The following is a 72,018-nucleotide window of genomic DNA, read 5'->3' on the forward strand; positions in this document are numbered from 1 at the left end:
GAGACAAAGGATAGATAAAAGCGTCTCCTAAATGCCCTAAATGTAAATGACGCCTCCAGGAAGGAGTCTATAGATAAAATTTGTGCGCTCCATTAACTCCATGGAGTGTATAAAATGGGTCAGAAACATACAGAAACAAACGTCAGCGCTAACGAGCAACAGAAACCTTGGAGCTCCAACACCGAGAACACAGCTAAACATAATGAGTCGTTAACACAGGTGACGGCCGTTTCATTAACGAGGAGACATCAGGGAGAGCCAGAGGGCAGGAGGCCCTGGAATGACACACGTAGTATCGGCTGATGTTAAACATGGAATCACTTGGGTTTGGTGTTGCTTATTTATTTTACGTTTATTTGACAGGGACAATGCACAATATATAAATGGGCCAGATTTTAGCCACAAGGCTAATTTACATCTGTTGTCCCTGGGCCCCATTTCCCGATAACGATGGATCCATGCTCGTACGATGGATCTCACGATGCATCGTTAATCTTAGGGGAGCGTTTCCCGAAACTCATTTTAACATGAACGTGCGTGCTCTGCTCTTACGACGTCGTAGGATTGTAGCTGTCTACTGACACGGTGCTGAAATGGGCTCCGTATGAGGGGGAGACGCAGGAATGTTGTTGGATTAAACTATTTTGTGGCAGCAAAAAAAAAAAAAAATCTCCCCATCAAGGCCAACAGCAGAGTAGCCTATGAAAAGAATAGACTAAGATGAATGCTACAAATATTAAAACACAATTGATTAGGTCTAGGCCGACATATGCTATATCAGTCCTAATCCTGAACGCACTGTGTGTACATTGTTTCACGGCATTTTCTCCCCTGAAATAATTCCATATTACAAAAATAAAAAATAGCATGTGTCTGTGTGACAACTATAGCATTTATTTAAATGTGCTGATTTCTGAAACATGCTTTGCGCCGCAAAGAGACTTTCTCTGATTCCGCAGAAGGTTTCATTCATTCAGTGATTTGCGCGCCGCGCACTCTCTAGAAACTTTGGTGTCAACGTTAAAAATGCAACGTTCCATTCATTCATTATCATTCAAACGCAGAGGCATTGACACGGCTATTGCTGTTGCTGGTCTAGATCGATTCCTGCCCATATTGTTGGGCAGGGGTATGATGATGTGGGCAATTCGCAGCACAGTTTCCCACAGCAGTCTACGTTCACTGCAGAAACCACGCTCTCAACTTGGCGATTGTGCACTCCACTAAGGTCAGGGATGTTCGTAACTGTCTAGACACGGTCCAATAAATAGTGAACATCACAACTTCACCGACGCGCCTACAGTGCTTTATGGCAAACAATCGCAACAAAAAACGCCTGCAGAAATTATCCGACATCCGCTGGTCTCAGCATGATTCATGTACAGTATGTCTTCTGTCATTGATCAATATGAGGACATTTTAACCACGATGGTTGAATTAAAATCAGAGGCAGACAGCAAGTGCCGCTCGCAAGCGACCTCCCACACGAGCAACGGAATCATTTTATTTTATTTTATTATATGCCTTGTGATAGGGTTGCCTTGTGACGTGGCGTTTCATCGGTACATTTATTTTTGGAATTTTAAATTGCTGCAATAAATTATATTTGTGTTGATTTCTAACATGTCTCTGTCTTTGCTGTTTAAATCTAACAGTAGTCTACGAGTAATATATATGCGCGAACCACTGTTTTTGGGGTATTGCGAAATAGTGCCAGCTGGACATTCAGTGGTATTGGATGACGTGTTTTAATAAAACACATCCAATACATGGAATGTCCAGCTGGTGACTCCACTGAGGCTATAGTAACGATGCATCCTAGTGCTTAACGAGTACCCCTGTAGCCGTCGTTAGCTACAAGGGTTTTAATGACGTCGTTACGCAACGATGCTTTCGGGAAACGGTCTGATAATTCTGCGATGATCGTACGACGGTTTTAACGACGTCGTTAGGCTAACGATGCTTTCGGGAAACGGGGCCCTGGACAGGAGTTGATGTTATAAGTCAAATTAAAAGACAACATGTATTGAGTTGGGACAATGACCCAAACACACATGACACAATGAGTTGGGACAATGACCCAAACAGACATCAGTGATGCAGAGTAATAAAATTGAGTAATGAAAAAAATAAAAAACATGAAATAAGATGAGAAAAAACACAGAGACAAGAATCAATGACTAGAAATGTTCACAACGTTGGTTTGCCTTCAACCATTTCTTAAGGCCTAATTTAAAGGTGGTAAGTGTGGCGCTTTGTCTAATACTATCAGGGATTCTATTCCACAACCCTGATGTTTTCACTGAGAAAGCAGTTTGGCCAAAGGTAGAATGCCTAAACACACTTGTGCAATCCCACCTAGATGATGCTCTTGTGTTCCTTATGTCGCTTGTGGGTCTACGAAGTCTCACAAATTGTTTAAGGGGTGGTGGTGCAAGATTATTAATAATTTTGAAAAATAAACAGGTGTTTGAAAAGAAAAGAAAATTGTCCAAAGTAAATAAACCATACTTCTGTATGATAGTACAGTGATGGTAGCTGTACGACTTTTTGTCCAGAATTTTCAGTGCTTGTTTATACACTTTATACATTAATGACATGGCGGTTGAGTTTGCTTGGGACCAGGTGGTCAAGCAATATGAGATGTGTGTTAAAATCATAGAATGAAAATAAAGTATAGCTGCCTCTGTAGTCATCTGATTCCTAATCATCTTAAAATTAAAGAGATTTCTTTTAACTTCTGTATTTAAAAGTGTTTTAAGTATTTAAAATCATCTCGTGAAGAAAAGTACATGCAAACTGTTTTTGAGGTACATTTTGGGGGACTACTTTCTCAGCAGCAGCGGAATTTCCCTTTGCTCCGGTGTAGCAACCAATTCACTACAGCAGAAGGTAAACAGAGAAGCGCACTCAAGGTAATATCAGTCCGCCACCGTAGCTTGCTTCCAACTATAGGGATTATAAACTAAACGCAATGCGATGCAAGGGTAAGTTTATTTCTAACACTATTCTATCAACACAGACATTTACATCGATAGTCGGGCATAGGGATGGGGATCGTTAATATTTATTGATATCGATACCTTTATCGATACTCCTTATCGATACCACTATCGATACTTTTCTATTTGGTGGAAAGACGACGCAACAATATGTTTTTAACAGAACTGGTTAATGTATTGTCTACTGTCACTTTTCATCATGTTTTTAGTGATTAGTAAAATATTTATGAAATAAATAATTGTATTTTAAATTAAGTCATTTTTAATAAATATTGGCATCAGTAGTTTAATTATATATTCTAAAATGATTAGAGCACTATACAACTGTATTACTCATGTTTCTCGCCAAAAACTCAATTTTCCTTTTCTTTACGTTACACTTGAACGCATCATGATAACCGAATAGTCGTTTTACTGAGCCAACCTGAACACATCATCACGCAGCACGTCTGAAACTTTATTTACTTTTCAAGCTAACTAGCAATTGGATTACTATTTTTAACTGACGGGACAAGCTACAAAGTCTGTGTGTGCGCTTACCGCTGGTACTTTGAGTGGATGATGAAGACGTGTGGTAGTCTGTGGTACGGCGGCAGCAGCAGGAGGAGGAGGAGACAGAGTCTTTTCAACCCGGAGACAGTCGAAGGTACTGCATTTGGCCTTTATTTGATGCACAATGCTAATGTGCTTGGCCATTGAGGTTGTGTCCCCCCTTTGCAAGAAATGATTTTGCAAAATAAGTTGCATTTCGCTTCCTCTTTAAGTTTGAGCTTGGTAAAATGAAGCCAAACTGTAGACCTTTTCGCCCGTTCAGCCATCCTCGACGACGTTAACTGCCAGACTTCACTTGTTTTACTTTTAATACCTGTTCGCTTACAATTTCATTCAAAAACATTGGTGGACATGCTGCAGTGATTGGATTGATTAGATTTAAATGCCATGACGCGACTTGAGGGACACACAATTACGTTACAGGACCTACGGGAGAAAAAAAAAACGACTCGATAGTGGTATGGATAAGCCCAAACGTTATTGATTTTTGGGTTTTGAAAAAAGTGGAACCGGGTCCTTGATAGAACCAGGTTGCGATCCTCATCCCTAGTCGGGCATTATAATTGGTTTGCCTCGGGAGCAGTGGCGTCACTAGGCTGTTTTATTCGGGGCTAAAGCGCTCTCTCTCTCTCTCTCTCTCTCTCTCTCTCTCTCTCTCTCTCTCTCTCTCTCTCTCTCTCTCTCTCTCTCTCTCTCTCTCTCTCTCTCTCTCTCTCTCTCTCTCTCTCTCTCTCTCTCTCTCTCTCTCTCTCTCTCTCTCTCTCTTCCTTCCCCCCCCCCGTCAACAATCTCGCGTCCTCCCGCGATCGCTCGATACCCCCCACTGAGCCCCGGATGTTTAAGAAACCTAGAATCGCGCCTGCTCGGGAGTGGGTAAAACTGTTTTTATTGGCAGGCTAGCAGTTCCCCTCGAGTTGCGCTAGCCTAGCACCAGCGATTTCTGCAACTAGAAGGACTGAATGAAAAGTGTTGAAAACGGTCTCCAATGATAAATAACACACTGGCTCACTTGGAAATGAGACCCGATGTCCAAAATCCTGAACTACCCCTTTAACATTGAATAAGCTCTGCCTGGTTGAAGAAGAAAAAATACCATATACTGGTCAGGGAGGCTGGGACTCAAGATTATTGATCTAAAGTCTGATGTGTGAATACACATCAGACTTTAGATCAATAATCTTGAATCTGATAGCAGGCCAGCTGAAATCAGGGTGAACAGGGCTTTCTCTTTGCTTTCTCTTGCTTTGTGTTTGTTTTGACCAACTGTCAACCAAATGTCGCTGGAGGCAGAGATCTGTAATTGGCAAACAGCAACACAAACTCGGCCAGCACTAGTAAAGTTCTCCTGGTGGAAAAGACAATCACGCTTTAACATCCTGTCCAGACACCAACATTGTTTGTTAAAGCGTCTGTAAAGCCTCTAATCAACACCGGGTGGACCGGCCGCTGTAGAAACACACTTCTTCAAATCCTCTGGAAGCTCCAGTCACTCGCGATGGTTGCAAATAAGTTTGTCTTCGGGAGAAGATCTCTCGTCACAGAACATCAAGGCGTGACTCCACCTCCTGTCAGTCATTGGCTTCCGGCCTGGCTCTGTCCCGCCTCCCACCTGTCACTCACCACAGTCTCCTTCCTTCTCCATCAGGGCTGAAGTTCCGTGAGGTCCTGATTAACGTGTCGCGGCAGCAGGTGGAGGACTTCCACGGGCCCGAGGACTACTGGTGTCTGTGTGTCGCCTGGAGCCACCTGGGGACGTCCAAGAGCCGCAAGGCCAGCGTCCGCATCGCATGTGAGTTGGAGGGGGGGGGGGGTGTGTGTGTGTGTGTTTTTTGTATTAAAAGTTTGTCTGTATGTGTTTAAAGTTTAGTCTTTGTTTGGATTAACTGCTGACTATTGTGTTTATACTGTATATGTTTTTTAATGGTGTTTGTGTGTGTTAGTGTTAATGTGTGTGTTTAAAGCTTTGTCTATGTAGCACATTCATTCATGTATATAAGCTGTGTGTGTGTGTGTGTGTGTGTGTGTGTCCTTGTAAGTGGTGTCTCCTGATCCGCTCTGCTCTGATGTTTCCTTCCAGACCTGAGGAAGAACTTTGAGCAGGACCCCCAGGGCACCGAGGTGCCTCTTAAGGGCATGATCCTGCTGCACTGCCGGCCCCCAGAGGGCGTGCCATTGGCCGAGGTACGGTCCCTCCCCTTTCTCCCCCACCTCCCATTATATCAGTAATGTAGTGATCAGTTTTGTAGTAATACATCAGTAATATAGTAATATTGTAGTATATCAGTAATAAAGTAATACATCAATTATACAGTAATATAGTAAAATATCAGTAATATAGTAATATGTCTGTTATGTAGTAATATATCAGTAATATAGTAATATGTCAGTAATATACCGTTATTGAAACCACAAGCATTGTGTGTATTTTATGTTTTGCAGCAGAGAGGACGTGTTGCAAAAACGTATTAAGATGGATCTGTGTGTCTCTCGTGATCCCCACTACCTTCTCTTGTCCTCTCTCTCTCTCTCTCTCTCTCTCTCTCTCTCTCTCTCTCTCTCTCTCTCTCTCTCTCTCTCTCTCTCTCTATATATATATATATATATATATATATAGGGATGCACCGAAAATGAGGAAACCAAGGCCGAAACACCGAAATAAATTATTATGCCAATTATTAGTAGGCCTACCATTGCATTTATAGCTATGACTGTGTACTAACCTCACAAAAATCAAGGCATTGCAATTCAAAGAATAAATCAATTATTAAAAGTATAAAACTATTTATTTAGCACTGAAAAAACAACAACACCGTTTTCCGTTTTGGACTTTGCAGACGGTCCCTAAGCTCGCGGCTGACAGCCGACAGCTCATAGAAGCTGTCTCATAGCGAGCCGTCGCTAAAGATGGTTTGTTTGGATGAAAACAAGGTTGTAGCTGGTTCTCTAGATTACTGCATTTAGTCTTTTTCAGATATATGGAAATATGCCCACACCGCAGACATGTTGGCGCAGAGGCGCTTATCCAGACAAGCGTGTGCTGGCCGCAGTTTTTGTTTACGTCATCACAATTTCCTGTTTCGGCCGTGTTGGTTCAGTGATAAAAGTGTTTCGGCCGGCCGAAAATTTTCGGTGGCCGAAATTTCGGTGCATCCCTAATATATTGTAGCAACTCCCGTGGGTGTGGGGTTTCCACGCCACCAAGTCAAAGAGACAGAACCAACACACACACACAGGCACGGTATTATGTTGTTCAATGGTTTTTATTTACCCACGTTATCAGTCCGATTGTCCAGTGTCCAGGGGTCGTCACCAGAAGGGTTCTCAAACAAAGCAGTCGGTACACAGTGGGGTTAATCAGACGGTCCAGGTCACAACGGGTAATCAATCCAATTTCCACCTGTCTCTCTCTCGTCGGCGGCGGTACAATACTACCAGAGGCTCACACAGACGCTCTCTGTCGGTTGCTAGCCCTCGCCCCTCCGTGTGGTAGCTTGCTTTCCCCTTTAACCCCAAGCACTCCTGCTTAATGATCCTCAGGCTTGCATCGTTCAAGGGAGGAAGTCCATGTAAGGCTTGGGGGTGGAGCCAGCAGGCTGCCAGATATCTCCATTCAATTACCTCTCCCCTCACTCCTCCCTGCCGTCTGCCACAATATGTTATATATATAATATATATATATATACAGTGTATATATATATTATTAATAATGGCATTGATCGCTGTGTGGATTATGAAACAAAAAGCGACAATATTAAACTGTGCCACACTGAGCTCCTCCATATAGCCGGCTCTCCATCTGTCTCCGGACGCGTTCTCAAAGATGTATCAGACTGCTACCTTTTTGTTTCTGTGTGTGTCTGTGTGTAATGAAAGATTCACAACGCACAAATGGAGTATTGGTGTACACCCCCACTCCCTCTCCCCGACCACTCAATAGTGCAACACCTCATGCATCATTCATAGAAACTCAGGCTAACAAAGAATGTTTTCAGTAAATAATGCAACAACAAATATGTCCCTTCTCTGGGTATTGCCATAGCAATGCCCAGGATAATATCCACATCCAGGCTTTGTGGTTGTACCTTCCCTCACCCCCCACCCACACTGGTTTGAGGGTGTCTGAGAAGTGGATACTGTGGGAGTGTATCAGGCAGCTCTGGGACAGTGGGTAGAGGAGGAACATGAATCTTAACATACAGTCTGAGAACAAGGACGAAGCTGCAGTGTTTTGTAGCGGGATCGTGTAGGACAGAGGTTCATAACCTCAGGGTCGGGACCCTACTCTGGTTCCCCTGAGATGCACATGGGGTCGCAGGGGATTGCAGACGTAAGCGTTAGATGTTTGATGAGCCGTTTTAGCAAACTTTTAAAATCTCATAGACGCCCTGATTATAAGAAATAACTGTCTATTGATTCCTAGCCAGGATCAAACTGCCTCTAATCACTTAGTGTGTGATGGAGCGATGCAATGAACTCTACCAGGACGTAGATGTTATAATTGTTTTTTTGTAGGTAAAAACAATCAAAACAATGTGTTCATGAAAGTTGAAGTTGGGGTCACCAACATTTCCAGAGCTAGAAGTGGGGTCACGGGCCAAAAACAGTTGGGACCCAATGTCTGTGTGTCTGTTTCACTCCCAGTTGAAGGGTTCTTTGACGTCGGCAGCCTACCCTTAATCGCCCTTGTGCGAGACGCCGAACCCTGACCTACTGTTGACATGTATTCTCAACTGTGTTCAGTCTGTAGCGTGCTTTGGATACTTTGGATACTTTGTGTCTTCTGAATGACTCCATGGTAGTGTGAGTCATTCAGAGTCCTCTACATTCAGAGACAGGTTTAGTGTTTTTGTTCAGGTTCTGGCATCTGTTGCAGCGTTGGGCGATTTGTTTAATTGCTAAACTATATTTGAGCCCAAGACACGGCAGATATCGACTTATTTAGCTTATTTTGTTCCAGGGTCTTGCATCTGTTATAGCATTGTGATCATTTGTTTAAATGCTCAACACAATGACACAACGGTCGACTGAACCACATTTACATATTCTAATGTTTGCTTTTGTCACAAATGTTATTTTTGCAACTATTATTTATTTATTTTGGCCAGAAGCTAGCATCATTTTATTTTTTTATTTTTTCCTGGCGCACAAATTCAGTCATTTAGCTGCAGTACCTGCTGTTGTTCTCGAGGGAAACCACATCAAACTGCAGGGAAACAGGGATAGAGTCTGGTCATGGAGAGGAGAGACTAGCTAAGCCAACTAATATTATGCTGCCAACCTACTAATGGTGTGGTTCTGGGTGTGTGGGGTGGGTAGGGGGCGGTTGTTGGGTGTTAATACTCACTGGGATGATTTTTATGTTAATGAAACCGGAGACAATGGTGTTAGCAGCCATGATATTGATAGAGGTAATAATCCCAACGTCAGTCAGACGCAGGGTGGGGATAATGTATCGCCTCTGAGCGGCTCAAGTCTGCATTTTGGAGCAATTTAATTTGCCCAAAGACCCAAAGATGGTGGAATCTCTCCGACTGACTGAACCTTTTATGGCAGCGGAGTGAAACAATAGACCCCGGGATGCATGATGATTCAGTTCAATAGTTGGAGGTGCCGTCACAGCGACAGTAGGGAGAGTTTCAAGGTTTTTATTAATAATCTCTCGCCCTCTGTGTTCTCCCCTTTACAGATATAGATATGATGTGAGCAAAATCCAATATTACTGGAGGACAACTGTATTTTTATAGATCATTTCAAAGAAGCTTTAGTAAAGAGAGAATTAATTCAATGCCGGTATAGGTTTGTATGTGATTTTATATATACTTTGAGGGTAATCATCATGCTCAGTCCTCTCATACTCTCAATGAGCCTTCTCTATGACCACCCACCAAAAGACAGACAAACAAACATCAGTTTCCATCCATTAAACCCTCATTACCAGCCCTGGGGTTTTGCACCCTAAAGGGATTCATCACTTCCAATGTAATTATGATGTGATGAAAACAAACATTTCCTCAGACGGACGGGGTGGGATTTCACCCCAAGGACACGGAGAAGATTGTGACACTTCCTGACGTGGTTCAGAGTGCCCTCCTGGTGTCATTCAGATTGGCTTGGATTTGTTGATCTGATTTCACTGAAACTCATCGCAACGTACGTGTGTGTGTGTGTAAGGTTTGGAGAAAGCAGAGCGGGTGGGGACGGGGTGGGGTGATGAACTAATGAAACCCCCCAGTTGATTGAAATGAATGGAGCAATGGGAAAACGCAATCTCACCATACATATATAATTACCTTCCTGTCACTTCCACTTCCCTTCCAACGGAACGGAGGCAGCGACTTTGGGCCCACAGTCATGGAGTTATTAGTTATTATTATCCTCCCATCAGGAAATAGGTCATTATTCAGACGTTTTTTTTGGGAGCCAAACCTCGCCTTGTTTGTCAAGGTGAAGCTACAATACAGGCTAGTAAAAAAACGGCACATATTAGCATTAGTTCACAACACTTTGTACCTGATTCAAATAATAACACTACTAGTATTAAACTATATGTTTGCTATTTTGGATTCACAGACTGTGGGGCAGGATTCTGGAGTTCAGAAATCATTATTTTGCAGAAGGATTCTGTATTGTTGTATGTAGCTACCGCCTGTAGCGACTCAGCTGGGCTGGGATGGAGGTCAACAGGTCAAGCTGTCCATCGTTTGAACCCATCCAGAACCAGAACCCCTGTAGGCTGCTGTTCCCCAGCAAAGCCAGCAGCAACTAATGGTCCATACATGCCAACTTCCTAACACACATGTTTGATTACAAAAAATATTAATTTATTGCATAGGGTCATTTCCCTGACCCTCCCAACATCGCAATATTTTTTTCTTTATTTATTCAAACAAAATATACAAAATCACTGATCATCACTTCAGTGATCATTTCCAGATTCATTTTGAAGATTTATGTGTGAGTCATAAGTATAAGTGTATCGAATTGCATCAAATCTCATAGATTATTCCGCACAGAATCCTTTCAGACTAAAGCACCGCTCCTCGTGTGTCATATCAGCGCCGCTGTAATGGAGGTGTGTATCAAATCGCTTTAGAGGAGGAAGGCACATCCCCACTAACGAGTGAGACAGAAAGTCACTAGAATGACTAAAGGAAGGCTGCATCATCATCACGCTACAAACGACACAGACATCAGAGTGGCCTGTGTGTGTTGTGTGGGTGTGGCTGGCTCATTAACACTCGCTACTATCTTAAGTGGAAGAAATTTACCAATTAAGCTAACTGTCTTCTATTCGTCCATCGGCCTTTGACTGCTTTGAGGCCCATTATAAGGCTGCTTTGAGGGGGGGTCTCACATTCTGCATGGACTACACCCATAATGGCCCACCACGACTGTTCCACTGTACCGCAACAGATTGCTCATGGGTCATGATAGTTTGGGGTTTATCATAGTATTTTGTTATATATTTGATGTATTATGTTCGTCATTGTATGGAAAGCCATTTAAGTCAATGTTAAATAAATACATCAATGAATGAATATGGATACAAAATAAATAATATAGCTATAAAATAAATTCTAAAAGAAATAAGTGAGGCAATGAATATATAAATATAGAAAAATTAGTAATAATATAGTTTAAAAAAAAATAGGCCATTAGAAAATCTGCCTTTTCCTGTGCCTTATCACGGCTAATCACACTCACACCTGGTGGTAAAATAGGGGCCCTTTAAAGAGGACGTTTTAAATAACTGTTACGGATCAAGACAGGAAGGACCCAAGTGCACGGCACGAGTAACAACAGACGAGAGAGGTATCAGTTGAACAGTTTATTAATCCACGGATGGTAACGGTTGGTGCTGGTGGTTGCATCCGTTGATGGTAATCCTGACTCCACGGACCGGGTGGTCCGAACCGGGGTGGAATGAGTCGGCTGGCAGCCGAACCGACAGCCACACCCGACGATCCGGTGGTGATGGTAACTCCGGCAGTAGAGCAGGCTTGAAGGGTGGTCGTGATGGTGATGGCTGGTAGAAAGACAGTATCAGGAATGCGCAGACTAGAACACGAGTAAACTAGGAATACTGGGTGAAGAATCAAGAAGCTACTCAACATGGTAGTACAACTGACGATCTGGCGACGAGTGGTTGGAAGGCTGGGGTAGATATACAGGTGATCCTGATTGGAGATGACTGTCAGGTGCGGGTGATCAACGAGGCTGGTTCGGGGAACTGCGCAGACCACGCCCCCGCACATGAAACACTGACAACAAACGGGAACAGACAAGACGGACAAGGAGCGAAACTAGCGGCAGCTAGGACCTGGTAGGAGAGACCGTGACAGTACCCCCCCCTCTACGGGCGCCACCTGGCGGACGTCTGGCAGTAGGATGAGCTCGATGGAAGTCTGTAATTAGTGCATCATCCATGATCATGCTCCGCGACACCCATTGCCGGTGTTCTGGTCCATAACCCTCCCAGTCCACCAGGTACTGGAATCCGCGTCCCCTAGGACGGACATCCAGCAACCGCCGAACCGTCCACGCCGGGTGATTGTCAATGATGCGCGGTGGGGGTGGAGCAGGCGTAGCGACCGCCAGAGGACAGGAGGAGACAGGTTTCAACAAAGAGACATGAAAGGTGGGGTGAACCCGAAGGGAAGGAGGGAGCCAGAGACGCACAGCGCAAGGATTAATGATGGCCTCGATCTCAAAAGGACCAACAAATCGGGGCGCGAGCTTCCGAGAGGCTACCTTCAACGGGAGGTCCTTCGTTGAGAGCCAGACCTTCTGGCCGGGAACGTACTGGGGCACCGGTGTCCGGTGGCGGTTGGCCTGTCGCTGGGAGCGGGTGGACGCCCGAAGCAGCGCAGCGCGAGCCTTGTTCCATGTGCGTTGGCAGCGTAGGATATGGGCCCGAACCGAGGGAACTGCAATCTCTGCCTCCTGCGAGGGAAACAGCGGGGGCTGGTAGCCCAGAGAGCAGAGAAAGGGGGACATTCCGGTAGTGTCATTACGGTGTGTGTTGTGCGCGTACTCTACCCAGGGAAGATGAAGACTCCATGAGGCGGGATTGGCGGCTGTGACACAGCGCAGCATGCCTTCCAGTTCCTGGTTTGCCCGCTCTGCCTGTCCGTTGGTCTGAGGATGATACCCAGAAGAGAGGCTGGCCGTAGTTCCCAGAGCCAAACAGAACGCTCGCCACACCTGGGAGATGAACTGGGGACCCCGGTCCGAGACGATGTCAGCGGGTATGCCGTGTATGCGGAAAACCTGGGACACCATGAGCTCTGCAGTCTCCTTCGCGGATGGGAGTCCGGGCAGAGCGACGAAGTGGGCTGCCTTCGAAAACCGATCTATAATGGTGAGTATGGTGGTGTTACCTCTGGATGGGGGGAGACCGGTAACGAAATCAAGGGCGATGTGGGACCACGGACGACTGGGGATAGGCAGCGGGCGAAGCAGTCCAGAGCGAGGTTTGTTGGATGTCTTACTGCGTGCACAGGTGGCACATGCGGCGACAAAAGCCCGGGTGTCCCGGTCCATGGTAGGCCACCAGAACCGGTGGTGCAGGAAGGCCAGGGTGCGGTTGATCCCAGGATGACAAGCCAGCCTCGATGAATGACCCCACTGCAGAACGTCCGAACGAACCGCATCCGGAACGAACAACCGACCGGGAGGACCAGTACCTGGGTCGGGCTGGTGAACCTGGGCCTGGGTCACCAAGGACTCGATCCTCCAGACCAACGTGGCCACTACGCAGGTAGGCGGTAGGATGGAGTCCAACTCGGAACACCCCTCGTCCACGGAGTGCAACCGGGACAAAGCGTCCGGCTTGATGTTGCGGTTGAGATGCTTTGCGGATTGGATGTAGCTTAAGTTCTTATGGTCCGTCCACACGATGAACGGCAGCTCCGCTCCCTCCAGCCAGTGACGCCACTCCTCCAGAGCGAGCTTGACGGCGAGGAGCTCCCGGTTTCCCACGTCGTAGTTCCGCTCTGGGGGAGTTAGCCCTCGAGAGAGGAAGGCGCAAGGGTGAAGCTTACCGTCCATAGCTGAGCGCTGGGACAAAACTGCTCCAACCCCGGTGTCCGATGCGTCGACCTCGACCACGAACTGCAGCTTGCCATCGGGCTGCGTGAGAACCGGGGCAGAGACGAAGCGACGCTTCAACACCTCGAAGGCCGCTGCGGCCTCAGGGGTCCATCTGAAAGCCACCTTGACGGAGGTGAGCGCCGTGAGAGGTGCGGCGATGTGGCTGTAGTTCCTGATGAACCTTCTGTAGAAGTTTGCGAATCCCAGGAAACGCTGGAGCTGCTTACGATTAGTGGGAGTCGGCCAATCTGTGACGGCAGTTACCTTCCCTGGATCCATCTCTAGCCTCCCCTGGCCGATGATGAATCCCAGGAAGGCCACTGATGGCACATGGAATTCGCATTTCTCCGCCTTGACAAACAGCCGATTCTCCAAGAGGCACTGCAGGACCTGACGGACATGTAGCTTGTGTTCTGCGAGGGATCGAGAGAAAATCAGAATGTCATCAAGGTACACAAACACAAACTGATGGAGCATGTCTCTCAAAATGTCATTGACCAGGGTCTGAAATACTGCAGGGGCATTGGTAAGTCCAAAGGGCATCACAAGGTATTCAAAGTGACCTAACGGAGTAGTGAAGCCCGTCTTCCACTCATCCCCTTCGCGGATGCGAACCAAATGGTAGGCGTTACGGAGGTCTAATTTAGTGAAAATGGTAGCGCCCCGCAGAGGAACAAAGGCTGAATCTATGAGAGGCAACGAATATTTGTTCTTTATCCTATAGTCAATGCAGGGACGAAGGGTCTTGTCCTTCTTTGCAACAAAAAAAAACCCTGCCCCTACCGGTGAGGATGAGGGACGAATAAGCCCCGCGGTGAGAGAGTCCCGGATATATACCTCCATGGCCTCTCGTTCAGGAGGAGAGAGGTTAAACAGGCGGCTGCTAGGGAGAGAGGAACCAGGATGTAAGTCAATAGCACAATCGTACGGGCGATGTGGTGGCAGAGATAGTGCGTGTTGTTTACTGAAAACCGGGCCCAAATCATGATAATCCTGGGGCACCAACGTGAGGTCCGGGGGTTCTGGAACGGGCTGTGGGGCGGCTGTCACAGGTGCTGAGGCGGAACGTAGGCAGTTCAATAGACAGTGGGTACTCCAAGCAGAGATCTTACCGGAGGTCAGCTCTAAACTGGGGTTATGAAGACGAAGCCAGGGATGACCCAGTACTACAGGAGACTGGGGTGAGTCAATGATATGAAACGAAATTTGCTCTTGATGGTTCCCGGAAAGCAGCAGGGACAAGGGAGCGGTCTTATGCTTTATCCTGGCCAGGTGCATTCCGTTGAGAGCGCTCACCTCCATTGACACGTCGAGTGGAATGATGTCTACTCCCAGCTGTCGTGCCACCTCTCGGTCCAAAAAAACTCTTGTCTGCTCCAGAATCGACGAGGGCGGAGAGGTGTAAAGAACGGTTCTGCCACGATAGTGTGGCCTTGAGCAAGGTGCGGGAGTTGACGTAATTGGGAATGCAGCTCGATCGGTAGACCCCCATTACGACCGAGCCGGCCCGTTTCCCGGGCGCAGGGGGCAGTGGAGGCGGATATGACCCCCCCTCCCGCAATACATGCAGGAACCCGTCCGAAGCCGCTGGTCGCGCTCCTCCGGGGTTAGATGCGCGTGCCCCAGCTGCATGGGCTCAGGCTCGGGAAGACTCGGAGACGCTCGGAAAGTGTCGGTGACCCGCGATGGAGGTCTCGTTGTCGTGGACTGGAAGGGAACGGATGGCGGGATCCGGACGGAGCTCTCCCTCCTTCGCTCCCGAATGCGATTGTCTAACTGCATAGCCAGAGTTATGAGCGCCTCTAGATCGGACGGCTCGTCCCGCAACGCAATCTCGTCCCGTAGGTGGTCGGCCAGAGATCGCTGAAAAACGTCTCTCAATGCGTCGTCTCGCCAGCCACTCTCTGCCGCATAGGTCCGGAACTCGATCACAAGCTCCGCCACGCTGCGGCAACCCTGGCGTAGATCCAGAAGACGCTGAGCGGCGTCTCGTCCCCGAACTGGATGGTCGAAGGTCCTCCGCATTGCCTTCGTAAAAGCCTGGTAGTTAGAGGCCTCGGGACCCCCGCGGTCCATCTGTGCCGAAGCCCAGGTAAGCGCTACCCCCCGAAGGCAGGCGATGAGGTAGGCGATGCGGGAGGTTTCGGTGTCGTAGGTGAGCGGCTGTTGCTGAAAAACTCCTCCTACTTGGAGAAGGAAGCCATGACAAGCCCCTGGGTCGCCCTCGTATGGTGCCGGAGTTGGAACGTAGGGCTCCCGGCGAACGACAGGGACCGTAGGAGGGGAACCAGCGAACGAACCAGACGACGGAGTCAGAAGTGCCACCCGGGATTCGAGGGACAACAGAGCAGTGGCAAACCGGCTTAGGCTCACGGAAACCTCCCTCAGGTTCCGGGAATGTTCTTCCCCGAGGACGCCCTGGCGGTGTACCTCCACGGTTAAACTCGCTACGCGAGCGGCCAAGGAAGCGGCTGTGTCACCTGTGTCGGCTGGGTCCATGTCTTGGCCAGATCGTACTGTTACGGATCAAGACAGGAAGGACCCAAGCGCACGGCACGAGTAACAACAGACGAGAGAGGTATCAGTTGAACAGTTTATTAATCCACGGATGGTTACGGTTGGTGCTGGTGGTTGCATCCGTTGATGGTAATCCTGGCTCCACGGACCGGGTGGTCCTCACCGGGGTGGAATGAGTCGGCTGGCAGCCGAACCGACAGCCACACCCGACGATCCGGTGGTGATGGTAACTCCGGCAGTAGAGCAGGCTTGAAGGGTGGTCGTGATGGTGATGGCTGGTAGAAAGACAGAGTATCAGGAATGCGCAGACTAGAACATGAGTAAACTAGGAAACTAGGAATACTGGGTGAAGAATCAAGAAGCTACTCAACATGGTAGTACAACTGACGATCTGGCGACGAGTGGTTGGAAGGCTGGGGTAGATATACAGGTGATCCTGATTGGAGATGACTGTCAGGTGCGGGTGATCAACGAGGCTGGTTTGGGGAACTGCGCAGACCACGCCCCCGCACATGAAACACTGACACAACAAACAGGAACAGACAAGACGGACAAGGAGCGAAACTAGCGGCAGCTAGGACCTGGTAGGAGAGACCGTGACAAGAACAATGAATAGTAATGGGGGTCCGGAAAGGCCCTGGGTTCGACCCCCTAAAGTCTGCTCTGCCCTTGACCAGCAGGCTTCAATGAGCAAGATACTGAAAACCCATAATGCCTCGAAAATTAACTTTGGATTCCAGAGTCTGCTAAACACAAAAGTAAAAGAAAAACTCAAACACAGAAGTAGAAAGAACATCAAACGTAGCCTTCGTAGCACTCACAGGGAGGGAGGAGACACAGAAGAGGATAAAACAGGTGCTAAACCGTGTGGGAGGCGTTGCCTTTGAGGATAGATGCAGTGTCTGAAATTCGGCCAAAATAGGCGCTAGACCACAGGGCTAGTACCTTTCAAAAGTTACTAGCCCTGGTGTAAAGTTACTAGACCAAGCAAATCAATGTGTGTCGTAGGCACGCGCATCACGTTTTCACAGCACAATTTTCAAAATAAAAATTAAAAAATAAGCCATTTGGTGGACTTTCAGCTCAGAAAAGATAGAATTTCATCATGGACATTATTATTGTTATTTTTTGTGTGTTTTCAGCTATTTTTGGCATGATTGTTTTATCAGTATAAACCACTATAAACCACACCACTGACGGAGCATGATGATGTAAACCTCTCATGGACAGCATCTAAAAGATTGATTGCAAACATTTATTCAGTCTTTATACAGTACATTTAAATGCTAGTGCTGATTATATTACTATTAATCACAGACGTGCGGTCAGGGATGGCAGAGGAGGCAGAGCTAAGGGTGGTATAGGGCCAAGCCCTTGGACTTTCAACGCCCTTCCCTACTAGAGCATGGAAACCCGACCAGAGCTCGGTCACATCAGCGCAATAAATAGAATAGAATAGAATAGAAACTTTAATTGCCACACAACAATGTTGGTATTTTTTGGCATTGAAGATTTAAAATTTAAAACAGCTCATTATGTAGAGTAGCCAATGGGGTCGGTCGTTTCACTTGATATAAAGGTTTGTTTTTGTGATTAAAATAAATTTAAAATAGGACGTGAGTGTGTGATGAAATTTGTTTATGTATGACAACGCAAATCGTGCATAAATTAGCCTAGTCTAGCCTATGTGTGCAGCACAGATGATGGGAGACGTAGGTGGCATCAGGAGTTTATTAACCACGGAAAACGAAGGGACGTCTACTTTGGAAGTATTAGTAGTCAAGGCGGATATGAACCTGTTTATGTCCAATGTAAGGGTTGTGGATATTTATTTTGTTCGATTGAAGGAGAGGATTTAATTGAGCTGGCCCAGAACTTATTAACGTCGGTGCTACATGGATCAGTGGCAGGCAGAGCAGGACGTAGCCTAGTTGATTGCCTAAAACTTCGATGGATGGATTATGTAGGCTAAAGAGTTATTTCAAGGAAAAGGGCTTTTCATCAATGGTAAGAGTTGATTTTCATATCAATAAGCTGCTTTTGTGTTAACTAGGGGTGTGAACGGGTACACGCGTACACGTGTAACCGGTTAGTAAATCATAACCGTTTAGGAAAAATCAGTAAACGAAAACCGAAAAAAAAGAAAATATCAAAATCTTCAATCAAAATTAACATGTACTATTTATTTAGAGATTAACAAAGCTACAAATGTTCCACTTTGACAACGTTAATGCGCTAAGAAATGCATGTGATAAATGTTGGGTAACTGACCACCGTGCATTACGTCATGTAACACGTAAGTTTCACTCCCCCCCCCTTTCCGCCATGTTCGAAGGTACGCCCCTCCGAGTGCAGCTGAGCTTTGCGTTATTGTTGACACGGTAGCTGCTAGCAGAGGAGGTTGTTGAAATGAAATCTGTACTGTTTTAACAATGCCTGGAAATAACTGCTGCGTTAAAAACTGCTTCAATTCAATTCAATTTTTTAATTCCTCGCACGATCGTCGAGGAAACCATAAGAACAGTGGGTTACAGTTGGTTGTCAGGTTCCCTAAATGGACAATGCGATTTTTGAGTCGGATGTATACCACACACATAAAGAGAATCTCAGCCCATTTCTTGCTCTCCGATCGTAAATACAAATACATGAGATTCGAACACAAGACGGAACACCACACACGGACAATCTTGTCCGATAATTGCCCGCTGCAGGGCTGTGGAGGTAGAACTAGAGCAACTCGCGTCAACAGTGAAAATGGATCAGCGTCTTTTGACAGCAGTGGTTTCCGCGGTGCTTATGCTTACATAATAACAGAGAATATCCGCGTCAGTTCGGCCGCGGCGCAATTAATGAATAAAGTCAATAAAATCATAAACTGAATGCTGTACAAGTGTTCTGAGACGCTTCTGCGAACCGGCAACTTTCAAAAAAAGTAGTGCCGGTTTGGTTCCGTGCCGCTTCCGTATCCAGTGGAATAGCCTACATTGACTATAATGGTTTCTAATGTCTTCTTGTGTTCTCTGCATTTTCACTAGGACCCTTTTCCTTCGCCTTATTCTTCTCCATTTATTTCTATCTCGTAATGTCTCCTGCGTCTCTATGTTGCGTATTTCCTCATGTCTCTATGCCGCTCTGACAACGTTGCCCCTGGAAACCGATAGCCGTGGATGCCATCATGGCGGACGGGCTCAAACCCCTCCCCTAACAGTGTAGGTTACACGATTAGCATTCAGGCAAACTCTTATTAAAAATATAGGCTACTCCTGTTTGACCTTCACTTCTAAAACTAAGATTATGTTTACCGTAAAAATGACGTGGCTTACCCATAAGATTGATCGCAAACTTTATTAAATGGTATCCTAGCAACACATGCATAAACCCTACGGGTTATCAGAAGGGACAAGAAACATTTGAATAAACAAATTATGAAAACACGTCTGCAGCGTGTGCTAAATAGGACCAATCTCAATCAATAGGTTTGCGTTGACGGCCGCAATGCTTGTAAAAGACGCTCCGTGCAAAGGGGTTCTAAAGTTGCCAGACACACGGGCTGGCAAGTGCATAGAGTTACTAGCCCGATAGTAAAGTTACTAGACCCGGGCGTGCGGGCATGTCACCATTTCGAACCCTGATAGATGACTCGCAGTGTGAGCATTGCTGGTTCCAATCACGTGGCAAGGTCGACACCTCTGTCTGTGTGTGGTTAATATGAGCGGGTGACTGCGAGGGCATCCATTGTGAAGCACTCCGACGTTCCCAGAAGGTTAGACTTTATAAGTGTGATCCAAAAATCACAAAATACATAGTGTATGAAAAAATGGATCCCCTCCACGAGAGAGACTTGATACAGCGCTGCAGAGATCAGCCAGAAGGGTTGTTGAACACCGGAGAAGGGGGAGGTGGGTGACAGCTGGGCGTGTTGGACTCTGTTAACCGGCTGGACGTCAGTGGAAGTGACTCACAATGTCACCACAGCAGAACTGGAACCCAGAGAACACCTCAAACCTGAACCGAGCCGCCTTCCACACCAGGACACGTCAGAACCCTCTTTCATACCGACCCAAAGACGAGCAGCAGAAGCACGCTGGAACAGTTGGTTCTCCATGGATTCATAGAGAGACTAAAATACTGCAGTAGAAGGCACTCCCCACGCCCCCACAAAGCCAGAGTAAACTGCTTCACAGGAAGTAGAGTGTGTTCTGGACGGAGCCGGTGTCTTTTGAAGTGTCAAACCGACGTGATGAGTTGGTTCAGTGCAGACGAGTCCTCCGGGAGCTCCAGGATATCTTTAATCATAGGTGGAGCATGGATATGAAAGACATTTCCCCCCCCCCCCCCCCCGTGCTTGTGCGTGCAGCAGATATGTTTGCTTTTATTACTATTTGGTTAGAATGATTTAGTTTTGTTAGTAACCCTTCATGGGCTCTTCAGTGAGAAATAATCATGTTTCATACTCGATAGCAGACTTAACTATAACTCCCCCCGACGATCAATAATCAAAACGGTAATCTTGTAAATCCAATCCTGAAGCTTAGTAGGTAGGAAGAACGTTTGGAGGGCCTGTTTCATTTTGTGATTGTAGAGACTCAATCTTTGCGTTTCTACAAGGTGGATTATATTTTAAACCTCCGCCCTAATACCCGTAAAACAATGATTCAGTTTTTTTTACGGAAGGATTGAATGCCTTTGAAACAATTCCTCGCTTCTTAAAAAATGCAGCGTTCTGACTGGTGCCCACACTGTCTCCTCTGTGTGTCTGTTCAGTAGTGAATATAGGTCAGTGCCTCTGTGTGCAGGCCATATTAAGGTACTGAACTTCCTGTTATTATGTATAAACACGCATCAGGAGGATGCTACTGAGTGATTATTTTGAAACAGCCGGTTACTAATTACAATGATTGCTTCATCTAATTATTTCAATCATGTATCTTCCCACCGACAATATAATTTCTTAATGTATTCACCATCTCCAAGGCAACACGTTTATCTGTGTATTGCAAAGATAACCATTAGCTCGCACAAGTAGGTTGTCACAAGAAAGATTAGTACACATCTTAGCCTCACCCAGATAAGCTAGCGTTTGGGTAGCGATGGTGACGGTCGATAAACAAATAACTGGGACTCAAATGAATCACAAATAACAAAAAGAACATTTGAATTGCATCAGTGGAGCTGTATGAAAGAGTGGTGTGTAGCTTAGAGAGTGATGTCAGTGGAAAGATGTTGTTTTTGTTGTTTTTTTGCACAACTGTTTCCATATGAGAAAAATATAGCTTAACTGTAAATATCAATCAAAACAGATTTGGTGCAAAACTGTGCAAACGAGATATGTACTGTCTTCCCTTGTGTTGTTTATCCTCTCCGAACATGTACGTGATGTCAGAGAACCGGTATTTATGCCGCTTTTCCACCGACAGTATCAGCTCGACTCGACTCAACTTGCCTCGACTCGGTTCCAGGCGCGTTTCCATCTAAAAAAGTACCTCTTCAATGTGGGCGGGTCGTAGAAAATAACCTCTCCACCATGGGCGGGTCGTCATTAGGTTTTAATCACGGGAGACGCGATTCTGAATCTGATCAAGACTATTTCCTGATTCCCGGGAAAGGTTATGATGGCAAATAAAATAAAAAGCGCAATGACTGCGCGTCTATTGTTGTCATACGAAACTCGAGCCCTAGGAAAGGAACGACACTAAAACGAAACAGCGAAACGCTGATCCTCCGGAGCCGGTCCGTGGACTCCAGCCACGCCGGACACACACAACCACGCCCGACACACACAGCCACGCGCAGTCTAACTCTAGCCCCGGGAAAGGAGCGACACACACGGCGAAACGCTGATCAGTGTCCCCCTCGGGAGCGGGTTTGTGGACTCCTTTCCCGGGGCTAGAGTTAGGCTGCGCGTGGTTGTGTGTGTCGGGCGTGGTTGTATGTGTCGGGCGTGGTTGTGTGTGTCCGGCGTGGCTGTGTGTGTCCGGCGTTGGCTGTAGCCACGGACCGGCTCCGGAGGATCAGCGTTTCGCTGTTTCGTTTTAGTGTCGTTTCTTTCCTAGGGCTTGAGTTTCGCCTCCATCAACGTTACCGTATGACAACAATAGACGCGCATTGCGCTTTTTATTTTATTTTATTTCCCATCATAACCTTTCCCGGGAATCAGGAAATAGTCTTGATCAGATTCAGATTTCCCGGGAATCGCGTCTCCCGTGATTAAAACCTAATGACGACCCGCCCATGGTGGAGAGGTTATTTTCTACGACCCGCCCACATTGAAGAGGTACTTTTTTAGATGGAAACGCACCTGGAACCGAGTTGAGTCGAGGCGAGTTGAGTCGAGTCGAGCTGATACTGGCGGTGGAAAAGCGGCAATATATGGATCAATGAGCAAAAAAAAACATGATTCGAGGATCAGTCGACTATCGGCAAGACTTGACGAATCAGATTCGACTATGTAAATTCTTAGTCGGGGACACCCCTAATATTTTATTTATATTTTTTATATATTTATATTTTCTTGATGTTCCGCGATGACAGTTAGATATACAACAGCAGGGGGGGGAGTTTGAATGTGCAAACGGAGGTTATAAATAAACGGTGGCTGGGGAGGGAGAGAGGGAACTGAACGGAGCTTGCACAACTATCAATGACTGAGTGACTTATCACTTATCAACTATCAACTATCAACTATCACTTATCAACTATCACTTATCAACTATCACTTATCAACTATCAACTATCAACTATCACTTATCAACTATCAACTATCAACTATCAACTATCACTTATCACTTATCACTTATCAACTATCAACTATCAACTATCAACTATCAACTATCAACTATCACTTATCAACTATCACTTATCAACTATCACTTATCAACTATCAACTATCACTTATCACTTATCAACTATCAACTATCAACTATCAACTATCACTTATCAACTATCAACTATCACTTATCAACTATCACTTATCAACTATCAACTATCACTTATCACTTATCAACTATCAACTATCAACTATCACTTATCAACTATCAACTATCACTTATCAACTATCACTTATCAACTATCACTTATCAACTATCACTTATCACTTATCAACTATCAACTATCAACTATCACTTATCAACTATCACTTATCAACTATCACTTATCACTTATCACTTATCACTTATCAACTATCACTTATCAACTATCACTTATCAACTATCACTTATCAACTATCAACTATCACTTATCACTTATCAACTATCAACTATCAACTATCACTTATCAACTATCACTTATCAACTATCACTTATCAACTATCACTTATCACTTATCACTTATCAACTATCAACTATCAACTATCAACTATCACTTATCAACTATCACTTATCAACTATCACTTATCAACTATCACTTATCAACTATCACTTATCAACTATCAACTATCACTTATCACTTATCAACTATCAACTATCAACTATCAACTATCAACTATCACTTATCAACTATCAACTATCACTTATCAACTATCACTTATCAACTATCAACTATCACTTATCAACTATCAACTATCAACTATCAACTATCACTTATCAACTATCACTTATCAACTATCAACTATCACTTATCAACTATCACTTATCAACTATCACTTATCAACTATCACTTATCAACTATCAACTATCAACTATCACTTATCAACTATCACTTATCAACTATCACTTATCAACTATCACTTATCACTTATCACTTATCAACTATCAACTATCAACTATCACTTATCACTTATCACTTATCACTTATCAACTATCAACTATCACTTATCAACTATCACTTATCAACTATCAACTATCACTTATCAACTATCACTTATCACTTATCAACTATTACTTATCACTTATCACTTATCAACTATCACTTATCAACGATCAACTATCACTTATCAACTATCACTTATCAACTATCAACTATCACTTATCACTTATCAACTATCACTTATCACTTATTACTTATCAACTATCACTTATCACTTATCACTTATCAACTATTACTTATCACTTATCAACTATCAACTATCACTTATCACTTATCAACTATCAACTATCACTTATCAACTATCACTTATCACTTATCAACTATCAACTATCACTTATCAACTATCAACTATCAACTATCACTTATCACTTATCAACTATCACTTATCAACTATCAACTATCACTTATCAACTATCACTTATCACTTATCAACTATCACTTATCAACTATCAACTATCAACTATCACTTATCACTTATCAACTATCACTTATCAACTATCAACTATCACTTATCAACTATCACTTATCACTTATCAACTATCAACTATCAACTATCAACTATCACTTATCAACTATCACTTATCAACTATCACTTATCAACTATCAACTATCACTTATCACTTATCACTTATCAACTATCACTTATCAACTATCACTTATCACTTATCAACTATCAACTATCACTTATCAACTATCACTTATCAACTATCAACTATCACTTATCAACTATCAACTATCACTTATCACTTATCAACTATCACTTATCACTTATCACTTATCAACTATCACTTATCAACTATCAACTATCACTTATCACTTATCAACTATCAACTATCAACTATCAACTATCACTTATCAACTATCACTTATCAACTATCACTTATCAACTATCACTTATCACTTATCACTTATCAACTATCACTTATCACTTATCACTTATCAACTATTACTTATCACTTATCACTTATCAACTATCACTTATCAACTATCAACTATCACTTATCAACTATCAACTATCAACTATCACTTATCAACTATCAACTATCAACTATCACTTATCACTTATCACTTATCACTTATCAACTATCAACTATCAACTATCAACTATCAACTATCACTTATCAACTATCACTTATCAACTATCACTTATCAACTATCAACTATCACTTATCACTTATCACTTATCAACTATTACTTATCACTTATCAACTATTACTTATCACTTATCACTTATCAACTATCACTTATCAACTATCACTTATCAACTATCAACTATCAACTATCACTTATCACTTATCACTTATCAACTATCACTTATCACTTATCACTTATCACTTATCAACTATTACTTATCACTTATCAACTATTACTTATCACTTATCACTTATCACTTATCAACTATCACTTATCAACTATCAACTATCACTTATCACTTATCACTTATCACTTATCAACTATCACTTATCAACTATCAACTATCACTTATCACTTATCAACTATCACTTATCACTTATCAACTATCAACTATCAACTATCAACTATCACTTATCAACTATCAACTATCACTTATCAACTATCACTTATCACTTATCAACTATCACTTATCAACTATCACTTATCAACTATCAACTATCACTTATCACTTATCAACTATCAACTATCACTTATCAACTATCACTTATCAACTATCAACTATCACTTATCACTTATCACTTATCACTTATCAACTATTACTTATCACTTATCAACTATCACTTATCAACTATCAACTATCACTTATCAACTATCAACTATCAACTATCAACTATCACTTATCAACTATCACTTATCAACTATCAACTATCACTTATCACTTATCAACTATCACTTATCACTTATCACTTATCAACTATCACTTATCACTTATCACTTATCAACTATTACTTATCACTTATCACTTATCAACTATCACTTATCAACTATCAACTATCACTTATGAACTATCAACTATCACTTATCAACTATCACTTATCAACTATCAACTATCACTTATCACTTATCACTTATCACTTATCAACTATCACTTATCACTTATCAACTATTACTTATCACTTATCACTTATCAACTATCACTTATCAACTATCAACTATCACTTATCAACTATCAACTATCAACTATCACTTATCAACTATCACTTATCAACTATCAACTATCACTTATCACTTATCAACTATCACTTATCACTTATCACTTATCAACTATCACTTATCACTCATCACTTATCAACTATTACTTATCAACTATCACTTATCAACTATCACTTATCAACTATCAACTATCACTTATCAACTATCAACTATCACTTATCAACTATCAACTATCACTTATCACTTATCAACTATCACTTATCAACTATCAACTATCACTTATCACTTATCAACTATCACTTATCACTTATCACTTATCAACTATTTCTTATCACTTATCACTTATCACTTATCAACTATCAACTATCACTTATCACTTATCACTTATCACTTATCAACTATCACTTATCACTTATCACTTATCACTTATCAACTTGTGACATGATGGCCATGCCACTAGTTTCTAGGTGGCAACCAGAGGGCGTGCCTAAGGCTGCTTTAAGTAGAGGGAACAGCAGGTGGCTCAGATGTGCTGATGGTGGGAGATACCATCTGAGATTAGCTCATGGGTGACATATGTATGTATATGAGCGTGTATGTAGGTTTATGTGTTTATGTAGAATATATAGCTTGGACTTGGTAGATGTTGGGAGAGGGATTATGTTGTGCATTGAATAACAAATATGCAATAGCAATTTGGGTAAAACATGGGTTAATTGAATACCTGGGTAATGGTTTGGCTAAGGGGAGGGGCTAGCCTTATAAAAGCCTGCCAACCACAGGGTAGGGGGTCAGTTAGTTTTTGGAAGACAGTCAGAGTGGTTGGGCTGTAGGGCTCTGGATCATGGATAATCTTTGTTTTGAACAATCCTTTTGAATATCTCTTTTACTTTCTTTTGGACATCAAGCTTTTGTTTTTGTATCTTGTTACTTTTTTTTGGGGAAATAAAAGCACCTCAACTATTTTTGCAACTCAAGCCATCTCGTAATTCTTTCTTTAAGTAGATGAATCCGACCCTTTGTAACATTTGGTGGCAGTGGTGGGATGGCCAGTCGCAAAGTTGAGCGTGGCTTTAAGAAAAGAACTGGACTACGTTCACAAAACCGGAACCCCCTTGGAAAGGATGAGGATGATTGGGAGACAGCCGTCTCATCAGAGGAAGAAGCACCGCTGCAGAGGTTTGAAGCGGAAGGAGCCAAACCCAAAACCCAGCAGGGTCAGCCTGGGCCAGCAGCAGAGGTGGGGCCTTCAAACACGGAGGTACTAACTCTCTTCAGGGACTTTATAACTGCTCAGCAGAGGAGAGATGATCGTTTCAACGAGGAGCTTCGGGGCCTGCGAGTTTCACTGGAGGCCTCCAGACAGCCGGTCCTACGGCCACCATCACCTGGGCCTTCTAACGCAGCTGATGGTGGGAGCCTCCGAATGGACCTCCCAACTCCGTGGACCACAAGGAGGGGGCCGACCGACAACTTCAACATCGGCCAATCATTGTCTTTTTCTGAGAGACAGGAAAATCCTCCGGTGGGGCCAACAGTCATCCAGAGTAGGGAGCCAAAGATGCCAGTGTATCAGATGGGGGAGGACATTGGAAATTATCTTCTGCGTTTTGAACGCATGGCAAAAACTTGGCAATGGCCGAGGGGGCAATGGGCCTGTCGACTAATTCCCCTGCTGACTGGAAAAGCCTTGGAGGCCTATACAGCTATGGATGAAGACAAGGCTGATTCTTACCAGGACCTGAGGGAGGCGCTGTTGGACAAGTTTGACATCTCTCCAGAGACGTATCGTCAGCGGTTTCGGGCTACTTCAGGACCACCTGGGGAGACACCAACGGAGGCGTACCACAGGTTGAAGGGCCTCTACCGGAGATGGATGCGGCCGGAGCGGAGGAGCAAAGAAGAGTTGGCGGAGTCCATCATCTTGGAGCAGCTGCTTCTGGTGCTTCCTACTGACACCAGGACGTGGGTGAGAGAACATGAACCTGAAGATGGGTTAACAGCAGCAAAGTTGGCCATGCAGTACCTGAATGCGAGGAAGGGGTCCACATCACGTCCAGCACGAGTGGATATAAGGGACTTCAACCGCCCCAGGGACAGCACTCCGAAGGTCTTCGAAGGTAACCGGGGGGCAAATGACCGGGGACACACTGCTCAGGCAGGTTTTCAGACTTTGGTATGCTATCATTGTCAGCAGCGAGGACACAAAGCGTCCGTTTGCCCCCTGAAGAAACCAAAACTGACTGGTCTGTGTTATGTACCAAGAAAAGGTGAGCAGGTTGATAGCCATGACAAGTTGGCAGATGCTAGATCTGTTCCAGTTAAAGTTAATGGTAAACCTATAACTGCTCTCCTTGATTCTGGTAGTTCAATGTCATTCATAAGAAAGAGTCTTGTTCCGTGTGCTATTGACTACAGCCAGCAGACAGAGGTGTTATGTGTACATGGTGACTGTAAGCCAGAACCACATGTAGAGCTTACTGTGGAAGTAGAGGGGGTCAGTTAGTTTTTGGAAGACAGTCAGAGTGGTTGGGCTGTAGGGCTCTGGATCATGGATAATCTTTGTTTTGAACAATCCTTTTGAATATCTCTTTTACTTTCTTTTGGACATCAAGCTTTTGTTTTTGTATCTTGTTACTTTTTTTGGGGGAAATAAAAGCACCTCAACTATTTTTGCAACTCAAGCCATCTCGTAATTCTTTCTTTAAGTAGATGAATCCGACCCTTTGTAACATTTGGTGGCAGTGGTGGGATAACGGGTTTCGCGAGGGAGAAGTTTCCTGCTGAGAAACAACACCGGACGTTCTTCACCTGCTTCTCCCTGAGCCAGTACTGCTCCAAGGCCCACTCCTGAGGCATCCACCTGGACCAGGAAGCGTCGTTCAAAGTCAGGACTTTGCAACACTGGTGAAGAGCACAACCTCTCCTTCAGCCCTTGAAAGGCCCATTCACATTCCTCACTCCAATCCACTGGATTACGGGCCAACTTGCATGTAAGGTTTGTCAAGGGAGTTGCCAGGGTGGCAAACTGAGGGATGAACCGACGGTACCAGCCCACCAAGCCAAGAAACGACCGGACCTGCTTCTTGGTCCGTGGTCTTGGGCTTTTCCGGATGGCCTCCACTTTGTCCACCTGCGGCCGGACTTCGCCTCTCCCCAGCCGATAACCAAGGTAATGCGTTTCCTGCTTGGCCCACTCACATTTCTGCAGGTTGAGTGTAAGTCCTGCTGCATTGATTGCACCTAGGACTCGACGAAGGTGCTCCCGGTGCTCCTCCCACGTCAGGCTGAATACGACCACATCATCCAGATATGCGGCACTGCAGTCCTCACAGCCTTGAAGTACTTTATCCATAAGCCTCTGGAATGTTGCTGGAGCTCCATGCAGGCCAAATGGCATTACCGTGAACTGGAAGAGGCCTAGTGGGGTCCTGAAGGCCGTGAGGGGTCTGGACTGGATTTCCAGGGGGACCTGCCAATACCCCTTGCATAGATCCAATGTGGTGATGAAGTTTGCTTGCCCAATCCTCTCCAGCAGGTCCTCGATCCGGGGCATAGGATAAGCATCAAAGAACGAGAGGGCATTTAGTTTCCTAAAGTCAATGCAAATCCGCAGGGATCCATCCTTCTTTGGCACAATGACAATTGGACTACTCCACTCACTCTCAGATGGTTCGATGACTCCCAGCTCCAGCATCAAGCGTATCTCCGTCTTCAATGCCTCCACCAACCGCTCTGGTACTCTGTAGCAGGCTTGCCGTACGGGATTCTGATCAGCTTTGAGTCGTATGGAGTGCTGCGCCTCATGGGTATGTCCAGGTTTCTGTGCAAACAGCTGGGGAAAGGTGTCAAACATAACCTGTAACTCAACTGGCTTCTTACCATCCAGGTGAGAGAGATCCACATTTCCAGGCTGTTTCCAGGCCTCCACTACCCCTTCAGAGTCATCTTCCTCTATCACCTGGCGTACCAGTAGTGAGGTAACGGAAGATGGACTGCTTCTCTCCACCCAGGTTTTCAGAAGGTTAACATGGTATGTCTGCTTCGGTTTTCCCTTCTCCAGATGCAGGATCTCATATGTTGTAGGCCCCATCTTCCTATTGACTTCAAAAGGTCCCTGCCACTTAGCCAGTAGCTTGCTTGTGGAGGAGGGAAGGAGCAACAAGACCTTTTGACCTGGAGTGAACTCACGTTTACGTGCCTGCTGGTCGTACCACAGTTTTTGGTGCTTCTGGGCCTCCAGGAGGTTGAGTTTGGCCTCCTCTCTGTACTGCTCCAACCGGTCTCTCATCTGGAGGACAAACTGTACAACACCCTGGCCCTTCTCACCGTCAGTGGTTACCTCCTTCTCCCACTTTTGTTTCAGCAGATCGAGAGGATCGTAATTCTTTCTTTAAGTAGATGAATCCGACCCTTTGTAACACAACTATTACTTATCACTTATCAACTATCACTTATCAACTATCACTTATCAACTATCAACTATCAACTATCACTTATCACTTATCAACTATCACTTATCAACTATCACTTATCAACTATCACTTATCACTTATCACTTATCACTTATCAACTATCACTTATCAACTATCACTTATCACTTATCACTTATCAACTATTACTTATCACTTATCAACTATCAACTATCAACTATCAACTATCAACTATCAACTATCACTTATCAACTATCACTTATCAACTGTTACGGGTGGTGGGGTTTTGCTTTGTTGTGTGTTTACTTGTTCTGATCCTGTGGCTCATCTGTGTTTTTCCCACTCTGTTAGTAGGGGGGGGGCCTGCAGTGATTTCCTGCATTGCTTGCAGCTGAGGCCAGGAAATCAGCCAGGGCAATCAAGCCATCCACCAATCAGCTCACACCCACACCCTATATATATATATGTTTGTTAGTTTGGTTTCACGGGGGGGAGAAGGTGGAAGGTCTCAGACTGGTGCAGGTTGCGGTTTCAGTCTGTGCTTTCTTGGCTAGTACTTTGTTGTTTAGGCACATTTTTGTTTTGATCGTTTACCAACGTGTTTGTTAACTTTTGTCTGTTTTGCAGATCTATCCGGCGCAGGGTTGGAGAGGTTAGGGAACTTAGGTAGACACCTGCAGGTATACATTTGTGTCCCTCACCACACGTAGGTTACCTCTTGTATTAGTACACCAGTTAGAGCGGCGACACTACTCCATGTATTTTGAGGCATTAAGGTGCCTGCAAATGGGATTAGTTTAGGGGGTTAGTCCTGGGGTTGTTTTTGATTATAGCTAGTTGTTTTGGGGCGTTTCTTTAGTGATCGCTGCATAGCTCAGGGGGTTTGTGTTGTCTCCGCCCTGTGTCCGTTGTGTGGTTAATTAAACTGATTCATTGCAGTCTTTTGGTGACATTGGTTTCTTTTCATCCATACATTCACTGTCCTATGTTACACCGGGGTCCTCCGACCATCGGAGGACGTGTAACATCAACTATCAACTATCACTTATCAACTATCACTTATCAACTATCACTTATCACATATCAACTTATCAACTATCAACTATCAACTATCAACTATCACTTATCACTTATCACTTATCAACTATCAACTATCAACTATCAACTATCAACTATCAACTATCACTTATCAACTATCACTTATCAACTATCAACTATCAACTATCACTTATCAACTATCACTTATCAACTATCACTTATCAACTATCACTTATCAACTATCAACTATCAACTATCAACTATCACTTATCAACTATCAACTATCAACTATCAACTATCACTTATCAACTATCAACTATCACTTATCAACTATCACTTATCAACTATCACTTATCAACTATCACTTATCACTTATCAACTATCAACTATCACTTATCAACTATCAACTTATCACTTATCAACTATCAACTATCAACTATCACTTATCAACTATCACTTATCAACTTATCACTTATCAACTATCACTTATCAACTATCACTTATCACTTATCACTTATCAACTATCACTTATCACTTATCACTTATCAACTATTACTTATCACTTATCACTTATCAACTATCAACTATCAACTTATCACTTATCAACTATCAACTATCAACTATCAACTATCACTTATCACTTATCAACTATCACTTATCAACTATCAACTATCACTTATCAACTATCACTTATCAACTATCAACTATCACTTATCACTTATCAACTATCACTTATCAACTATCACTTATCACTTATCAACTATCAACTATCAACTATCACTTATCAACTATCAACTATCACTTATCAACTATCAACTATCACTTATCAACTATCACTTATCAACTATCAACTATCACTTATCAACTATCAACTATCAACTATCAACTATCAACTATCACTTATCAACTATCAACTATCACTTATCAACTATCAACTATCAACTATCACTTATCAACTATCACTTATCAACTATCACTTATCAACTATCAACTATCAACTATCACTTATCAACTATCACTTATCAACTATCACTTATCAACTATCACTTATCACTTATCAACTATCACTTATCAACTATCAACTATCACTTATCAACTATCAACTATCACTTATCAACTATCACTTATCAACTATCACTTATCAACTATCACTTATCAACTATCACTTATCAACTATCAACTATCACTTATCAACTATCAACTATCAACTATCACTTATCACTTATCACTTATCACTTATCAACTATCAACTATCAACTATCAACTATCAACTATCAACTATCAACTTATCACTTATCAACTATCAACTATCAACTATCAACTATCAACTATCAACTATCACTTATCAACTATCAACTATCAACTATCAACTATCAACTATCAACTATCAACTATCAACTATCAACTATCAACTATCACCTATCACTTATCACTTATCACTTATCACTTATCAACTATCACTTATCACTTATCACTTATCAACTATTACTTATCACTTATCACTTATCACTTATCAACTATCACTTATCAACTATCACTTATCAACTATCAACTATCACTTATCAACTATCAACTATGAACTATCACTTATCAACTATCACTTATCAACTATCAACTATCACTTATCAACTATCAACTATCAACTATCACTTATCAACTATCAACTATCAACTATCACTTATCAACTATCACTTATCAACTATCAACTATCACTTATCACTTATCAACTATCACTTATCAACTATCACTTATCACTTATCAACTATCACTTATCAACTATCACTTATCAACTATCAACTATCACTTATCAACTATCACTTATCAACTATCAACTATCACTTATCAACTATCACTTATCAACTATCAACTATCAACTATCACTTATCACTTATCAACTATCAACTATCAACTATCAACTATCAACTATCAACTATCAACTATCAACTATCAACTATCACTTATCAACTATCAACTATCAACTATCAACTATCAACTATCAACTATCAACTATCAACTATCAACTATCACTTATCACTTATCACTTATCACTTATCAACTATCAACTATCAACTATCAACTATCAACTATCAACTATCACTTATCAACTATCAACTATCACTTATCAACTATCACTTATCAACTATCAACTATCAACTATCAACTATCAACTATCACTTATCAACTATCACTTATCACTTATCAACTATCACTTATCAACTATCACTTATCAACTATCACTTATCAACTATCACTTATCAACTATCAACTATCACTCATCACTTATCAACTATCACTTATCAACTATCAACTATCACTTATCACTTATCAACTATCAACTATCACTTATCAACTATCACTTATCAACTATCACTTATCACTTATCAACTATCACTTATCACTTATTACTTATCAACTATCACTTATCACTTATCACTCATCAACTATCACTTATCAACTATCACTTATCAACTATCACTTATCACTTATCAACTATCACTTATCAACTATCACTTATCAACTATCACTTATCAACTATCACTTATCAACTATCAACTATCACTTATCAACTATCAACTATCACTTATCAACTATCAACTATCACTTATCAACTATCACTTATCACTTATCAACTATCACTTATCAACTATCACTTATCAACTATCACTTATCAACTATCACTTATCAACTATCAACTATCACTCATCACTTATCAACTATCACTTATCAACTATCAACTATCACTTATCACTTATCAACTATCAACTATCACTTATCAACTATCACTTATCAACTATCACTTATCACTTATCAACTATCACTTATCACTTATTACTTATCAACTATCACTTATCACTTATCACTCATCAACTATCACTTATCAACTATCACTTATCAACTATCACTTATCACTTATCAACTATCACTTATCAACTATCACTTATCAACTATCACTTATCAACTATCACTTATCAACTATCAACTATCACTTATCAACTATCAACTATCACTTATCAACTATCACTTATCAACTATCAACTATCACTTATCACTTATCACTTATCACTTATCAACTATCACTTATCAACTATCAACTATCAACTATCACTTATCAACTATCAACTATCACTTATCACTTATCACTTATCACTTATCACTTATCAACTATCAACTATCACTTATCAACTATCACTTATCAACTATCAACTATCACTTATCAACTATCAACTATCACTTATCAACTATCACTTATCACTTATCACTTATCAACTATCACTTATCAACTATCACTTATCAACTATCACTTATCACTTATCAACTATCACTTATCAACTATCACTTATCAACTATCAACTATCACTCATCACTTATCAACTATCACTTATCAACTATCACTTATCAACTATCAACTATCACTTATCAACTATCAACTATCACTTATCACTTATCACTTATCACTTATCAACTATCACTTATCACTTATCACTTATCACTTATCAACTTGTGACATGATGGCCATGCCACTAGTTTCTAGGTGGCAACCAGAGGGCGTGCCTAAGGCTGCTTTAAGTAGAGGGAACAGCAGGTGGCTCAGATGTGCTGATGGTGGGAGATACCATCTGAGATTAGCTCATGGGTGACATATGTATGTATATGAGCGTGTATGTAGGTTTATGTGTTTATGTAGAATATATAGCTTGGACTTGGTAGATGTTGGGAGAGGGATTATGTTGTGCATTGAATAACAAATATGCAATAGCAATTTGGGTAAAACATGGGTTAATTGAATACCTGGGTAATGGTTTGGCTAAGGGGAGGGGCTAGCCTTATAAAAGCCTGCCAACCACAGGGTAGGGGGTCAGTTAGTTTTTGGAAGACAGTCAGAGTGGTTGGGCTGTAGGGCTCTGGATCATGGATAATCTTTGTTTTGAACAATCCTTTTGAATATCTCTTTTACTTTCTTTTGGACATCAAGCTTTTGTTTTTGTATCTTGTTACTTTTTTTTGGGGAAATAAAAGCACCTCAACTATTTTTGCAACTCAAGCCATCTCGTAATTCTTTCTTTAAGTAGATGAATCCGACCCTTTGTAACATTTGGTGGCAGTGGTGGGATGGCCAGTCGCAAAGTTGAGCGTGGCTTTAAGAAAAGAACTGGACTACGTTCACAAAACCGGAACCCCCTTGGAAAGGATGAGGATGATTGGGAGACAGCCGTCTCATCAGAGGAAGAAGCACCGCTGCAGAGGTTTGAAGCGGAAGGAGCCAAACCCAAAACCCAGCAGGGTCAGCCTGGGCCAGCAGCAGAGGTGGGGCCTTCAAACACGGAGGTACTAACTCTCTTCAGGGACTTTATAACTGCTCAGCAGAGGAGAGATGATCGTTTCAACGAGGAGCTTCGGGGCCTGCGAGTTTCACTGGAGGCCTCCAGACAGCCGGTCCTACGGCCACCATCACCTGGGCCTTCTAACGCAGCTGATGGTGGGAGCCTCCGAATGGACCTCCCAACTCCGTGGACCACAAGGAGGGGGCCGACCGACAACTTCAACATCGGCCAATCATTGTCTTTTTCTGAGAGACAGGAAAATCCTCCGGTGGGGCCAACAGTCATCCAGAGTAGGGAGCCAAAGATGCCAGTGTATCAGATGGGGGAGGACATTGGAAATTATCTTCTGCGTTTTGAACGCATGGCAAAAACTTGGCAATGGCCGAGGGGGCAATGGGCCTGTCGACTAATTCCCCTGCTGACTGGAAAAGCCTTGGAGGCCTATACAGCTATGGATGAAGACAAGGCTGATTCTTACCAGGACCTGAGGGAGGCGCTGTTGGACAAGTTTGACATCTCTCCAGAGACGTATCGTCAGCGGTTTCGGGCTACTTCAGGACCACCTGGGGAGACACCAACGGAGGCGTACCACAGGTTGAAGGGCCTCTACCGGAGATGGATGCGGCCGGAGCGGAGGAGCAAAGAAGAGTTGGCGGAGTCCATCATCTTGGAGCAGCTGCTTCTGGTGCTTCCTACTGACACCAGGACGTGGGTGAGAGAACATGAACCTGAAGATGGGTTAACAGCAGCAAAGTTGGCCATGCAGTACCTGAATGCGAGGAAGGGGTCCACATCACGTCCAGCACGAGTGGATATAAGGGACTTCAACCGCCCCAGGGACAGCACTCCGAAGGTCTTCGAAGGTAACCGGGGGGCAAATGACCGGGGACACACTGCTCAGGCAGGTTTTCAGACTTTGGTATGCTATCATTGTCAGCAGCGAGGACACAAAGCGTCCGTTTGCCCCCTGAAGAAACCAAAACTGACTGGTCTGTGTTATGTACCAAGAAAAGGTGAGCAGGTTGATAGCCATGACAAGTTGGCAGATGCTAGATCTGTTCCAGTTAAAGTTAATGGTAAACCTATAACTGCTCTCCTTGATTCTGGTAGTTCAATGTCATTCATAAGAAAGAGTCTTGTTCCGTGTGCTATTGACTACAGCCAGCAGACAGAGGTGTTATGTGTACATGGTGACTGTAAGCCAGAACCACATGTAGAGCTTACTGTGGAAGTAGAGGGGGTCAGTTAGTTTTTGGAAGACAGTCAGAGTGGTTGGGCTGTAGGGCTCTGGATCATGGATAATCTTTGTTTTGAACAATCCTTTTGAATATCTCTTTTACTTTCTTTTGGACATCAAGCTTTTGTTTTTGTATCTTGTTACTTTTTTTGGGGGAAATAAAAGCACCTCAACTATTTTTGCAACTCAAGCCATCTCGTAATTCTTTCTTTAAGTAGATGAATCCGACCCTTTGTAACATTTGGTGGCAGTGGTGGGATAACGGGTTTCGCGAGGGAGAAGTTTCCTGCTGAGAAACAACACCGGACGTTCTTCACCTGCTTCTCCCTGAGCCAGTACTGCTCCAAGGCCCACTCCTGAGGCATCCACCTGGACCAGGAAGCGTCGTTCAAAGTCAGGACTTTGCAACACTGGTGAAGAGCACAACCTCTCCTTCAGCCCTTGAAAGGCCCATTCACATTCCTCACTCCAATCCACTGGATTACGGGCCAACTTGCATGTAAGGTTTGTCAAGGGAGTTGCCAGGGTGGCAAACTGAGGGATGAACCGACGGTACCAGCCCACCAAGCCAAGAAACGACCGGACCTGCTTCTTGGTCCGTGGTCTTGGGCTTTTCCGGATGGCCTCCACTTTGTCCACCTGCGGCCGGACTTCGCCTCTCCCCAGCCGATAACCAAGGTAATGCGTTTCCTGCTTGGCCCACTCACATTTCTGCAGGTTGAGTGTAAGTCCTGCTGCATTGATTGCACCTAGGACTCGACGAAGGTGCTCCCGGTGCTCCTCCCACGTCAGGCTGAATACGACCACATCATCCAGATATGCGGCACTGCAGTCCTCACAGCCTTGAAGTACTTTATCCATAAGCCTCTGGAATGTTGCTGGAGCTCCATGCAGGCCAAATGGCATTACCGTGAACTGGAAGAGGCCTAGTGGGGTCCTGAAGGCCGTGAGGGGTCTGGACTGGATTTCCAGGGGGACCTGCCAATACCCCTTGCATAGATCCAATGTGGTGATGAAGTTTGCTTGCCCAATCCTCTCCAGCAGGTCCTCGATCCGGGGCATAGGATAAGCATCAAAGAACGAGAGGGCATTTAGTTTCCTAAAGTCAATGCAAATCCGCAGGGATCCATCCTTCTTTGGCACAATGACAATTGGACTACTCCACTCACTCTCAGATGGTTCGATGACTCCCAGCTCCAGCATCAAGCGTATCTCCGTCTTCAATGCCTCCACCAACCGCTCTGGTACTCTGTAGCAGGCTTGCCGTACGGGATTCTGATCAGCTTTGAGTCGTATGGAGTGCTGCGCCTCATGGGTATGTCCAGGTTTCTGTGCAAACAGCTGGGGAAAGGTGTCAAACATAACCTGTAACTCAACTGGCTTCTTACCATCCAGGTGAGAGAGATCCACATTTCCAGGCTGTTTCCAGGCCTCCACTACCCCTTCAGAGTCATCTTCCTCTATCACCTGGCGTACCAGTAGTGAGGTAACGGAAGATGGACTGCTTCTCTCCACCCAGGTTTTCAGAAGGTTAACATGGTATGTCTGCTTCGGTTTTCCCTTCTCCAGATGCAGGATCTCATATGTTGTAGGCCCCATCTTCCTATTGACTTCAAAAGGTCCCTGCCACTTAGCCAGTAGCTTGCTTGTGGAGGAGGGAAGGAGCAACAAGACCTTTTGACCTGGAGTGAACTCACGTTTACGTGCCTGCTGGTCGTACCACAGTTTTTGGTGCTTCTGGGCCTCCAGGAGGTTGAGTTTGGCCTCCTCTCTGTACTGCTCCAACCGGTCTCTCATCTGGAGGACAAACTGTACAACACCCTGGCCCTTCTCACCGTCAGTGGTTACCTCCTTCTCCCACTTTTGTTTCAGCAGATCGAGAGGATCGTAATTCTTTCTTTAAGTAGATGAATCCGACCCTTTGTAACACAACTATTACTTATCACTTATCAACTATCACTTATCAACTATCACTTATCAACTATCAACTATCAACTATCAACTATCACTTATCACTTATCAACTATCACTTATCAACTATCACTTATCACTTATCACTTATCACTTATCAACTATCACTTATCAACTATCACTTATCACTTATCACTTATCAACTATTACTTATCACTTATCAACTATCAACTATCAACTATCAACTATCAACTATCACTTATCAACTATCACTTATCAACTGTTACGGGTGGTGGGGTTTTGCTTTGTTGTGTGTTTACTTGTTCTGATCCTGTGGCTCATCTGTGTTTTTCCCACTCTGTTAGTAGGGGGGGGGCCTGCAGTGATTTCCTGCATTGCTTGCAGCTGAGGCCAGGAAATCAGCCAGGGCAATCAAGCCATCCACCAATCAGCTCACACCCACACCCTATATATATATATGTTTGTTAGTTTGGTTTCACGGGGGGGAGAAGGTGGAAGGTCTCAGACTGGTGCAGGTTGCGGTTTCAGTCTGTGCTTTCTTGGCTAGTACTTTGTTGTTTAGGCACATTTTTGTTTTGATCGTTTACCAACGTGTTTGTTAACTTTTGTCTGTTTTGCAGATCTATCCGGCGCAGGGTTGGAGAGGTTAGGGAACTTAGGTAGACACCTGCAGGTATACATTTGTGTCCCTCACCACACGTAGGTTACCTCTTGTATTAGTACACCAGTTAGAGCGGCGACACTACTCCATGTATTTTGAGGCATTAAGGTGCCTGCAAATGGGATTAGTTTAGGGGGTTAGTCCTGGGGTTGTTTTTGATTATAGCTAGTTGTTTTGGGGCGTTTCTTTAGTGATCGCTGCATAGCTCAGGGGGTTTGTGTTGTCTCCGCCCTGTGTCCGTTGTGTGGTTAATTAAACTGATTCATTGCAGTCTTTTGGTGACATTGGTTTCTTTTCATCCATACATTCACTGTCCTATGTTACACCGGGGTCCTCCGACCATCGGAGGACGTGTAACATCAACTATCAACTATCACTTATCAACTATCACTTATCAACTATCACTTATCAACTTATCAACTATCACTTATCACTTATCACTTATCAACTATCACTTATCAACTATTACTTATCACTTATCACATATCAACTATCAACTATCAACTATCAACTATCAACTATCAACTATCAACTTATCAACTATCAACTATCACTTATCAACTATCACTTATCAACTATCACTTATCAACTATCAACTATCACTTATCAACTATCACTTATCAACTATCAACTATCAACTATCACTTATCAACTATCAACTATCAACTATCACTTATCAACTATCACTTATCAACTATCAACTATCACTTATCAACTATCAACTATCAACTATCAACTATCACTTATCAACTATCAACTATCAACTATCAACTATCACTTATCAACTATCAACTATCACTTATCAACTATCACTTATCAACTATCACTTATCAACTATCACTTATCAACTATCACTTATCAACTATCAACTATCACATCAACTATCAACTATCACTTATCAACTATCACTTATCAACTATCACTTATCAACTATCAACTATCAACTATCACTTATCAACTATCAACTATCAACTATCACTTATCAACTATCACTTATCAACTATCAACTATCAACTATCAACTATCACTTATCAACTATCAACTATCAACTATCACTTATCAACTATCACTTATCAACTATCACTTATCAACTATCAACTATCAACTATCACTTATCAACTATCAACTATCACTTATCAACTATCACTTATCAACTATCACTTATCAACTATCAACTATCACTTATCAACTATCAACTATCACTTATCAACTATCAACTATCACTTATCAACTATCAACTATCACTTATCAACTATCAACTATCAACTATCACTTATCAACTATCAACTATCACTTATCAACTATCACTTATAAACTATCAACTATCACTTATCAACTATCAACTATCAACTATCACTTATAAACTATCAACTATCACTTATCAACTATCAACTATCAACTATCACTTATCAACTATCAACTATCAACTATCACTTATCAACTATCAACTATCAACTATCAACTATCACTTATCAACTATCAACTATCAACTATCAACTATCACTTATCAACTATCAACTATCAACTATCACTTATCAACCATCACTTATCAACTATCACTTATCAACTATCAACTATCAACTATCACTTATCAACTATCACTTATCAACTATCAACTATCACATCAACTATCAACTATCACTTATCAACTATCAACTATCACTTATCAACTATCAACTATCACTTATCACTTATCACTTATCAACTATCACTTATCACTTATCAACTATCAACTATCACTTATCAACTATCAACTTATCACTTATCAACTATCAACTATCAACTATCACTTATCAACTATCACTTATCAACTTATCACTTATCAACTATCACTTATCAACTATCACTTATCACTTATCACTTATCAACTATCACTTATCACTTATCACTTATCAACTATCACTTATCACTTATCAACTATTACTTATCACTTATCACTTATCAACTATCAACTATCAACTTATCACTTATCAACTATCAACTATCAACTATCAACTATCACTTATCACTTATCACTTATCAACTATCACTTATCAACTATCAACTATCAACTATCACTTATCAACTATCACTTATCAACTATCAACTATCACTTATCACTTATCAACTATCACTTATCAACTATCACTTATCACTTATCAACTATCAACTATCAACTATCACTTATCAACTATCAACTATCACTTATCAACTATCAACTATCACTTATCAACTATCACTTATCAACTATCAACTATCACTTATCAACTATCAACTATCAACTATCACTTATCAACTATCAACTATCACTTATCAACTATCAACTATCAACTATCACTTATCAACTATCACTTATCAACTATCACTTATCAACTATCAACTATCAACTATCACTTATCAACTATCACTTATCAACTATCACTTATCAACTATCACTTATCACTTATCAACTATCACTTATCAACTATCAACTATCACTTATCAACTATCAACTATCACTTATCAACTATCACTTATCAACTATCACTTATCAACTATCACTTATCAACTATCACTTATCAACTATCAACTATCACTTATCAACTATCAACTATCAACTATCACTTATCACTTATCACTTATCAACTATCAACTATCAACTATCAACTATCAACTTATCACTTATCAACTATCAACTATCACTTATCAACTATCAACTATCAACTATCACTTATCAACTATCAACTATCAACTATCACTTATCAACTATCAACTATCACTTATCAACTATCAACTATCACTTATCAACTATCAACTATCACTTATCAACTATCAACTATCAACTATCACTTATCACTTATCAACTATCAACTATCACTTATCAACTATCACTTATCACTTATCAACTATCACTTATCAACTATCACTTATCACTTATCAACTATCACTTATCACTTATTACTTATCAACTATCACTTATCACTTATCACTCATCAACTATCACTTATCAACTATCACTTATCAACTATCACTTATCACTTATCAACTATCACTTATCAACTATCACTTATCAACTATCAACTATCACTTATCAACTATCACTTATCAACTATCAACTATCACTTATCAACTATCAACTATCACTTATCAACTATCACTTATCAACTATCAACTATCACTTATCACTTATCACTTATCACTTATCAACTATCACTTATCAACTATCAACTATCAACTATCACTTATCAACTATCAACTATCACTTATCACTTATCACTTATCACTTATCAACTATCAACTATCACTTATCAACTATCACTTATCAACTATCAACTATCACTTATCAACTATCAACTATCAACTATCACTTATCAACTATCACTTATCACTTATCACTTATCAACTATCACTTATCAACTATCACTTATCAACTATCACTTATCACTTATCAACTATCACTTATCAACTATCACTTATCAACTATCAACTATCACTCATCACTTATCAACTATCACTTATCAACTATCACTTATCAACTATCAACTATCACTTATCAACTATCAACTATCACTTATCACTTATCACTTATCACTTATCAACTATCACTTATCACTTATCACTTATCACTTATCAACTTGTGACATGATGGCCATGCCACTAGTTTCTAGGTGGCAACCAGAGGGCGTGCCTAAGGCTGCTTTAAGTAGAGGGAACAGCAGGTGGCTCAGATGTGCTGATGGTGGGAGATACCATCTGAGATTAGCTCATGGGTGACATATGTATGTATATGAGCGTGTATGTAGGTTTATGTGTTTATGTAGAATATATAGCTTGGACTTGGTAGATGTTGGGAGAGGGATTATGTTGTGCATTGAATAACAAATATGCAATAGCAATTTGGGTAAAACATGGGTTAATTGAATACCTGGGTAATGGTTTGGCTAAGGGGAGGGGCTAGCCTTATAAAAGCCTGCCAACCACAGGGTAGGGGGTCAGTTAGTTTTTGGAAGACAGTCAGAGTGGTTGGGCTGTAGGGCTCTGGATCATGGATAATCTTTGTTTTGAACAATCCTTTTGAATATCTCTTTTACTTTCTTTTGGACATCAAGCTTTTGTTTTTGTATCTTGTTACTTTTTTTTGGGGAAATAAAAGCACCTCAACTATTTTTGCAACTCAAGCCATCTCGTAATTCTTTCTTTAAGTAGATGAATCCGACCCTTTGTAACATTTGGTGGCAGTGGTGGGATGGCCAGTCGCAAAGTTGAGCGTGGCTTTAAGAAAAGAACTGGACTACGTTCACAAAACCGGAACCCCCTTGGAAAGGATGAGGATGATTGGGAGACAGCCGTCTCATCAGAGGAAGAAGCACCGCTGCAGAGGTTTGAAGCGGAAGGAGCCAAACCCAAAACCCAGCAGGGTCAGCCTGGGCCAGCAGCAGAGGTGGGGCCTTCAAACACGGAGGTACTAACTCTCTTCAGGGACTTTATAACTGCTCAGCAGAGGAGAGATGATCGTTTCAACGAGGAGCTTCGGGGCCTGCGAGTTTCACTGGAGGCCTCCAGACAGCCGGTCCTACGGCCACCATCACCTGGGCCTTCTAACGCAGCTGATGGTGGGAGCCTCCGAATGGACCTCCCAACTCCGTGGACCACAAGGAGGGGGCCGACCGACAACTTCAACATCGGCCAATCATTGTCTTTTTCTGAGAGACAGGAAAATCCTCCGGTGGGGCCAACAGTCATCCAGAGTAGGGAGCCAAAGATGCCAGTGTATCAGATGGGGGAGGACATTGGAAATTATCTTCTGCGTTTTGAACGCATGGCAAAAACTTGGCAATGGCCGAGGGGGCAATGGGCCTGTCGACTAATTCCCCTGCTGACTGGAAAAGCCTTGGAGGCCTATACAGCTATGGATGAAGACAAGGCTGATTCTTACCAGGACCTGAGGGAGGCGCTGTTGGACAAGTTTGACATCTCTCCAGAGACGTATCGTCAGCGGTTTCGGGCTACTTCAGGACCACCTGGGGAGACACCAACGGAGGCGTACCACAGGTTGAAGGGCCTCTACCGGAGATGGATGCGGCCGGAGCGGAGGAGCAAAGAAGAGTTGGCGGAGTCCATCATCTTGGAGCAGCTGCTTCTGGTGCTTCCTACTGACACCAGGACGTGGGTGAGAGAACATGAACCTGAAGATGGGTTAACAGCAGCAAAGTTGGCCATGCAGTACCTGAATGCGAGGAAGGGGTCCACATCACGTCCAGCACGAGTGGATATAAGGGACTTCAACCGCCCCAGGGACAGCACTCCGAAGGTCTTCGAAGGTAACCGGGGGGCAAATGACCGGGGACACACTGCTCAGGCAGGTTTTCAGACTTTGGTATGCTATCATTGTCAGCAGCGAGGACACAAAGCGTCCGTTTGCCCCCTGAAGAAACCAAAACTGACTGGTCTGTGTTATGTACCAAGAAAAGGTGAGCAGGTTGATAGCCATGACAAGTTGGCAGATGCTAGATCTGTTCCAGTTAAAGTTAATGGTAAACCTATAACTGCTCTCCTTGATTCTGGTAGTTCAATGTCATTCATAAGAAAGAGTCTTGTTCCGTGTGCTATTGACTACAGCCAGCAGACAGAGGTGTTATGTGTACATGGTGACTGTAAGCCAGAACCACATGTAGAGCTTACTGTGGAAGTAGAGGGGGTCAGTTAGTTTTTGGAAGACAGTCAGAGTGGTTGGGCTGTAGGGCTCTGGATCATGGATAATCTTTGTTTTGAACAATCCTTTTGAATATCTCTTTTACTTTCTTTTGGACATCAAGCTTTTGTTTTTGTATCTTGTTACTTTTTTTGGGGGAAATAAAAGCACCTCAACTATTTTTGCAACTCAAGCCATCTCGTAATTCTTTCTTTAAGTAGATGAATCCGACCCTTTGTAACATTTGGTGGCAGTGGTGGGATAACGGGTTTCGCGAGGGAGAAGTTTCCTGCTGAGAAACAACACCGGACGTTCTTCACCTGCTTCTCCCTGAGCCAGTACTGCTCCAAGGCCCACTCCTGAGGCATCCACCTGGACCAGGAAGCGTCGTTCAAAGTCAGGACTTTGCAACACTGGTGAAGAGCACAACCTCTCCTTCAGCCCTTGAAAGGCCCATTCACATTCCTCACTCCAATCCACTGGATTACGGGCCAACTTGCATGTAAGGTTTGTCAAGGGAGTTGCCAGGGTGGCAAACTGAGGGATGAACCGACGGTACCAGCCCACCAAGCCAAGAAACGACCGGACCTGCTTCTTGGTCCGTGGTCTTGGGCTTTTCCGGATGGCCTCCACTTTGTCCACCTGCGGCCGGACTTCGCCTCTCCCCAGCCGATAACCAAGGTAATGCGTTTCCTGCTTGGCCCACTCACATTTCTGCAGGTTGAGTGTAAGTCCTGCTGCATTGATTGCACCTAGGACTCGACGAAGGTGCTCCCGGTGCTCCTCCCACGTCAGGCTGAATACGACCACATCATCCAGATATGCGGCACTGCAGTCCTCACAGCCTTGAAGTACTTTATCCATAAGCCTCTGGAATGTTGCTGGAGCTCCATGCAGGCCAAATGGCATTACCGTGAACTGGAAGAGGCCTAGTGGGGTCCTGAAGGCCGTGAGGGGTCTGGACTGGATTTCCAGGGGGACCTGCCAATACCCCTTGCATAGATCCAATGTGGTGATGAAGTTTGCTTGCCCAATCCTCTCCAGCAGGTCCTCGATCCGGGGCATAGGATAAGCATCAAAGAACGAGAGGGCATTTAGTTTCCTAAAGTCAATGCAAATCCGCAGGGATCCATCCTTCTTTGGCACAATGACAATTGGACTACTCCACTCACTCTCAGATGGTTCGATGACTCCCAGCTCCAGCATCAAGCGTATCTCCGTCTTCAATGCCTCCACCAACCGCTCTGGTACTCTGTAGCAGGCTTGCCGTACGGGATTCTGATCAGCTTTGAGTCGTATGGAGTGCTGCGCCTCATGGGTATGTCCAGGTTTCTGTGCAAACAGCTGGGGAAAGGTGTCAAACATAACCTGTAACTCAACTGGCTTCTTACCATCCAGGTGAGAGAGATCCACATTTCCAGGCTGTTTCCAGGCCTCCACTACCCCTTCAGAGTCATCTTCCTCTATCACCTGGCGTACCAGTAGTGAGGTAACGGAAGATGGACTGCTTCTCTCCACCCAGGTTTTCAGAAGGTTAACATGGTATGTCTGCTTCGGTTTTCCCTTCTCCAGATGCAGGATCTCATATGTTGTAGGCCCCATCTTCCTATTGACTTCAAAAGGTCCCTGCCACTTAGCCAGTAGCTTGCTTGTGGAGGAGGGAAGGAGCAACAAGACCTTTTGACCTGGAGTGAACTCACGTTTACGTGCCTGCTGGTCGTACCACAGTTTTTGGTGCTTCTGGGCCTCCAGGAGGTTGAGTTTGGCCTCCTCTCTGTACTGCTCCAACCGGTCTCTCATCTGGAGGACAAACTGTACAACACCCTGGCCCTTCTCACCGTCAGTGGTTACCTCCTTCTCCCACTTTTGTTTCAGCAGATCGAGAGGATCGTAATTCTTTCTTTAAGTAGATGAATCCGACCCTTTGTAACACAACTATTACTTATCACTTATCAACTATCACTTATCAACTATCACTTATCAACTATCAACTATCAACTATCAACTATCAACTATCACTTATCACTTATCAACTATCACTTATCAACTATCACTTATCACTTATCACTTATCACTTATCAACTATCACTTATCAACTATCACTTATCACTTATCACTTATCAACTATTACTTATCACTTATCAACTATCAACTATCAACTATCAACTATCAACTATCACTTATCAACTATCACTTATCAACTGTTACGGGTGGTGGGGTTTTGCTTTGTTGTGTGTTTACTTGTTCTGATCCTGTGGCTCATCTGTGTTTTTCCCACTCTGTTAGTAGGGGGGGGGCCTGCAGTGATTTCCTGCATTGCTTGCAGCTGAGGCCAGGAAATCAGCCAGGGCAATCAAGCCATCCACCAATCAGCTCACACCCACACCCTATATATATATATGTTTGTTAGTTTGGTTTCACGGGGGGGAGAAGGTGGAAGGTCTCAGACTGGTGCAGGTTGCGGTTTCAGTCTGTGCTTTCTTGGCTAGTACTTTGTTGTTTAGGCACATTTTTGTTTTGATCGTTTACCAACGTGTTTGTTAACTTTTGTCTGTTTTGCAGATCTATCCGGCGCAGGGTTGGAGAGGTTAGGGAACTTAGGTAGACACCTGCAGGTATACATTTGTGTCCCTCACCACACGTAGGTTACCTCTTGTATTAGTACACCAGTTAGAGCGGCGACACTACTCCATGTATTTTGAGGCATTAAGGTGCCTGCAAATGGGATTAGTTTAGGGGGTTAGTCCTGGGGTTGTTTTTGATTATAGCTAGTTGTTTTGGGGCGTTTCTTTAGTGATCGCTGCATAGCTCAGGGGGTTTGTGTTGTCTCCGCCCTGTGTCCGTTGTGTGGTTAATTAAACTGATTCATTGCAGTCTTTTGGTGACATTGGTTTCTTTTCATCCATACATTCACTGTCCTATGTTACACCGGGGTCCTCCGACCATCGGAGGACGTGTAACATCAACTATCAACTATCACTTATCAACTATCACTTATCAACTATCACTTATCAACTTATCAACTATCACTTATCACTTATCACTTATCAACTATCACTTATCAACTATTACTTATCACTTATCACTTATCACATATCAACTATCAACTATCAACTATCAACTATCAACTATCAACTATCAACTATCAACTTATCAACTATCAACTATCACTTATCAACTATCACTTATCAACTATCACTTATCAACTATCAACTATCACTTATCAACTATCACTTATCAACTATCAACTATCAACTATCACTTATCAACTATCAACTATCAACTATCACTTATCAACTATCACTTATCAACTATCAACTATCACTTATCAACTATCAACTATCAACTATCAACTATCACTTATCAACTATCAACTATCAACTATCACTTATCAACTATCAACTATCACTTATCAACTATCACTTATCAACTATCACTTATCAACTATCACTTATCAACTATCACTTATCAACTATCACTTATCAACTATCAACTATCAACTATCACTTATCAACTATCAACTATCAACTATCACTTATCAACTATCACTTATCAACTATCAACTATCAACTATCAACTATCACTTATCAACTATCAACTATCAACTATCACTTATCAACTATCACTTATCAACTATCACTTATCAACTATCAACTATCAACTATCACTTATCAACTATCAACTATCACTTATCAACTATCACTTATCAACTATCACTTATCAACTATCAACTATCACTTATCAACTATCAACTATCACTTATCAACTATCAACTATCACTTATCAACTATCAACTATCACTTATCAACTATCAACTATCAACTATCAACTATCACTTATCAACTATCAACTATCACTTATCAACTATCACTTATAAACTATCAACTATCACTTATCAACTATCAACTATCAACTATCACTTATCAACTATCAACTATCACTTATCAACTATCAACTATCAACTATCAACTATCAACTATCACTTATCAACTATCAACTATCAACTATCAACTATCACTTATCAACTATCAACTATCAACTATCACTTATCAACCATCACTTATCAACTATCACTTATCAACTATCAACTATCAACTATCACTTATCAACTATCACTTATCAACTATCAACTATCACATCAACTATCAACTATCACTTATCAACTATCAACTATCACTTATCAACTATCAACTATCACTTATCACTTATCACTTATCAACTATCACTTATCACTTATCAACTATCAACTATCACTTATCAACTATCAACTTATCACTTATCAACTATCAACTATCAACTATCACTTATCAACTATCACTTATCAACTTATCACTTATCAACTATCACTTATCAACTATCACTTATCACTTATCACTTATCAACTATCACTTATCACTTATCACTTATCAACTATCACTTATCACTTATCAACTATTACTTATCACTTATCACTTATCAACTATCAACTATCAACTTATCACTTATCAACTATCAACTATCAACTATCAACTATCACTTATCACTTATCACTTATCAACTATCACTTATCAACTATCAACTATCAACTATCACTTATCAACTATCACTTATCAACTATCAACTATCACTTATCACTTATCAACTATCACTTATCAACTATCACTTATCACTTATCAACTATCAACTATCAACTATCACTTATCAACTATCAACTATCACTTATCAACTATCAACTATCACTTATCAACTATCACTTATCAACTATCAACTATCACTTATCAACTATCAACTATCAACTATCACTTATCAACTATCAACTATCACTTATCAACTATCAACTATCAACTATCACTTATCAACTATCACTTATCAACTATCACTTATCAACTATCAACTATCAACTATCAACTATCACTTATCACTTATCACTTATCAACTATCAACTATCAACTATCAACTATCAACTATCACTTATCAACTATCAACTATCAACTATCACTTATCAACTATCACTTATCAACAATCAACTATCACTTATCAACTATCAACTATCAACTATCAACTATCACTTATCAACTATCACTTATCAACTATCACTTATCAACTATCACTTATCAACTATCACTTATCAACTATCACTTATCACTTATCAACTATCACTTATCAACTATCAACTATCACTCATCACTTATCAACTATCACTTATCAACTATCAACTATCACTTATCACTTATCAACTATCAACTATCACTTATCAACTATCACTTATCACTTATCAACTATCACTTATCAACTATCACTTATCACTTATCAACTATCACTTATCACTTATTACTTATCAACTATCACTTATCACTTATCACTCATCAACTATCACTTATCAACTATCACTTATCAACTATCACTTATCACTTATCAACTATCACTTATCAACTATCACTTATCAACTATCAACTATCACTTATCAACTATCACTTATCAACTATCAACTATCACTTATCAACTATCACTTATCAACTATCAACTATCACTTATCACTTATCACTTATCACTTATCAACTATCACTTATCAACTATCAACTATCAACTATCACTTATCAACTATCAACTATCACTTATCACTTATCACTTATCACTTATCAACTATCAACTATCACTTATCAACTATCACTTATCAACTATCAACTATCACTTATCAACTATCAACTATCAACTATCACTTATCAACTATCACTTATCACTTATCACTTATCAACTATCACTTATCAACTATCACTTATCAACTATCACTTATCACTTATCAACTATCACTTATCAACTATCACTTATCAACTATCAACTATCACTCATCACTTATCAACTATCACTTATCAACTATCACTTATCAACTATCAACTATCACTTATCAACTATCAACTATCACTTATCAACTATCACTTATCACTTATCAACTATCACTTATCACTTATCACTTATCAACTATCACTTATCACTTATTACTTATCAACTATCACTTATCACTTATCACTCATCAACTATCACTTATCAACTATCACTTATCAACTATCACTTATCACTTATCAACTATCACTTATCAACTATCACTTATCACTTATCACTTATCAACTATTACTTATCACTTATCAACTATCACTTATCAACTATCACTTATCAACTATCAACTATCACTTATCAACTATCACTTATCACTTATCAACTATCACTTATCACTTATCAACTATCACTTATCACTTATCACTTATCAACTATTACTTATCACTTATCACTTATCACTTATCAACTATCACTTATCAACTATCAACTATCACTTATCAACTATCAACTATCACTTATAAACTATCACTTATCAACTATCACTTATCACTTATCAACTATCACTTATCACTTATCACTTATCAACTATCACTTATCACTTATCACTTATCAACTATTACTTATCACTTATCACTTATCAACTATCACTTATCAACTATCAACTATCACTTATCAACTATCAACTATCACATCACTTATCAACTATCACTTATCAACTATCAACTATCACTTATCACTTATCAACTATCACTTATCACTTATCAACTATCACTTATCACTTATCACTTATCAACTATTACTTATCACTTATCAACTATCAACTATCAACTATCACTTATCAACTATCAACTTTCACTTATCACTTATCAACTATCAACTATCACTTATCAACTATCACTTATCAACTATCAACTATCACTTATCAACTATCACTTATCAACTATCACTTATCACTTATCAACTATTACTTATCACTTATCAACTATCACTTATCAACTATCAACTATCACTTATCAACTATCAACTATCACTTATCAACTATCACTTATCAACTATCAACTATCACTTATCAACTATCACTTATCACTTATCACTTATCAACTATCACTTATCACTTATCAACTATTACTTATCACTTATCACTTATCAACTATCACTTATCAACTATCAACTATCACTTATCAACTATCAACTATCACTTATCAACTATCACTTATCAACTATCACTTATCACTTATCACTTATCACTTATCACTTATCAACTATCACTTATCACGTATCACTTATCAACTATTACTTATCACTTATCAACTATCACTTATCAACTATCAACTATCACTTATCAACTATCACTTATCAACTATCAACTATCACTTATCAACTATCACTTATCACTTATCAACTATCACTTATCACTTATCAACTATCACTTATCACTTATCAACTATTACTTATCACTTATCAACTATCAACTATCACTTATCAACTTTCACTTATCACTTATCACTTATCAACTATCAACTATCACTTATCACTTATCACTTATCAACTATCACTTATCACTTATCAACTATTACTTATCACTTATCACTTATCAACTATCACTTATCAACTATCAACTATCACTTATCAACTATCAACTATCACTTATCAACTATCACTTATCAACTATCACTTATCACTTATCAACTATCACTTATCACTTATCAACTATCACTTATCACTTATCACTTATCAACTATTACTTATCACTTATCACTTATCACTTATCAACTATCACTTATCACTTATCAACTATCACTTATCAACTATCACTTATCAACTATCAACTATCACTTATCACTTATCAACTATCACTTATCACTTATCAACTATCACTTATCACTTATCAACTATTACTTATCACTTATCAACTATCAACTATCACTTATCAACTATCAACTTTCACTTATCACTTATCACTTATCACTTATCAACTATCAACTATCAACTATCACTTATCAACTATCAACTTATCACTTATCACTTATCACTTATCAACTATCAACTATCAACTATCAACTATCAACTATCACTTATCAACTATCAACTATCAACTATCAACTAATCAACTATCAACTATCAACTATCACTTATCAACTATCAACTATCACTTATCAACTATCAACTATCACTTATCACTTATCAACTATCACTTATCAACTATCACTTATCAACTATCACTTATCACTTATCAACTATCACTTATCAACTATCAACTATCAACTATCACTTATCAACTATCAACTATCACTTATCAACTATCAACTATCACTTATCAACTATCACTTATCAACTATCAACTATCACTTATCACTTATCAACTATCACTTATCAACTATCACTTATCAACTATCACTTATCACTTATCAACTATCACTTATCACTTATCAACTATCACTTATCAACTATCACTTATCAACTATCAACTATCACTTATCAACTATCAACTATCACTTATCAACTATCACTTATCAACTATCAACTATCACTTATCACTTATCAACTATCACTTATCAACTATTACTTATCACTTATCAACTATCACTTATCACTCATCAACTATCACTTATCAACTATCAACTATCACTTATCACTTATCAACTATCACTTATCAACTATCACTTATCACTTATCAACTATCACTTATCACTTATCAACTATCACTTATCACTTATCAACTATTACTTATCACTTATCACTTATCACTTATCACTTATCAACTATCACTTATCACGTATCACTTATCAACTATTACTTATCACTTATCAACTATCACTTATCAACTATCAACTATCACTTATCAACTATCACTTATCAACTATCAACTATCACTTATCAACTATCACTTATCACTTATCAACTATCACTTATCACTTATCAACTATCACTTATCACTTATCAACTATTACTTATCACTTATCAACTATCAACTATCACTTATCAACTTTCACTTATCACTTATCACTTATCAACTATCAACTATCACTTATCACTTATCACTTATCAACTATCACTTATCACTTATCAACTATTACTTATCACTTATCACTTATCAACTATCACTTATCAACTATCAACTATCACTTATCAACTATCAACTATCACTTATCAACTATCACTTATCAACTATCACTTATCACTTATCAACTATCACTTATCACTTATCAACTATCACTTATCACTTATCACTTATCAACTATTACTTATCACTTATCACTTATCACTTATCAACTATCACTTATCACTTATCAACTATCACTTATCAACTATCACTTATCAACTATCAACTATCACTTATCACTTATCAACTATCACTTATCACTTATCAACTATCACTTATCACTTATCAACTATTACTTATCACTTATCAACTATCAACTATCACTTATCAACTATCAACTTTCACTTATCACTTATCACTTATCACTTATCAACTATCAACTATCAACTATCACTTATCAACTATCAACTTATCACTTATCACTTATCACTTATCAACTATCAACTATCAACTATCAACTATCACTTATCAACTATCAACTATCAACTATCAACTAATCAACTATCAACTATCAACTATCACTTATCAACTATCAACTATCACTTATCAACTATCAACTATCACTTATCACTTATCAACTATCACTTATCAACTATCACTTATCAACTATCACTTATCACTTATCAACTATCACTTATCAACTATCAACTATCAACTATCACTTATCAACTATCAACTATCACTTATCAACTATCAACTATCACTTATCAACTATCACTTATCAACTATCAACTATCACTTATCACTTATCAACTATCACTTATCAACTATCACTTATCAACTATCACTTATCACTTATCAACTATCACTTATCACTTATCAACTATCACTTATCAACTATCACTTATCAACTATCAACTATCACTTATCAACTATCAACTATCACTTATCAACTATCACTTATCAACTATCAACTATCACTTATCACTTATCAACTATCACTTATCAACTATTACTTATCACTTATCACTTATCAACTATCACTTATCACTCATCAACTATCACTTATCAACTATCAACTATCACTTATCACTTATCAACTATCACTTATCAACTATCACTTATCACTTATCAACTATCACTTATCACTTATCAACTATCACTTATCACTTATCAACTATTACTTATCACTTATCAACTATCAACTATCACTTATCAACTATCAACTTTCACTCATCACTTATCACTTATCACTTATCAACTATCACTTATCAACTATCAACTTTCACTTATCAACTATCACTTATCACTTATCAACTATCACTTATCACTTATCAACTATTACTTATCACTTATCAACTATCAACTATCACTTATCAACTATCAACTTTCACTCATCACTTATCACTTATCACTTATCAACTATCAACTATCAACTATCACTTATCAACTATCAACTTTCACTTATCACTTATCACTTATCAACTATCAACTATCAACTATCACTTATCACTTATCAACTATCAACTATCAACTAATCAACTATCAACTATCAACTATCAACTATCACTTATCAACTATCAACTATCACTTATCAACTATCAACTATCACTTATCACTTATCAACTATCACTTATCAACTATCACTTATCAACTATCACTTATCACTTATCAACTATCACTTATCAACTATCAACTATCAACTATCACTTATCAACTATCAACTATCACTTATCAACTATCAACTATCACTTATCAACTATCACTTATCAACTATCAACTATCACTTATCACTTATCAACTATCACTTATCAACTATCACTTATCAACTATCACTTATCACTTATCAACTATCACTTATCACTTATCAACTATCACTTATCAACTATCACTTATCAACTATCACTTATCAACTATCAACTATCACTTATCAACTATCACTTATCAACTATCAACTATCACTTATCACTTATCAACTATCACTTATCACTTATCAACTATCACTTATCACTTATCACTTATCAACTATCACTTATCACTCATCACTTATCAACTATCACTTATCACTTATCAACTATCACTTATCACTTATCACTTATCAACTATCACTTATCACTTATCACTTATCAACTATCACTTATCACTTATCACTTATCAACTATCACTTATCACTTATCACTTATCAACTATTACTTATCACTTATCAACTATCACTTATCACTTATCAACTATCACTTATCAACTATCAACTATCAACTATCACTCATCAACTATCAACTATCAACTATCAACTATCACTTATCAACTATCACTTATCAACTATCACTTATCACTTATCAACTATTACTTATCACTTATCACTTATCACTTATCAACTATCTCTTATCAACTATCACTTATCAACTATCAACTATCACTTATCACTTATCAACTATCACTTATCACTTATCAACTATCACTTATCACTTATCAACTATCACTTATCACTTATCACTTATCAACTATTACTTATCACTTATCAACTATCACTTATCACTTATCAACTATCACTTATCACTTATCAACTATCACTTATCACTTATCAACTATCACTTATCAACTATCACTTATCACTTATCAACTATTACTTATCACTTATCACTTATCAACTATCACTTATCAACTATCACTTATCACTTATCAACTATTACTTATCAACTATCAACTATCACTTATCAACTATCAACTATCAACTATCACTTATCACTTATCAACTATTACTTATCACTTATCACTTATCAACTATCACTTATCACTTATCAACTATCACTTATCACTTATCAACTATCACTTATCACTTATCAACTATCACTTATCACTTATCAACTATTACTTATCACTTATCACTTATCAACTATCACTTATCAACTATCAACTATCACTTATCACTTATCAACTATTACTTATCAACTATCAACTATCAACTATCACTTATCACTTATCACTTATCAACTATCAACTATCAACTATCAACTATCAACTATCAACTATCACTTATCAACTATCAACTATCAACTATCAACTATCAACTATCAACTATCACTTATCAACTATCAACTATCACTTATCAACTGTTACGGGTGGTGGGGTTTTGCTTTGTTGTGTGTTTACTTGTTCTGATCCTGTGGCTCATCTGTGTTTTTCCCACTCTGTTAGTAGGTCCACACTGAGGGCCTGCAGTGATTTCCTGCATTGCTTGCAGCTGAGGCCAGGAAATCAGCCAGGGCAATCAAGCCATCCACCAATCAGCTCACACCCACACCCTATATATATATGTTTGTTAGTTTGGTTTCACGGGGGGGAGAAGGTGGAAGGTCTCAGACTGGTGCAGGTTGCGGTTTCAGTCTGTGCTTTCTTGGCTAGTACTTTGTTGTTTGGGCACATTTTTGTTTTGATCGTTTACCAACGTGTTTGTTAACTTTTGTCTGTTTTGCAGATCTATCCGGCGCAGGGTTGGAGAGGTTAGGGAACTTAGGTAGACACCTGCAGGTATACATTTGTGTCCCTCACCACACGTAGGTTACCTCTTGTATTAGTACACCAGTTAGAGCGGCGACACTACTCCATGTATTTTGAGGCATTAAGGTGCCTGCAAAGGGGATTAGTTTAGGGGGTTAGTCCTGGGGTTGTTTTTGATTATAGCTAGTTGTTTTGGGGCGTTTCTTTAGTGATCGCTGCATAGCTCAGGGGGTTTGTGTTGTCTCCGCCCTGTGTCCGTTGTGTGGTTAATTAAACTGATTCATTGCAGTCTTTTGGTGACATTGGTTTCTTTTCATCCATACATTCACTGTCCTATGTTACACCGGGGTCCTCCGACCATCGGAGGACGTGTAACATCAACTATCAACTATCACTTATCAACTATCAACTATCAACTATCACTTATCACTTATCACTTATCAACTATCAACTATCAACTATCACTTATCAACTATCACTTATCAACTTATCACTTATCAACTATCACTTATCACTTATCACTTATCACTTATCAACTATCACTTATCACTTATCACTTATCAACTATCACTTATCACTTATCAACTATTACTTATCACTTATCACTTATCAACTATCACTTATCAACTATCACTTATCACTTATCAACTATCAACTATCAACTATCAACTTATCACTTATCACTTATCAACTATCACTTATCACTTATCACTTATCAACTATCACTTATCACTTATCAACTATTACTTATCACTTATCACTTATCAACTATCACTTATCAACTATCACTTATCACTTATCAACTATCAACTTATCACTTATCACTTATCACTTATCAACTATCAACTATCACTTATCACTTATCAACTATCACTTATCAACTATCACTTATCAACTATCACTTATCACTTATCAACTATCACTTATCACTTATCAACTATTACTTATCACTTATCACTTATCAACTATCACTTATCAACTATCACTTATCAACTATCAACTATCAACTTATCACTTATCACTTATCACTTATCAACTATCAACTATCAACTATCAACTATCAACTATCACTTATCACTTATCAACTATTACTTATCACTTATCACTTATCACTTATCAACTATCACTTATCAACTATCAACTATCACTTATCACTTATCACTTATCAACTATCAACTATCAACTATCAACTATCACTTATCAACTATCAACTATCAACTATCAACTATCAACTATCACTTATCAACTATCACTTATCAACTATCAACTATCAACTATCAACTATCAACTATCACTTATCAACTATCAACTATCAACTATCAACTATCACTTATCAACTATCAACTATCACTTATCAACTATCAACTATCACTTATCAACTATCACTTATCAACTATCAACTATCACTTATAAACTATCAACTATCACTTATCAACTATCAACTATCAACTATCACTTATCAACTATCAACTATCACTTATCAACTATCACTTATCAACTATCAACTATCACTTATCAACTATCAACTATCACTTATCAACTATCAACTATCACTTATCACTTATCAACTATCACTTATCAACTATCAACTATCACTTATCAACTATCACTTATCAACTATCACTTATCAACTATCACTTATCAACTATCAACTATCACTTATCACTTATCAACTATCACTTATCAACTATCACTTATCACTTATCAACTATCACTTATCAACTATCAACTATCACTTATCAACTATCAACTATCAACTATCACTTATCAACTATCACTTATCAACTATCACTTATCAACTATCAACTATCACTTATCAACTATCAACTATCACTTATCAACTATCAACTATCACTTATCACTTATCAACTATCAACTATCAACTATCAACTTATCACTCATCACTTATCACTTATCAACTATCAACTATCAACTATCAACTATCAACTATCAACTATCAACTATCACTTATCAACTATCAACTATCAACTATCAACTATCACTTATCAACTATCACTTATCAACTATCAACTATCACTTATCAACTATCACTTATCAACTATCAACTATCACTTATCAACTATCACTTATCAACTATCACTTATCAACTATCACTTATCAACTATCAACTATCACTTATCACTTATCAACTATCACTTATCACTTATCAACTATCACTTATCACTTATCACTTATCACTTATCAACTATCACTTATCACTTATCACTTATCACTTATCAACTATTACTTATCACTTATCACTTATCAACTATCACTTATCAACTATCACTTATCACTTATCAACTATCAACTATCAACTTATCACTTATCACTTATCACTTATCAACTATCACTTATCAACTATCAACTATCAACTATCAACTATCACTTATCAACTATCACTTATCACTTATCACTTATCAACTATCACTTATCACTTATCAACTATCACTTATCAACTATCACTTATCAACTATCAACTATCAACTATCAACTATCACTTATCAACTATCACTTATCAACTATCACTTATCAACTATCAACTATCAACTATCACTTATCAACTATCAACTATCAACTATCACTTATCAACTATCAACTATCACTTATCAACTATCAACTATCAACTATCAACTATCAACTATCACTTATCAACTATCAACTATCACTTATCAACTATCACTTATCAACTATCAACTATCACTTATCAACTATCACTTATCAACTATCAACTATCACTTATCAACTATCAACTATCAACTATCACTTATCAACTATCACTTATCACTTATCACTTATCAACTATCACTTATCAACTATTACTTATCAACTATCACTTATCACTTATCAACTATCACTTATCAACTATCACTTATCAACTATCAACTATCACTCATCACTTATCAACTATCACTTATCAACTATCACTTATCAACTATCAACTATCACTTATCACTTATCAACTATCAACTATCACTTATCAACTATCACTTATCACTTATCAGTTATCAACTATCACTTATCACTTATTACTTATCAACTATCACTTATCACTTATCACTTATCAACTATCACTTATCAACTATCACTTATCAACTATCAACTATCACTCATCACTTATCAACTATCACTTATCAACTATCACTTATCAACTATCAACTATCACTTATCACTTATCAACTATCAACTATCACTTATCACTTATCAACTATTACTTATCACTTATCACTTATCACTTATCAACTATCACTTATCAACTATCAACTATCACTTATCAACTATCAACTATCACTTATCACTTATCACTTATCAACTATCAACTATCAACTATCAACTATCACTTATCACTTATCAACTATCAACTATCAACTATCAACTATCACTTATCAACTATCACTTATCAACTATCACTTATCAACTATCACTTATCAACTATCAACTATCAACTATCACTTATCACTTATCAACTATCACTTATCACTTATCACTTCTCACTTATCAACTATCACTTATCACTTATCACTTATCACTTATCAACTATTACTTATCACTTATCACTTATCAACTATCACGTATCAACTATCAACTATCACTTATCAACTATCAACTATCACTTATCACTTATCACTTATCAACTATCACTTATCAACTATCAACTATCAACTATCAACTATCAACTATCAACTATCAACTATCACTTATCAACTATCAACTATCACTTATCAACTATCAACTATCACTTATCAACTATCAACTATCACTTATCACTTATCAACTATCACTTATCACTTATCACTTATCAACTATTACTTATCACTTATCACTTATCAACTATCACTTATCAACTATCAACTATCACTTATCAACTATCACTTATCACTTATCACTTATCAACTATCACTTATCACTTATTACTTATCAACTATCACTTATCACTTATCACTTATCAACTATCACTTATCAACTATCACTTATCAACTATCACTTATCAACTATCACTCATCACTTATCAACTATCACTTATCAACTATCACTTATCAACTATCAACTATCACTTATCACTTATCAACTATCAACTATCACTTATCACTTATCAACTATTACTTATCACTTATCACTTATCACTTATCAACTATCACTTATCAACTATCAACTATCACTTATCAACTATCAACTATCAACTATCACTTATCACTTATCAACTATCAACTATCAACTATCACTTATCAACTATCAACTATCAACTATCAACTATCACTTATCAACTATCAACTATCACTTATCAACTATCACTTATCAACTATCAACTATCACTTATCACTTATCACTTATCAACTATCACTTATCACTTCTCACTTATCAACTATCACTTATCACTTATCACTTATCAACTATTACTTATCACTTATCAACTATCACGTATCAACTATCAACTATCACTTATCAACTATCAACTATCACTTATCACTTATCACTTATCAACTATCACTAATCACTTATCAACTATCAACTATCAACTATCACTTATCAACTATCAACTATCAACTATCAACTATCACTTATCAACTATCAACTATCACTTATCAACTATCAACTATCAACTATCACTTATCAACTATCAACTATCACTTATCACTTATCACTTATCAACTATCACTTATCACTTATCACTTATCAACTATTACTTATCACTTATCACTTATCACTTATCAACTATCACTTATCAACTATCAACTATCACTTATCAACTATCAACTATCAACTATCACTTATCACTTATCACTTATCAACTATCAACTATCAACTATCACTTATCAACTATCAACTATCAACTATCAACTATCACTTATCAACTATCAACTATCACTTATCAACTATCAACTATCACTTATCAACTATCAACTATCACTTATCACTTATCAACTATCACTTATCACTTATCACTTATCAACTATTACTTATCACTTATCACTTATCAACTATCACTTATCAACTATCAACTATCACTTATCAACTATCAACTATCACTTATCACTTATCAACTATCAACTATCACTCATCAACTATCACTTATCAACTATCAACTATCACTTATCACTTATCAACTATCACTTATCACTTATCACTTATCACTTATCAACTATTACTTATCACTTATCAACTATTACTTATCACTTATCACTTATCAACTATCACTTATCAACTATCAACTATCACTTATCAACTATCACTTATCACTTATCAACTATCACTTATCACTTATCAACTATCACTTATCACTTATCAACTATTACTTATCACTTATCACTTATCAACTATCACTTATCAACTATCACTTATCAACTATCAACTATCAACTTATCACTTATCACTTATCACTTATCAACTATCAACTATCAACTATCAACTATCAACTATCAACTATCACTTATCAACTATCACTTATCAAATATCAACTATCACTTATCAACTATCAACTATCACTTATCAACTATCACTTATCAACTATCAACTATCACTTATCAACTATCAACTATCACTTATCAACTATCACTTATCAACTATCAACTATCAACTATCACTTATCACTTATCAACTATCACTTATCAACTATCACTTATCACTTATCAACTATCACTTATCAACTATCAACTATCAACTATCACTTATCAACTATCAACTATCAACTATCACTTATCAACTATCAACTATCACTTATCAACTATCACTTATCAAATATCAACTATCACTTATCAACTATCAACTATCACTTATCAACTATCAACTATCAACTATCAACTATCACTTATCAACTATCAACTATCACTTATCAACTATCACTTATCAACTATCAACTATCACTTATCAACTATCAACTATCAACTATCAACTATCACTTATCAACTATCAACTATCAACTATCACTTATCAACTATCACTTATCAACTTATCACTTATCAACTATCACTTATCACTTATCAACTATCACTTATCACTTATCAACTATCACTTATCACTTATCAACTATTACTTATCACTTATCAACTATCACTTATCAACTATCACTTATCAACTATCAACTATCAACTTATCACTTATCACTTATCACTTATCAACTATCAACTATCAACTATCAACTATCAACTATCAACTATCACTTATCACTTATCAACTATTACTTATCACTTATCACTTATCAACTATCACTTATCAACTATCAACTATCACTTATCAACTATCAACTATCACTTATCACTTATCACTTATCAACTATCAACTATCAACTATCAACTATCAATTATCACTTATCAACTATCAACTATCAACTATCAACTATCAACTATCACTTATCAACTATCACTTATCAACTATCAACTATCAACTATCAACTATCACTTATCACTTATCAACTATCAACTATCAACTATCAACTATCACTTATCAACTATCAACTATCACTTATCAACTATCAACTATCACTTATCAACTATCACTTATCAACTATCAACTATCACTTATCAACTATCAACTATCACTTATCAACTATCAACTATCAACTATCACTTATCAACTATCAACTATCACTTATCAACTATCACTTATCAACTATCAACTATCACTTATCAACTATCAACTATCACTTATCAACTATCAACTATCACTTATCACTTATCAACTATCACTTATCAACTATCAACTATCAACTATCACTTATCAACTATCACTTATCAACTATCACTTATCAACTATCACTTATCACTTATCAACTATCACTTATCAACTATCAACTATCACTTATCAACTATCAACTATCACTTATCAACTATCACTTATCAACTATCACTTATCAACTATCAACTATCACTTATCAACTATCAACTATCACTTATCAACTATCAACTATCACTTATCACTTATCAACTATCAACTATCAACTATCAACTTATCACTTATCACTTATCAACTATCAACTATCAACTATCAACTATCACTTATCAACTATCAACTATCAACTATCATCTATCACTTATCAACTATCACTTATCAACTATCAACTATCACTTATCAACTATCACTTATCAACTATCAACTATCACTTATCAACTATCACTTATCAACTATCACTTATCAACTATCACTTATCACTATCAACTATCACTTATCACTTATCAACTATCACTTATCACTTATCAACTATCACTTATCACTTATCACTTATCACTTATCAACTATCACTTATCACTTATCACTTATCAACTATTACTTATCACTTATCACTTATCAACTATCACTTATCAACTATCACTTATCAACTATCAACTATCACTTATCAACTATCACTTATCAACTATCAACTATCACTTATCAACTATCAACTATCACTTATCACTTATCACTTATCAACTATCAACTATCACTATCAACTATCACTTATCACTTATCAACTATCAACTATCAACTATCAACTATCACTTATCAACTATCACTTATCAACTATCACTTATCAACTATCAACTATCACTTATCACTTATCAACTATCACTTATCACTTATCACTTCTCACTTATCAACTATCACTTATCACTTATCACTTATCACTTATCAACTATTACTTATCACTTATCACTTATCAACTATCACGTATCAACTATCAACTATCACTTATCAACTATCAACTATCAACTATCACTTATCACTTATCACTTATCAACTATCACTTATCACTTATCAACTATCAACTATCAACTATCACTTATCAACTATCAACTATCAACTATCAACTATCACTTATCAACTATCAACTATCACTTATCAACTATCAACTATCAACTATCACTTATCAACTATCAACTATCAACTATCACTTATCAACTATCAACTATCACTTATCAACTATCAACTATCAACTATCAACTATCAACTATCACTTATCAACTATCAACTATCACTTATCAACTATCACTTATCAACTATCAACTATCACTTATCAACTATCACTTATCAACTATCAACTATCACTTATCAACTATCAACTATCAACTATCACTTATCAACTATCACTTATCACTTATCACTTATCAACTATCACTTATCAACTATTACTTATCAACTATCACTTATCACTTATCAACTATCACTTATCAACTATCACTTATCAACTATCAACTATCACTCATCACTTATCAACTATCACTTATCAACTATCACTTATCAACTATCAACTATCACTTATCACTTATCAACTATCAACTATCACTTATCAACTATCACTTATCACTTATCAGTTATCAACTATCACTTATCACTTATTACTTATCAACTATCACTTATCACTTATCACTTATCAACTATCACTTATCAACTATCACTTATCAACTATCAACTATCACTCATCACTTATCAACTATCACTTATCAACTATCACTTATCAACTATCAACTATCACTTATCACTTATCAACTATCAACTATCACTTATCACTTATCAACTATTACTTATCACTTATCACTTATCACTTATCAACTATCACTTATCAACTATCAACTATCACTTATCAACTATCAACTATCACTTATCACTTATCACTTATCAACTATCAACTATCAACTATCAACTATCAACTATCACTTATCAACTATCAACTATCAACTATCAACTATCACTTATCAACTATCACTTATCAACTATCACTTATCAACTATCAACTATCAACTATCACTTATCACTTATCAACTATCACTTATCACTTATCACTTCTCACTTATCAACTATCACTTATCACTTATCACTTATCACTTATCAACTATTACTTATCACTTATCACTTATCAACTATCACGTATCAACTATCAACTATCACTTATCAACTATCAACTATCACTTATCACTTATCACTTATCAACTATCACTTATCACTTATCAACTATCAACTATCAACTATCACTTATCAACTATCAACTATCAACTATCAACTATCACTTATCAACTATCAACTATCACTTATCAACTATCAACTATCACTTATCAACTATCAACTATCACTTATCACTTATCAACTATCACTTATCACTTATCACTTATCAACTATTACTTATCACTTATCACTTATCAACTATCACTTATCAACTATCAACTATCACTTATCAACTATCACTTATCACTTATCACTTATCAACTATCACTTATCACTTATTACTTATCAACTATCACTTATCACTTATCACTTATCAACTATCACTTATCAACTATCACTTATCAACTATCACTTATCAACTATCAACTATCACTCATCACTTATCAACTATCACTTATCAACTATCACTTATCAACTATCAACTATCACTTATCACTTATCAACTATCAACTATCACTTATCACTTATCAACTATTACTTATCACTTATCACTTATCACTTATCAACTATCACTTATCAACTATCAACTATCACTTATCAACTATCAACTATCACTTATCACTTATCAACTATCAACTATCAACTATCACTTATCAACTATCAACTATCAACTATCACTTATCAACTATCAACTATCACTTATCAACTATCACTTATCAACTATCAACTATCACTTATCACTTATCACTTATCAACTATCACTTATCACTTCTCACTTATCAACTATCACTTATCACTTATCACTTATCAACTATTACTTATCACTTATCAACTATCACGTATCAACTATCAACTATCACTTATCAACTATCAACTATCACTTATCACTTATCACTTATCAACTATCACTAATCACTTATCAACTATCAACTATCAACTATCACTTATCAACTATCAACTATCAACTATCAACTATCACTTATCAACTATCAACTATCACTTATCAACTATCAACTATCAACTATCACTTATCAACTATCAACTATCAACTATCACTTATCACTTATCACTTATCAACTATCACTTATCACTTATCACTTATCAACTATTACTTATCACTTATCACTTATCACTTATCAACTATCACTTATCAACTATCAACTATCACTTATCAACTATCAACTATCAACTATCACTTATCACTTATCACTTATCAACTATCAACTATCAACTATCACTTATCAACTATCAACTATCAACTATCAACTATCACTTATCAACTATCAACTATCACTTATCAACTATCAACTATCACTTATCAACTATCAACTATCACTTATCACTTATCAACTATCACTTATCACTTATCACTTATCAACTATTACTTATCACTTATCACTTATCAACTATCACTTATCAACTATCAACTATCACTTATCAACTATCAACTATCAACTATCACTTATCACTTATCAACTATCAACTATCACTCATCAACTATCACTTATCAACTATCACTTATCAACTATCAACTATCACTTATCACTTATCAACTATCACTTATCACTTATCACTTATCACTTATCAACTATTACTTATCACTTATCAACTATTACTTATCACTTATCACTTATCAACTATCACTTATCAACTATCAACTATCACTTATCAACTATCACTTATCACTTATCAACTATCACTTATCACTTATCAACTATCACTTATCACTTATCAACTATTACTTATCACTTATCACTTATCAACTATCACTTATCAACTATCACTTATCAACTATCAACTATCAACTTATCACTTATCACTTATCACTTATCAACTATCAACTATCAACTATCAACTATCAACTATCAACTATCACTTATCAACTATCACTTATCAAATATCAACTATCACTTATCAACTATCAACTATCACTTATCAACTATCACTTATCAACTATCAACTATCACTTATCAACTATCAACTATCACTTATCAACTATCACTTATCAACTATCAACTATCAACTATCACTTATCACTTATCAACTATCACTTATCAACTATCACTTATCACTTATCAACTATCACTTATCAACTATCAACTATCAACTATCACTTATCAACTATCAACTATCAACTATCACTTATCAACTATCAACTATCACTTATCAACTATCACTTATCAAATATCAACTATCACTTATCAACTATCAACTATCACTTATCAACTATCAACTATCAACTATCAACTATCACTTATCAACTATCAACTATCACTTATCAACTATCACTTATCAACTATCAACTATCACTTATCAACTATCAACTATCAACTATCAACTATCACTTATCAACTATCAACTATCAACTATCACTTATCAACTATCACTTATCAACTTATCACTTATCAACTATCACTTATCACTTATCAACTATCACTTATCACTTATCAACTATCACTTATCACTTATCAACTATTACTTATCACTTATCAACTATCACTTATCAACTATCACTTATCAACTATCAACTATCAACTTATCACTTATCACTTATCACTTATCAACTATCAACTATCAACTATCAACTATCAACTATCAACTATCACTTATCACTTATCAACTATTACTTATCACTTATCACTTATCAACTATCACTTATCAACTATCAACTATCACTTATCAACTATCAACTATCACTTATCACTTATCACTTATCAACTATCAACTATCAACTATCAACTATCAATTATCACTTATCAACTATCAACTATCAACTATCAACTATCAACTATCACTTATCAACTATCACTTATCAACTATCAACTATCAACTATCAACTATCACTTATCACTTATCAACTATCAACTATCAACTATCAACTATCACTTATCAACTATCAACTATCACTTATCAACTATCAACTATCACTTATCAACTATCACTTATCAACTATCAACTATCACTTATCAACTATCAACTATCACTTATCAACTATCAACTATCAACTATCACTTATCAACTATCAACTATCACTTATCAACTATCACTTATCAACTATCAACTATCACTTATCAACTATCAACTATCACTTATCAACTATCAACTATCACTTATCACTTATCAACTATCACTTATCAACTATCAACTATCAACTATCACTTATCAACTATCACTTATCAACTATCACTTATCAACTATCACTTATCACTTATCAACTATCACTTATCAACTATCAACTATCACTTATCAACTATCAACTATCACTTATCAACTATCACTTATCAACTATCACTTATCAACTATCAACTATCACTTATCAACTATCAACTATCACTTATCAACTATCAACTATCACTTATCACTTATCAACTATCAACTATCAACTATCAACTTATCACTTATCACTTATCAACTATCAACTATCAACTATCAACTATCACTTATCAACTATCAACTATCAACTATCAACTATCACTTATCAACTATCACTTATCAACTATCAACTATCACTTATCAACTATCACTTATCAACTATCAACTATCACTTATCAACTATCACTTATCAACTATCACTTATCAACTATCACTTATCAACTATCAACTATCACTTATCACTTATCAACTATCACTTATCACTTATCAACTATCACTTATCACTTATCACTTATCACTTATCAACTATCACTTATCACTTATCACTTATCAACTATTACTTATCACTTATCACTTATCAACTATCACTTATCAACTATCACTTATCAACTATCAACTATCACTTATCAACTATCACTTATCAACTATCAACTATCACTTATCAACTATCAACTATCACTTATCACTTATCAACTATCAACTATCAACTATCAACTATCACTTATCACTTATCAACTATCAACTATCAACTATCAACTATCACTTATCAACTATCACTTATCAACTATCACTTATCAACTATCAACTATCACTTATCACTTATCAACTATCACTTATCACTTATCACTTCTCACTTATCAACTATCACTTATCACTTATCACTTATCACTTATCAACTATTACTTATCACTTATCACTTATCAACTATCACGTATCAACTATCAACTATCACTTATCAACTATCAACTATCAACTATCACTTATCACTTATCACTTATCAACTATCACTTATCACTTATCAACTATCAACTATCAACTATCACTTATCAACTATCAACTATCAACTATCAACTATCACTTATCAACTATCAACTATCACTTATCAACTATCAACTATCACTTATCAACTATCAACTATCACTTATCACTTATCAACTATCACTTATCACTTATCACTTATCAACTATTACTTATCACTTATCACTTATCAACTATCACTTATCAACTATCAACTATCACTTATCAACTATCACTTATCACTTATCACTTATCAACTATCACTTATCACTTATCACTTATCAACTATCACTTATCACTATCACTTATCAACTATCACTTATCAACTATCACTTATCAACTATCAACTATCACTCATCACTTATCAACTATCACTTATCAACTATCACTTATCAACTATCAACTATCACTTATCACTTATCAACTATCAACTATCACTTATCACTTATCAACTATTACTTATCACTTATCACTTATCACTTATCAACTATCACTTATCAACTATCAACTATCACTTATCAACTATCAACTATCAACTATCACTTATCACTTATCAACTATCAACTATCAACTATCAACTATCACTTATCAACTATCAACTATCAACTATCAACTATCACTTATCAACTATCAACTATCACTTATCAACTATCACTTATCAACTATCAACTATCACTTATCACTTATCACTTATCACTTATCAACTATCACTTATCACTTCTCACTTATCAACTATCACTTATCACTTATCACTTATCAACTATTACTTATCACTTATCAACTATCACGTATCAACTATCAACTATCACTATCAACTATCAACTATCACTACTATCACTATCACTATCACTTATCAACTATCAACTATCAACTATCACTTATCAACTATCACTATCAACTATCAACTATCACTTATCAACTATCACTTATCAACTATCAACTATCACTTATCAACTATCAACTATCACTTATCACTATCACTTATCACTATCACTATCACTTATCACTATCAACTATTACTTATCACTTATCACTTATCACTTATCAACTATCACTTATCAACTATCAACTATCACTTATCAACTATCAACTATCAACTATCACTTATCACTTATCACTTATCAACTATCAACTATCAACTATCACTTATCACTATCAACTATCAACTATCAACTATCAACTATCACTTATCAACTATCAACTATCACTTATCAACTATCAACTATCACTTATCAACTATCAACTATCACTTATCACTTATCAACTATCACTTA

At 38.5% G+C, this 72,018-nt stretch overlaps 1 protein-coding gene across 1 annotated transcript; it reads left to right on the forward strand.

Moving 5' to 3' along the window:
• Positions 1 to 3,563: 3,563 nt before the first annotated feature.
• Positions 3,564 to 58,006, forward strand: LOC311367627 (netrin receptor UNC5D-like; the record flags this gene model as incomplete). Its single annotated transcript, XM_084486440.1, has 4 exons — positions 3,564 to 3,648; positions 5,200 to 5,343; positions 5,632 to 5,735; positions 57,419 to 58,006. 4 exons carry the CDS (start codon positions 3,564 to 3,566, stop codon positions 57,419 to 57,421), a joined length of 336 nt encoding a protein of 111 aa, XP_084342566.1. The 3' UTR covers positions 57,422 to 58,006.
• Positions 58,007 to 72,018: the final 14,012 nt, after the last annotated feature.

Source organism: Micromesistius poutassou (assembly GCF_964030765.1).
Source record: "Micromesistius poutassou genome assembly, chromosome: 22".
Taxonomy (NCBI): domain Eukaryota; kingdom Metazoa; phylum Chordata; class Actinopteri; order Gadiformes; family Gadidae; genus Micromesistius; species Micromesistius poutassou.